Here is a 60,948-nt window from a genome sequence, read left to right on the forward strand (position 1 = left end):
CTCTTCTGCCCCTTGTTTTTGTTCTTTAGTCTCAGCCATTGAAGCTGTTGGCGCTTCCAGTCCCGCACCGCCAACAACAAGCCACCAGGTGGCAACCTACCCTAGAGAGACAGGCTTCTCAAGGCACACAGAAAAAACGCTGGCGTTTTGCTGCTGAAATAGCCTGTAACGCGAGCCCCGACAGCTGTTTAAACTTCGCGCCAGCTAGTAGTGAAGGAGAAAAAAAATTCCGGAAGCCGGGATTCCCTTTAAAAGGTCTTCGGCGGCTCGCACATGCGTCCACTAGTAACCTGGTTACTATGGGGCTTTTAAAATGGCGGCCCCCAGGCTGACGACGGGGACGCCATTAGCGAGGTCAAGAAAAGGGCGTGGCAGCGCCGAACATCTGATTAGCGCAGCGACCTGCGGCGCAAAATACAAACTCCGAAGAGTCAGCCTGAAGAAAGGACTTTGGAGGAGCTGGTTTCAGGTGCAGCGGAGAGACGGACCCTCGCTGCTGCCTCGGTAAGTCAGGGGCTCAAACGGGCATTTTGGGGGTTGGCAATGTCCACTGAGGACAGGGGCCAGCCCGAAGCGACCAGCAATTTAACCTCTGTGAGCCTGGCCCCGGAGGGCGAGGCTCCTTGCCCATTAAAATTCATTTAAGCTCCTGGGTTGTATCTGCTTAGGAAAGGGACCCATATGAGCAATCCAGGCAGTTCTTGCCGGCGGACCGGTTAACCAGTCAAAGGTATACAATTATATAATTAAAAATTAACTTACCTTATCTTGTTTAGGAGAGTCCAACATGGTGGAAGTCAATCGGAGAGGATAAAAATAACGTCCCTACTCTACGACTGAGTTTTAAAACTGAGCCCTCTGGGGCAAGTAAGGGGCGGGACAGAATTAATTATTTAAATTCAAACTCAGTCCCTACCAATAAGACTAGAGTATAACCCATGTTGGACTCTCCTAAGCAGCGCATTGGAGAAGCAACTGACATCCGGGAGGCCAGAAGGAGCCTAGACCAGGGGTAGGCAAAGTTGTCTCTTCTATGACTTTTTTACTTCAACTCCCAGAATTCCTGAGCCAATCATGCTAGCTCAGGAATTCTGGGAGTTGAAGTCCACATGTCATACAAGAGCCAACTTTGCCTACCCCTGGCCTACGCGATCCAGGGTTGCATTGCGGCTCTGTTTCGTAATGAATTTCAGGAGGAGGGGGACCCCATCTCCTCCATTGGGAAACACCTGAGCTATGGTGGTGAATCTATAGCATCATGTGAGAGGTGGCATGCAGAGCCATCTCTGTGGGCATGTGCGTCATCGCCCCAGCCTAGCTCCATCGCATTTCTTTGTCAGTTTCATTTTCAGGGAAACAAAAGCTTGTGGGACTAAAAAAAAAATTTACTCAATCAATTCCAACTTTGTGAGATCTTCTCCTTTCATGAGAAGTTGGAATTGATTGAGTGAATTTTTTTTTCATTCATTCATTCATTCATTCATTCATTCATTCATTCAGTTGTGTGTCTGAATGGTTGTCCCTTTTCCATTCCCAACTCAGCCAGTGTGGACAACTTTCACCATAGGGTTTTGGCCTCTGTGGAGGAAGGTAGGATCATTAAGGAAAAGTCAATAGACGGGAAAATTCTTAGGATAAAAATGCTAAGGATAAGAATGGGAATTTTGATAATGGCGAAGGCCACTCAAGGGTATTGCTCGTTCTTTTCCCAACCAGAGGTTTATTAACAAGTCATTCTGAGGGTTGCTACTGCTTCATGTTTTTTCTCTCTCCTCTCTTTTCCTTGCTTGATATCTGCCATAAAACAATGCATGGTGTGATGTCATCAAAGAGGGTGTTTCCTTAACCCCTAGTGCCAATGGTATCACACTATACATTATGGCTATGCTAGCTGTTGCATGACAAAGGGAGGAAAAACCTAGGACAGGGGTAGACAAAGTTGGCTCTTCTATGACTTGTGAACTTCAGCTCCCAGAATTCCTGAGCAAGTCATGCTAGCTCAGGAATTCTGGGAGTTGAAGTCCACATGTCATAGAAGAGCCAACTTTGCCTAGGAAGATGCATCTATTGAGTTCAACCAGTTCAGTTTAAGGTGTTAGCAACATTGTTAGATATCAGATAGGGGCCTTTCCCAAACTGGATATGCAGATATGGAATTGGAAATTGCCTGCATGTAAAACAGGTCAAGCATCAAATTCTAGGCAATGCTCAGGTTATTAAATTGCTTGAGATATGGAAGAGTAAAATAAATAGTAGAGTTGATGAAAACCAGCAAGAGGATCAGCAGAAAGACTACTTGTGAAGTAGAGGAAGACATAACATAAGCTTTCTTCCTGGAAGTAATGGAGGAGAGAGGCAGCTTGAGTCTATGCAAAGGATTCAAGAGGTCCATGGGTGTTTCAGCTGGGTTTATTTCAACATGGCCAACTCTCCATAGGATGATTCACTGCGGGACAAGAATTACACTAATATCAAAGAAATGGTGGAATAGAATCACTGAAGAATGGAAAATTTAATATTTTAAAATGTATTTTAAATAATAAAATTGAATTGTTAAATTGTCCCATGGCGAGTTGTCCTGAGGTGAGTTGGCCATAGTGAGTTGGCAGTGGCAGGTTTGGTTGCAGCGACTTGGCTGGGCTGGATTGATTGATTGGTTGATTGATTGACTGACTTACTGACTCAATCATTCATTCATTCATTCATTCATTCATTCATTCATTTGTGTTTCTGAATGGTTGTCCCATTTCTATTCCCAACTCAGCCAGTGTGGACAACTTTCACCACCAAAGAAATTGCTGAATACGTTGGCTGGAGAAGATATGTGGTTTGGAGAATCTGAGAGAAGTAGACTTGAATTTAGAGGGAAGGACTTGGGACTAGGAAGAGAGAGAGAGAGAGAGAGGAACTGCAAATGGGACCATGCAGAATCTGTTACTTTTAAAGTCAAGGAAGGAAGAAATTAAGGATAATTACTTTGTGCATAAAAGGCACCATTAAAACACAATAATTGAATATTTTATAGTTATAATACATTATTTTAATATAAAACATGGATTTATAATCAAAATAATTTTTAAATATTTAAATTCATGGGGATGTACATGAATGCGCAGGGTCGGACACATATGGGGGGTCAAAAATGCATGCAGTCAGTGGAGGGGCAGGGGGTCACTTGCATATGCATGGAGTGGGGGAGCATAGGGGGAGTGCGCACATATGCAGCATGCATGCAGGGGAGTTGTGTGGGCAATTGCGAGGCTGGGTGTGTGTCACACAAGCATTGCATTATGGGTGTTCAAGTATGCTTTCGGCAAGTGACAATAAAAATGTTAATCACCAATGTGTTAGGGTAACACCTCTTTAGCCTATTTAAAGTCTTGCATGTCATCTAATATATTATTATTATTATTATTATTATTATTTATTAGATTTGTATGCCGCCCCTCTCCGTGGACTCAGGGCGGCTCACAACACAATAAAACAATTCATAACAAATGTAATAATATACAATTTAAAATTTAAAATAGTTTAAAAAACCCATTTTTAAGCAGACATACCTACAAACATACCATACATAAATTATATAGGCCCGGGGAAATATCTCAATTCCCCCATGCCTGACGACAAAGGTGGGTTTTGAGAAGTTTACAAAAGGCAAGGAGGGTAGGGGCAGTTCTAATCTCTGGGGGGAGCTGGTTCCAGAGTCGGGGCCGGCACGGAGAAGGCTCTTCCCCTGGGGCCCACCAACCGACATTGTTTAGTTGACAGGACCCGGAGAAGACCGACTCTGTGAGACCTATTCGGTCGCTGGGATTCGTGCAGCAGAAGGCGGTCTCGGAGATATTCTGGTCCGATGCCATTAAGGGCTTTATAGGTCATAACCAACACTTTTAATTATGCCCAGAAATTGATCGGCAACCAATGCAGACTGCGGAGTGTTGGTGTGACATAGGCATATTTTGGAAAGCCCATGATTGCTCTCGCAGCTGCATTCTGCACGATCTGAAGTTTCCGAACACTTTTGAAAGGTAGCCCCATGTAGAGAGCGTTACAGTAGTCGATCCCCGAGGTGATGAGGGCATGAGTGACTGTGAGCAGTGAGTCCCGGTCCAAATAGGGCCGCAACTGGTGCACCAGGCGAACCTGGGCAAACGCCCCCCTCGCCACAGCTGAAAGATGGTTCTCTAATGTGAGCTGTGGATCGAGGAGGACACCCAAGTTGTGGACCCTCTCTGAGGGGGTCAATAATTACCCCCCCACAGTGATGGATGGATAGATGGATTTGTCCTTGGGAGGCAAAACCCACAGCCACTCAGTCTTATCCGGGTTGAGTTTGAGTCTGTCGACACCCATCCAGGCCTCAACAGCCTCCAGGCAACGGCACAACACTTCCACTGCTTCGTTGATTGGACATGGGGTGGAGATGTGAAGCTTGGTATCATCAGCGTACTGATGATACCTCACCCCATGCCCTTGGATGATTTCACCCAGCGGTTTCATGTGGATATTGAATAGCAGGGGGGAGAGGACCGACCCCTGAGGCACCCCACAAGGCAGAGACCTCGGAGTCGACCTCTGACCCCCCACTAACACCGACTGCAAACGACCGGAGAGGTAGGAGGAGAACCACTGAAGAACAGTGCCTCCCACTCCTAACCCCTCCAGCCGGCGCAGAAGGATATCATGGTCGATGGTATCGAAAGCCGCAGAGAGGTCAAGAAGCACCAGGACAGAGGATAAACCCCTGTCCCGGGCCCGCCAGAGATCATCCATCAACGCGACCAAAGCAGTTTTACAATTAGAGTCGAGCTCCACCCGGATCTGAGCGATTTTATCAGCGAAAAACGTGTTAAAATCCTCGGCACTACTCTGCAAGGGCTCCCCAACTCCCCCCTGATTAAGAAGGGAGCGGGTCACCCTAAACAGAGCGGCCGGGCGGGATTCCACTGATGCAATCAAGGCGGCATGATATGCGCATCTTGCCGCCTTGAGCGCCACTTTGTAAGTCTTAATAAAACTCTTACAAATATTCGATCGGATTCAGACTCACTCTTCCTCCATCGCTTCTCTAGACGTCTCTTCTGGCGTTTCAACTCCCGGAGCTCCTCGTTGAACCATGGAGCTCTACGGGGTCTAGCACCACGGAGAGGTCGCAAAGGCGCAATCTGATCAAGAGCCTCCACTGCAGCCTTCTTCCTGGCCTCCGCAAGAGACTCTGCCGAACTGTGGACAAGTGCATCTGGAATAACCCCAAGCACCGTCTGAAAGCCCTCTGGGTCCATCAGGCGTCTGGGGCGGAAAATCTTAATCGGTTCCGCCTCTCTGCAGGGAAGGATTGGAGCCAGGAAGTCAAGCCATAGTAGAAAATGGTCCAACCATGACAAAGGCAATGCTTCTAAGCCCCTTAGTCTCAGACCATTACTCAATTCCTCAGAGAGGAATACCATGTCGGGTGCGTGCCCTCCCGTGTGAGTTGGACCCTGTACAACTTGAGTCAGGTCCCTGGCTGTCATGGTGGCCATGAACTCCTGTGCCAGTCCAGAGGCTTCACCGAGTGACAGCAGGTTGAAATCCCCCAAAACAATAGGTCCGGGGAACTCCACCGCCAACACGGCTACCTCCTCGAGCAGCACAGGCAGGGCTTTTGACACGCAGCTGGGAGGCAGGTACGTGAGAAACAAGCCCACCTGAACCCCTAAGTCCAACTTCATCAAGAGAGACTCGCAACCCGCAATCTCTGGAGCAATGAGTCTACGTAGGCAAAGGCTCTCCCTGGCTATAATAGCCACTCTACCCCTTCCCTGGGGTTGAGGTTGATGCCATATCTGAAACCCGGCTGGGCAAATTTCAGAGAGAGGAACTCCTCCCTCTGGGCCCAGCCAGGTTTCAGTAATAAATGCCAGGCCAGCCTCCTCATCCAGGATCAAATCCAGGATGAGGAGAGCTTTATTTACCCCCGACCTGGCATTGAGCAGCAGCAACCTGAGTCCAGGGCCAGAATTACACTCATCACCAGTGCCCAAGATTGAGCTCACGGAGCCAGAACAAGGGATCGTTATTAAGCAACGATCCCTCGTTCCCCTGGAACGGCTAACTCTATGGCCCCCGCCATATCTGCCTCTCCCCAGCAACACCGGAATATTCCGACCCTCTGTCCCCCCAGAGATTGGTGCCCTCTCCCTTCCTGCCTCTCCAGCGTCAGGTGGGCCAAATCTATCATTCATACTATTTCCATTCATCTCATCCATACCATAGCCCCACCCACCCCAACCATCCCACTCATACCAATCATTCATCCCATATACATTATTACATCCACCCCAGTTATCCATTAATTAAAACCCCCAATAATATTAAAAATAGATTAAATTAGTAATAATTAAAACACTAATAAAATATATCTAGAAATATAAATAGAAAATAGAAAAAGTTCATACTAAAGTGCTAGAATATAGGAAATAAATAGATCAATTGACATCAAGTCAGCAGTACAACACCAGTTCTAATAGGTGTATTCTGGAAAGGAGGTTCGATGTTCAGAAAGAAGTCCTGGCATATTGTTCTTTGGTGCCAGTCACTGCCACTGGCTGGCACTCTCAGGTCTTTTCTTTGAGTCCACAGTCGCTTTGTTCTTCTAACGTTGCAATATTTCCAAGTTTCCAGTTCAGTTAACATTTCCAGTCATCCGTGGTCCCAGCGGTATCCAGCGCCTCCACGCAACCACAGTTAGTATTTTTTGGTATCTTTAGTTTTGCGCGGAGGTTGTTTTCTTCTTGCACCTAGGTCCTCCTCTCCTCCCTATGCGATGCCCCCCGTGTCCTCCTCCTTTCTTTCTGGCAGTTCTTTCATTGGTTGCTCCAGTTGGTGTATTCCACTGGTTTCATAAAAGTCTCTTGCTTCTTCCAACTTTTCTATTTTATATCTTTTTGTTTGCCAATAAAGTGATAGTCCTTCTGGAATAAGCCAACGGAAAGTTATGTTTTCTTTGATCAGAATTTTGGTCAGGAAGTGGTAGTCTCTTCTACTTTCTCTTACACTTCTTGGAACTTGTTTCAGTATTGTGATTTCTTTTCCCTTATCTTGTAATTTTTCATTTCTTGTCCATTTCAAAATATCATCTCTTATGGTTCTTCTTACAAATTTGATGTGAACTTCTCTTGGAAGGTTGTGCCGATGTATGTAGCTAGTTTGTACTCTGAAAACTTTATCAATTTCTTTTGGGGATCGCAATGGCCGTATCCTCTAAGCACAGAGGATCGGTTCTCCCTTTTCCAGAGCTGCAGGGCAGACCGCTGTCTCTGGAGCTTCGGCAATGACTCCTCGGACAGAGGGAAGCCCCCTGTTCTAGGATCAGGCCGTCCGGACCCGATCCAACCGCAAACCGCAACCTCTGGAGGGGTGAAAGGAGTTTCGGGGACAAAGCCCTGCCCCGGAGCCTCCGCAGCGGTCCGGGTCCAGACCGGAAGCCCTCATTTCACACAGTTTTTCATAGGGTTTTGGCTTAGGCTTTTGGCTTCTAATACAGCAGCAGAATTGTAAAGGTTTTCGAAGAAAGCAGATCATAGAATAAACAATAAGGCTAGGAATGCAGCATATGGTTTTCAGCATACTCCTTTCAGATGAAGCTGTGGAATCAGATGACAAGTGGCTACAGCATCTTCATCCTCTAACTTTTTGATTATTTTTGTCTGTCTATGTTTCCTTAATTTATGTTAAGGACAGAGCCCTGCCCCGGAGCCTCCGCAGCGGTCCCGGTCCAGACCGGAAGCCCTCATTTCACACATTTTTCCATAGGGTTTTGGCTTAGGCTTTTGGCTTCTAATACAGCAGCAGAATTGTAAAGGTTTTCGAAGAAAGCAGATCATAGAATACACAATAAGGCTAGGAATGCAGCATATGGTTTTCAGCATACTCCTTTCAGATGAAGCTGTGGAATCAGATGACAAGTGGCTACAGCAACTCTCACCAGCAATGACTTCTCTGGTAAAACCTCGCCCCTTGTCTTCTCCGTTAATTGCGGTCACTTTGTATATTCTAGATAATTAAAAACTTCATCTTCACTGATATCTTCTTTTTTATATAACTCTTTAAAAAAGTTTTGTACTATTTTTGCTTTTCCATCTATATTATATTTTATTATTCCATCTTCATCCTCTAACTTTTTGATTATTTTTGACTGTCTATGTTTCCTTAATTTATACGCAAGCCATTTTCCTGGCTTATTGGCATGTTCGAAGTATTGTTGTTTAGCTCTTTTTATCTTTTCTGCTATTTGATTTAGCTCTATGAGTTTAATTTTATGTTTGATTACATCTATCTTTCCCTTTAGCTCCCTGTTCTTAGCATTTTGTTGTGATAAAGATTCTACTTGTTTTAATTCATTTATTAATTGTTCATATTGTATTTTTTTTCTTTATTTACCTTTGCAGTATAGGAAATCGTTAATCCTCTTATGTATGCCTTGGCAGTATCCCATAGGTTTTGTGGGGTAGTATCTAAAATTTTATTTATTTCAAAAAAAATATTTAATTCTTTCTCTATCCATTCCTTATATTTTTTTTCTTTTAAAATATTTTGGCTTCTAATACAGCAGCAGAATTGTAAAAGTTTTCGAAGAAAGCAGATCATAGAATACACAATAAGGCTAGGAATGCAGCATATGGTTTTCAGCATGCTCCTTTCAGATGAAGCTGTGGAATCAGATGACAAGTGGCTACAGCAACTCTCACCAGCAATGACTTCTCTGGTAAAACCTCGCCCCTTGTCTTCTCCGTTAATTGCGGTCACTTTGTATATTCTAGATAATTAAAAACTTCATCTTCACTGATATCTTCTTTTTTATATAACTCTTGTTGGAAAAATTGACAGCTCTTAAAGTGCTAGTGGAAGAGCAAATAAGTCTTGGTCATTTGGAGCCATCCAACAGCCCTTAAAATACTCCAGTATTTGTGATAAAAAAGAAAAGTGGCCGTTGGCGTTTCTTGCTAGATCTTAGTGATGTCAACAAAGTAATCCACCCCATGGGCCCCTTACAATATGGATTGCCTAACCCCAATCTCATTCCACAAAACTTCAAACTGGCTGTAATAGATTTAAAGGATGCATTCTTTTCCATCCAGTTGCAATCTCAAGACTGCCTGCTGTTTGCTTTCACTCTCCCTGTCTTTAACAATAGTTATCCTACTTCTCGCTATCAGTGGAAAGTTTTACCTCAAGGCATGTTAAACAGCCCTACCATGTGTCAGTATGTGGTACATTCACTATTAGAGCCCTTTCGCCTCTCCCATGCAAACATTCTTTTATACCACTACATGGATGATCTCTTGCTCTCGGCCGATATGCCTCACCCATCCTTTCAACAGATTCTGCTCCTTCTCATTGAACATTTAACCGCTAATGGCATGACCATAGCTCCTGAAAAGGTTCAGCAAACAGAACCCTTTCTGTATCTGGGTCACAAACTTTCCCAGTTCCGTTCCTCCCCTGTTCTTCCCTCCTTGTCTTTGCCCTCCCCTGCCACCCTGGTTCAACTCCAGCAGTATTTGGGATCGCTAAATTGGGCTTGCTCTTCCTTGGGGTTCATGACTTCTAAGTTGACCCCCTTCTTTTCTGCCCTGGCGGGAGCCTCCTCCCCCTCAGATCTTATCCACCTCACCCCTGAGCAGCTGGACACATTGGCTAAAATTAATAATGCGCTGCGCGTTAAGTGGGTGGATAGGTGCGAGGAAAACACCCCTCTGTCTCTTCTTTTGCTTAACACTCCTTCTATTCCTACTGCTTGTATTATACAAGTGTTGCCCTCATCAATCTTGATCATTGAATGGATTCATCTTCCGCACCACCACCCCCGAAAAACTATTTCTTCTCACTTTTCATTATATACTCTTCTAATTGTTCGCGGCCACCGCCGCTGTCAAACGCTCATAGGTTTTGAGCCGGTCTCACTTTATGTCCCCCTTCCCCTCCCCATGTGGGAATCCTTATTTTCTCAAAGTGAAGACCTCCAGATGGCCCTTGTGGACTGGCCTGGTCAGGTCTTATATCATCTACCTGCAGACACTCGCATTTAATTAATTCAGTTGGTCCCTGTCCGCTTTAACACCTGTATGCAAGACCAACCTATCCCACAGGCATTAACTGTTTTAGCTGACGAGACAAAAACCAGGGGAGCCTATTAAGGGGTTTTAAGTTAGTTTTTAGTATTGGATTTTTACTGTATATTGTTCATGACTGTTGTTAGCCGCCCCGAGTTTTCGGAGAGGGGCGGCATATAAATCCAATAAATGAATGAAATGAAATGAAATGACCTCTCTGAGTGCTGTATCCTTAATCAATGATGTCCACCTCACCTACAGAGGCTGTTCCCACGCCCGTACAGGAATCTGGACTGCATCAACCTCCACCTTATGATGAAGTTTTTCCTGACCCTCCAGGACACTTTCCACTACGAGGATGCCCTGTTTTGCACATTCACAAACACGCCTCCCATTTCACTCTATGGGATAAATTAAATGGACCAATGTCATGTACGCCATTTTTCTTACATGTTTTTATTTTTCTATTGTGTTTTTTGTGCATATTTTTTATTATTGCTTTGACTACTTGTTCCCGCACTCCGCCCTAGATGTTCTATGGACCTGCAACAACGGATGGAGTATAATATTTGGCTACGTCTCGCAAATCTTTCCAACTTGTCTACATTCTGTTTGTCGCAAGCTGTTGATATGCATATGGTTTGAGGGTATTGTCTGATTCCTGTATGCACCCCCCTTTCTGTGTTCCTTAATGATTCCTCTTTGTCTATGTTTTTAACTGCCCAGGAACTACATTATGCCCGGTTTTATGAATGGGGTCCCAAGTCATATCGTCTCCCTTCTGGAGCAATGTCATTATATACCCCTCACGTTGCCATAGGAGCAGATGTGACGTGTGCCCGTATTGTTAATTGTTCCACCCATCAGTCCCACCCATGCTGCTTGAAATTGTCACCTGCCACGTGGAAGCGCAATTGCTCAACCATTCAAAATGTATCATTTGCCTATGGTCATGATCTGCTTCCCCCAGGCTGGTTTTTTACATGTGGTGACAGGACCTTCAACTATATCCCAGCAAACTTATCTGAAACCGTTTGTAGCCTGAACCGTCTAATTCCTGTTCTCCCCTCCAAGCAAGATGTATTTTTGTCTCACCATTATCGGCAATGCAGAACTATTATTCCCTTGGATAACACCTGTGATGATAGCATTGCCTTATTGAACAAAGCTGAATATATTTCTTAAACTGCCTCACTTCTAGGGGTGCCCGCTTTGGCAGTGTACAATCAGCATTTGATAGGAAATCTTGCTTGTGCCTTGGCAAAAGATATTAACAGAACCTCCATTGCCTTGGCTGCTTTAAATGAAGAGCAATCTGACCTGAGACATGCGATATTAGATAACAGGGCTGCCATTGACTTTTTACTGTTACTCCACCATCAAGGTTGTCAGGCAGTTAAGAACATGTGTTGTTTCAATCTCACTGATAACTCTGCCACCATAGAAGAACACATTAAGGAGATGAAACAATTGGTGTACAACATAGACACAGACATATTACCTAATTGGTGGAATGCTCTATGGTCATGGTTTCCGGATGGCTCTTGGTTAAGGGTAATTTTTATGTATGTGATAGGTATCATTTCAGCCGCTATATTGTTATGTTGTTTTACCCAGTGTATTCCTTCCTTGTTTTCTATGTGTCGTTCTGCCTTTGTTCACGATGTATTGTATGAGTCTGCTCAACCCCTCAAAAACCCCCTAGGACCGTTTTGTGATGATCCGATGGAAAATAAGCTCTTTCACTTCTCCTGTGATGAAAAAATAAGAACAGAGTACTGACATAGGTACTTGCGTTCAATAACAAATAAAAAAGGAGGAGATGATGCAGTATAGCATAAATGTTAGAATAGGATTTATAAATCTGGACCTCTAGCATAAAAATACTCTTACCCTGATTCTATAACCCAGGACAGGAAGGGCACTAACCTGCCTAATCTGCATTCCTGGCAATTACAACAGGGAAACAAAAGGGCTCAAATAAACAATAAACAAAGTTTTCACCACTCCGGGACAGGATCAAAGGGGGAATTTACATTGCCTGAAGCATACAACAGGAGGACAGGGTGATTAAGGAAGATTAGTGAGATACTGCAGAAGACTTCAGAGAAATTAGGTGTGAGGAACATCTGCTCTAAGGAAGAGTTTTCTAGGAAATTGTTTCTTGATGTCTATGGGAAAAGGAAGAACTCAAAAGATATGTTTGAAGTAATATTATTGGATGTATCATTTGACATGTATATGTAATTATCCCCATTTCCTTACGTTCCCAAATAAAAAGGAGTACATGGCTCTACACCATGTCACTTCACCCAGAGAGACAATGTGTCCAAGCTTTCTTTCTAGGATTTCTGTTCGTGAGTGACCCCACACGGCTGGGTTGCTCTTAGCCCCTTTTTGAGGACATGGTCTTCACTAGGGACTTTGACAGCATCCATAGACATTAATCCTACCTACACTGAAATTTGGCAACTTTATTGAACGCTGGGCACGTTCTCTCTTTCCTTTTGAAAGAATAGAAAAGCTTTTTAGTTTTATAAACACAGAGTAATATAGAAGTGCATATAAGAAAAATATCACCACACACAACCATTTCCCACTACCTGAAGGAGCATTTAAAATCTCACTTTTTTCTACTGATACTTACCATTCAAACAGCCTTCATTTATTTCAACCACCTACCCAAATTGTCTCTTACAGAAGCTCTTTCAGTACTGAGAGAAAAATCTGTATCTGAGAAAAAGGTGAACGGTCATAGGATATACAATAACATGCCCTTGTTTGCAGGTTGGATACTTCTGCTGTGCAGTTCCATGCGTATTCGTCCTGCAAGAATCTGCAGTTGGATCCTGGTTCAGAGGAGCAGGAGTTGGAGCTGGGACTGTCCAACAGGGAAGACATAGTCCTCTATAAATGAGTGGAAAGTCAAGGGGATGAGGATGAGGAAGTTCCAAGGTCGTCTGGCAGTGAGAGTAGGGGGGGGGCCAACCGGATGGGGATCCTCCTGCAAAAGCAGAGCAGCTGCACAGGACTAACAGAGATGGTAGCCTCTCAGTGGTGGGCTGCTACCTGTATGCCTCAGAGCTCCATTCCGCTAGATTGCGTAATTTGCGTGCAACCACTCTGATGACATCTTCAATATTCTGGTGACTGGCGCCATCTTTTTTTTTTTAAAAAATTGTCTTTTTTGCTTCCTGCACATTCGCAGAAGCAAAATCCTGCGAGGGGATGCTCAGGTGCGCGAAATGTCATTGATTTTTTGCTTCTCTACATGTGTGGAAGCAAAAAGTCACCGAAATTGCATGCGAGTGAGTGTCCCCTCAGGAGATTTCAGCAAGTTTTTGTTTCCTGCACATGCGCAAAACAAAATCACATGTGAGAACGCACGCACAGGCGCACATCCATGACCACCCAAATGAGTAGGATGCCCATGCAGCGCACCGGTATGCAGGTAAGTGGAACTCATCGCTGCTCTAGACTGCCTCTGACAAGGAACGGATGAGGAGAGCAGAGTAGAGAGGGGCACAGAGGAGATCACTGAGGTTGATTACAAGGAAGCAGTCCCGTCCTTCCTCAGAAGGAAAGCTGGGGAAGGTTGATTGAATCAGATGCTTGAGAAGGTGTGTCTGTCGGGAACACTTTCTTGTTTTGATGTGCTTCTTCCCAGCTTCGCTGGATCCTGTTCCTTGAATTTTGTGCTTGGTCTCAGCTCTCAGACTTTACACTCTTGGACTATTACAGTAATACCTAATGATACGAACTTAACTGGTGCAAGGAGGAGGTTCGTAAGTCAAAAGGTTCGTAAGACGAAACATAGGAAACAATGTAAAGTCAATCCATGCAACCCAACCCCCCCCCCGCAAAAAACCGGCGTTCGGCGACTGCTGGGAAGCCACGCAGCTGTTTTAAAAGGTGACAGCCGGCCTAGGGGGTTAACCAGCAACCTCCCGAACCCCTAACCTGGAAGTTCGGCAAAAGTTTGGGTTTCGGGGGGCTGCTGGGAAGCCCCCAGGCCGGCTGTGACCTTTTAAAACAGCCGTGCGGCTTCCCAGCTGCCTCCCGAAGCCGAACGCCAAAGCCAAACTTCCGTGTTTGGCTTCGGGAGACAGCTGGGAAGCCGCGCGGCTGTTTTAAAAGGTCACAGCCGGCCTGGGGGGCTTCCCAGCAACCTCCCGAACCGAACCCGGGGTTCAGAAAAATTTTGCCTCTTCTTACGAATGTTTTTCGAGTTATGAACAGGTGTTCGGGAGGCTTCTGGGAAGCCCCGCCGCCCGGCTGCCACCTTTTTAAACAGCCGCGTGGCTTCCCAGCAGTCTCCGAATGCAGGTTCGTAACTCGAACAAAATTCGTAAGAAGAGGCAAAATTTTTCTGAACCCCGGGTTCGTATCACGAGTTGTGTGTAAGACGAGGGGTTCGTATCTTCAGGTACCACTGTATTTGGTTGCTGGAACTCTGGACTTATCTCCAGTGAAGGGCTACCAAAATTTTACTACCACACTGTGGGCATGGCTTATGCAGGACGCCCTGCATTTTCTTTCAACATTTTTCTATGCAAATTGGGTGCTTTGGGGCGGAGCTCCACTTTTGCTACCCCACTGCGTCACCTCCACCATCCAGGCAGTAGCCCCACCCCTGCTTATCACTATCTTTCCTCGTGGGACTTTGTTTGTAAACTCAGAGTGACGGAAAAGCATTAGTGGGTTGTGATAATGAGCAATAAGGAAACCTTCCTTAACCACTGCCTTGCCCACCTGACGTGAGTTAAAACATGAACTTTTCTGGATAAAATCTGGCACATTGGGACTTCTGACACTCAGGTCGTCAACACAAGTACCTTTCTGTTCAATCCATGAGAACCTCCTGCTATTCAGATTTTTTTTTTCAAATCTCAACTGGAAGTACTTACCATAAATGACTGAGGCAGCTATGGTGAGCAACATCAAGCATTTCACACAGTTTTCCACAGGGTTTTGGCTTCTGTGGAGGAAGGTAGGATCATTAAGGAAAAGTCAATAGACGGAAAAATTCTTAGGATAAAAATGCTAAGGATAAGAATGGGAATTTTGATAGTGGCGAAGGCCACTCAAGGGCATTGCTCGTTCTTTTCCCAACCAGAGAGGTTTATTAACAAGTCATTCTGAGGGTTGCTGCTGCTTCATGTTTTTTCTCTCTCCTCTCTTTTCCTTGCTTGATATCTGCCATAAAACAATGCATGGTGTGATGTCATCAAACAGGTTGTTTCCTTAACCCCTAGTGCCAATGGTATCACACTATACATTATGGCTATGCTAGCTGTTGCATGAGAAAGGGAGGAAAAACCTAGGACAGGGGTAGACAAAGTTGGCTCTTCTATGACTTGTGAACTTCAGCTCCCAGAATTCCTGAGCAAGTCATGCTAGCTCAGGAATTCTGGGAGTTGAAGTCCACATGTCATAGAAGAGCCAACTTTGCCTAGCGCTGACCTAGGAAGATGCATCTATTGAGTTCAACCAGTTCAGTGCTGTTTAAGGTGTTAGCGACATTGTTAGGTATCAGATAGGGGCCTTTCCCAAACTGGATATGCAGAATTGGAAATTGCCTGCATGTAAAACAGGTCAAGCATCAAATTCTAGGCAATGCTCAGGTTATTACATTGCTTGAGATATGGAAAAGCAGAAGTGACAGTAAAATACATAGTAGAGTTGATGAAAACCAGCAAGACGATCAGCAGAAAGACTACTTGTGAAGTAGAGGAAGACATAACATAAGCTTTTTTCCTGCAAGTAATGGAGGAGAGAGGCAGCTTGAGTCTATGCAAAGGATTCAAGAGGTCCATGGGTGTTTCAGCTGGGTTTATTTCAACATGGCCAACTCTCCATAGGATTATTCACTGCGGGACATGAATTACAGTAATATCAAAGAAATTATGGAATAGAATCACTGAAGAATGGAAAATATAATATTTTAAAATTTATTTTAAATAATAAAATTGAATTGTTAAATTGTCCCATGGCGAGTTGTCCTGAGGTGCGTTAGCCATGGTGAGTTGGCAGTGGCAGGTTTGGTTGCAGCAACTTGGCTGGGCTGGATTGATTGATTGATTGATTGACTGACTGACTGACTGACTGACTGACTGACTGACTGACTGACTCAATCATTCATTCATTCATTCATTCATTCATTCATTCATTCATTCATACATTCATTCATTCATTCATTCATTCATTCATTCATTCATTTATGTTTCTGAATGGTTGTCCCATTTCCATTCCCAACTCAGCCAGTGTGGACAACTTTCACCATCAAAGAAATTGCTGAATACGTTGCCTGGAGAAGATACGTGGTTTGGAGAATCTGAGAGAAGTAGACTTGAATTTAGAGGGAAGGACTTGGGACTAGGAAGAGAGAGAGAGAGAGAGAGAGGAACTGCAAATGGGACCATGCAGAATCTGTCACTGCACAACCCCATTATTATTATTATTATTATTATTATTATTATTATTATTATTATTATTATTTTATTTTTTTTAATTGGATTTTTATGCCAATTAATAATAATATTATTATTAGCATGCACACACACACCCGCCTCCCCCACACATGCGCACAGGGCTCACTTAAACCTCCAGACTTTTGTTTGGCCCATTGGGCTGGGATTTTTTTGCCATCCTCAGGCTTCAGGAAAACCTCCTGAAGCCTGGGGATGGCGAAAAATGGCCGAATGGGACAACCGGAAGTTGGTTTCCGAATTTCCGGTTGGTCCATTGGGCTATTTTCCCAGCAAAAGGAAGCTTTCCTAAAGCCAAGGAAGAGCAAAAATGGCTGAAAAGAAGGCCGACAATCAGCTGGCCAGCACACACATGTATGCTGGAGCTACATAGGGCAATGCCTTGCATGCCTTCAGATATGGCTCCGTGTGCCACCTATGGTACACGTGCCATAGGTTTGCCATCATTGAAATATAATATGGTAATGCTCCACTTAATAAAATATGTAAATATCCCTAGCAAATAAGATCTTCCTGGGTTTTGATTATTAAGCTTTCTTCACTGGGTTGGATTTAGATACTACCCCTATTTCAGATTGAGTCTGAGTCGGTCATGATGTAAAAAGGTAAAAGCATAGTAGAAAATAAGATAAAAAAATAGAGATTGTAGTATAAAGGAGAATCACAGCCATTTGCTGCATGCAGCGAATTTTGACTTATGACCACAACGGAGCCCACAATTTTGGTGGTTAAGTGAGACAGTTGTTAGTGAGCTTTGGCCCATTTTACAACTTTTCTTGCCACAGCTGTTAAGTGAATCACTGCAGATGATGAATTAAAAACAGTTGGTTTAGTGAATCTGGCTACCACATTGACTTTGCTTGTCAGAAGGTCGTAAAAGGTGATCATAGGATTTTGGGACGAAGCAATGGTCATAAATATGAACTGGTTGCCAAACATCTGAATTTTGATCACATGATCGTGAGGATGCTGCAAAGGATGTAATTGTGAAAAATGGTCATAAGTTACTTTATCTAGTACTGTTACAACTTTGAACCATCACTAAATGAACTATTGTAAGTTGAAGACTACTTGTATATAAGGACAAAGGTGATTAATCTTAATCAGGGCCCCAGTATGGCCAAAATAACAACAAAACATCTTTGATATATACGTATGTTTGAAGTAGCTCCATTGAAACCCAGGAATATTTTCTAACAGTTTTTCAGCCTTCTGTTTTTGAAAATCTCTGCAAAACTAAATCACAGCTGGTGCAATTAAAAGACACAGGGCTCTACAAAGGAAGTGAGGCCTGGGCGATGTATTTCTGTAATATATCTGGGATTTGCTATATTTGGATAACAAAGCAGGCTGTTTTCCTAAAGGAATTTGGCAATATGTGAAAGTTATTAATTTGGGGGGGGGGTAAAGAAAATTTGTATAAGGTCTCTGAGATAACTACATGCTGCAAGGCACCTTTTATCTTTCAGAATGGAGGGAAGAGCTGAAGATCTTGTCTCGTTTTGTGTAAACGTTCCTATCTGTACCCAACAAACTGATTTTTGAAAACTTATTTGGAATGAATTAGCTTTATGGCTAATTCACCTATGAATAAAAATTATAGTTTAGTGTGGAATAACATTATAAGTATGTACAGATAAATTTCTCTTACCTCATGGCTATTCCAAAAGGCAAAGGAGATTTGTTCCTATAGGATTGCACTGTAGTTTGCTATTACATAAAAATAACATTAAACATCATTTTTGAATTTCAACAAATCCAATGAAATCATATTGATGCAATCAAGCAGGAAAGAACTAATTTTTAAAATTATTTTTAGGTATTCAAGATGTACAATACTGGAAAACTTGCTATAACTATTATTATTATTCCTCTATGGATTTCCTATTATATTGTCAAGTATCATGTCCAGGTATGTATCTATGCGGAGTGTATCCTTTTGCTGATTAATTCCAATAACATATTTTATTTCTGATATTAGAAAGCTAGGCTTAGGATATGTTAAAGCCCCACTACCACCACCATCAGAGTGCTGAAATCAGTGCTGAAATGTGCCTTCTATTTTAGCTTCTGAGACACAACAGATTTATTTCTGATGAAGCAGAAATGATGTTTCCTGATTGGAATAGTGCCTGTCCTTTAAGAAGTATTACTGTGCTATGCACTCATGATTTGGTGTGGAATGGTAGAACAGGAGAAAAGAAGTGTACCATATTTTTGGAGTATAAGACGCACCGGAGTATAAAACGCACCTTAGCTTTTGGGGAGGAAAATAGGAGGGAAAGCCTGCCTGCCAGATATTCATCTGGCTAGTGTCCTTAGTCTGGTCAGCTTCAGCACATTATTTTATCCCCTGGTTTGGACTTTAAAAAAACCTTATTCGGAGCAAATAGCAATGAAAAAAAGCCTGCAAAGACTTAGGGCTGGAAAAACCTTTCTTAAGAGAAAGTAACAATAAAAAGCCTGCAAGCCAGTAAGATCTGGGAAGATCGTTAGCACTTTGTTAGGGCTGGGAAAAAACTTATTTGGAGCGAGTAGTAATGGGAAAAAAGCTTGCAAAGACTTAAACAGCTATATGTGACTTAACAATATTCCATATTGACATTTTATTCCAGATGGAATGTTGATAAACATTTTAAAGCACTGTAGAATTGGTAGGTCATTGTCTTCTAGTACCCTCTGGCTAAGTCTGGGGTTTTTTGGGAACTCAGAAAGAATTTTTGGTCCACTAAATATAGTTCCCCTGATAAACAATAGAGAAAAGGTTTTCAAACTTGGCAACTTGTGGACTTCAACTCCCAGAATTCATAGCTGGCTGGAGAATTCTGGGAGTTGAAGTCCACAAGTCTTAAAATTGCCAAGTTTGGGGACCCTGAAATAGAATTTGTGCATTTTGTGGTGAGAGAGAGAGGCAATGCCATAACGAAAGGTTTTCCTTGCCTCCCCATCTGGGATGGCAAAATGCTTATAATACTGTTCCTACATGTGTAACTATGTCAAGGAACAAACCTGGAAGCACAATCCAATTGCTACTCCAACCTCAATATATGAGCACAATTTGCGCCCAACATTGTTGTGCAAAGGGAGAGAGTTCTTAAGTGAGTTTTGCCTCTCAATGCAGGTTCATTGACTGTTCCTATCGAACATTTTAAAATAGCTGGATTCGACCCCAAATAAGTAACCTTTCCATTCAGGAGGACTTTACAGATTGTCGTCGACTTAACAATTCACTTTAGTGACCATTCGAAGCTACACCAACATTGAAAAAAGCGACTTATTAATGTTTTTCACACTTATCCCCATTGCTGCATCCCCGTGTTGATGCAATCAAAATTCAGACACTTAACAACCGACTCATATTTATGAGTGTGTCGAGGTCATGTGATCTCCTTTTGTGACTTTCTGACAAGCAAAGTCAGTGGGGAAGCCGGATTAACTTAACAGCTGCAGTGATTCACTCAACAACTGTGGTGAGAGAGGTCGTAAAATAGGGCAAAATGAGCTGTTCTGAGTCCACGGAGAGGGGCAGCATACAAGTCCAATCAATAGATGGATGGACGGATGGACGGGTGGGTGGGTGGATGGAAGGAAAAAAAGAAAGAAGGAAGGAAGGAAATGAATGAATGAATGAATAAATAAATAAATAAATTTGGGGCTCAGTTCTGTTTATAAGTTGAGGACTACCTATATTCATATTCAAACTGGGTTGCAAAAGCCTGAACAGTCACTAGCTGCCTTCAAAAAGTTAGAGTTTTCTGTTTTGCGTTGCTGCTAACTAATACCTCTCTGGACTTTGAGCCCAGATACAAGAGGCCTATAGTTGTGATGGCAAACCTATGGCACATGTGCCGGAAGCTGTTGCCCATTGTTCTTCTGGGTTCCTGCATGTCAGCCAACAGGTTTTGATGTGCACGGGCACACTGGAAAACAAAAGAGCAGTCGCCCATTGTGCATTTGCGATCCACAAAGATGACCTTGTTTCCAGTGCACGCATGTGCAGCGGCCAGCTGGTCTTCTGGTTTCCAGTGTGCATGCGAAAACAAAGACCAGCAATGGCAAGAGCAACAAGTGCGCGTGCCCAAAGACATGGAGAGGGGATCCTGGCAGTCACTCCTAGGGGAGCAGAGCTGTTGGCCAGGTTGGGTGGGATGGAGTTTCCCTTTATCTCTGTCTGAGGGGCTTCTTGCCTGGCCCAAGGCGATCCGGAGCACATGGCGAGGGGCGGCATAAAAGTCCAATATATATATTTATAAATCAAACTCAAACATTTTAGCTTTCTTGAGACAATGACATGACCCAATGACCTACTGATTCAATACCTCTACTTTAAAAAGACACCAGGTAAATACTAGAGAGGAATCTTTAAGCAAGAAAGTCAATTAGAGCAGTGTTTCCCAACCTTGGCAATTTGAAGATATTTGGACTTCAACTCCCAGAATTCCCCAGCCAGCAAAATAACTATTGCAATAATTCGACATTGCCACCCTGAGTCCTCCGGGATTGGGTGGCATAGAAGTCAAATAAAATAAATAAATAAATTGTTACACATTTCCCTTTTTTTGTTTACGCATTACACTTATTATCATCATTTCATTTGTCGTTATTGCAAAAGTGAATTTCTACCTTGAATCCCAATAAAATGTAGAGTTGCAATCTTAAATCGATCAAAAACCTTCCTTTGCTTTAGGTAGAGGCACCTTCCCTGAAACTGGTGCCCGGGCCAGATGCTGTACTACAACCCCCATCGTCCTCAGCCGCCGTGGCCAGAAAGCACGGGAATCCGACCGGAATCCCCTATCCCCTCACCACCACCACTTGTGCTGGGCTTCACCTGTCTCTTCTAGAACTTCTAGGGCTGGAGGAAGTGCTGCCAGAAACCTTCCTCCCAGCCGACCTTCAGCGGGGGAAGGACCGGTTCCTGGGGGCTCAGCTCCTGGTCTTTGAGCCAGCGGCGGTGCAGGTCTCGCAGTTGCTGCCGCCGTAGCTTCTCATCCGGGATGTACCCGATCACCTCCTCGGGTACTCTTCGGGCCCCGCGCCCCTCTGCACCTGCACGACCTTTCTGTGGCGACAGGACAGTCTTGGGTGGGTGGAAAGGGGAACGTCACTTCCCGTGGTCGGCCATAGAGAGAGGAGTAAAGACAAGCTATATCAGGGGCTATACGGAGGGGCATCTGTTTCCGGTTATAATAAATCTATTGCCCATAGATTTTCCCTATTCATTATTTTTCTTATGATTATGGGGAATTAGGCCGGGCGACTCTACAAGCGTCTTGAAATATCTTCGTTTGGTATTTTAAAACGAACGAGAAAGGATTACCTTGAATGCCTTTTCTATATGCAAGAGTTATTAATTCATTTATTTTTTATTTCATCAAGAATGCATTAGATCAGGGGTCTCCAAACTTTGTAACTTTAAGCCTGGCGGACTTCAACTCCCAGAATTTCCCAGCCCAGGTTGCTTTGCTGTCTGGGCAATTCTGGGAGTTGAAGTCTTCCAGGCTTAAAGTTGCCAAGGTTGGAGACCTCTATATTAGATAACAGATATAAAAACATAATTATGAATACATGAAATGGATATGAATAAAAGGGACCATTAGGGACAGGGACGGTAGGCACACTGGTGCGCTTATGCATGCCCCTTAATGGTTAGTATTCCTAATCTTAATATTAGTGATTCCTAGTAAAGTAATTGTATATAATATAGGGACAAAACATATAAAAGTATGTGTTGCACTTATTGGGCTGTATTAATTATGATATCAGGATACCTGAGCTGTCCCCATCCGAAGCGTGAAGTCAGCTCTGAGGGGCCCTTGGATTCTCTGAACTTTCTGCTTTCTTGCAGATGTTTCATTACCCTTTTCTTTGTACCAGTGAGAGTGTGAAAGATTCTTTTAAAGGGCTAAGTAAAGGAGGTTGAGCTAAAATGATTGTCTCAGGCAATTTAGCAGGCCAGAAGTGCAAGCCTGTCAAAATTGGAAACTTAAAATGAAAGGCCTAATGGATGTGGATGATGGGAGAGCTTCTAGCGCTGTAGAATAATTTTGCGGAAGACAGCAAGAAGACAAGAAAAGCACCTGGGAAGATGAGTTAATTCTGGAACTAATCCATTGTTACAATGTCTTCCCTTCTCTCTCCTCCATCCCCCCCGTTTTAAGTTTTTTTCACTTTGTTCCTTGGGAGCCAATGGCAAATTTTGGGTTGATTTCCAGAGAGTGGGAGAAAATGCAAAGAGCCAATGATAATCAGCATGCGATTGGGGACGTCCCATCATCTGCCAACATATTCTCCATTGTCTTGAGCCCAAATTGAGGAGCCCATATAATTCATTTGCTGATAATTTGCTCATCTTCCCGGGCACTTTTCATGTCTTATTGCTGTCTTCACTCTTCACTAATCCATTCATACAAGAAATATGTATGTATCTATGACTTTTGAAAGATCTAATTTTATCTAGGGAGTTATGCACGGGAAGGTATTATAATACATGCGCAGCCTGGAATTAATAGGAATGAACTGGACAGTTTTAAGTCTTGGACTATTGGCTTCACCTTTATCCTATCACATTATGGAACCCAGCCATCTGGTTGGGCAATGCCCACCACATGAATATGACACATATAGCTACAATGCTAACCTTTTCTGATTTATTTTCCCTAAAGGAAAAAGATATGTGGAATTAAGGTGAAAGCAGACAAATTCTTCTGGTTCTGGTAAGCTAACTTTCTTTAACAACTAATTTGCCTGTTGGAATCATTGGTCTTATATTTATCTTTTCAAATAATTTTCTTCCTAAACAGGATTTATTGACCCATAGAAGGATTGCATGGCTTGGAACATGTTAAACAAGATAGCCAACACTACACCAGGCTCATCAACTGAGTGGAAAGTATATTTTTGTTATTGAAATGTTTTTCGACTTACCTGTAAATTTAAAGCTGAAAGGTTGTTCAGTGTGTACAAATATATGGAGGGTGAGCCTTAGTTGAAAGCTCCTTAACATTTCATGACACTGCTTTTCTTGATACATATTATTTTTCAGTCAACAGAGTGATTCATTAAGACATAATTTTATAACTACATGGATATTTACCCCATTTCTTGATACAGTGATACTTATTTTATGTATTATTAGTCTTCCACATTAAGGTAATTTTTGTTGGAAATATGACTCATTTATTTGAACTTTTAATATCTCTGTACATTTGCCTCTATGCTATAATCTGAACTGAAATATTTTATTGGGAGATCACCTCAAGTCACCTCATCTTTTTGAGAGATTGGACAGAATCTACTCATGCTACTCACATTAGTTTAACAACTACACATTACTTTAACAACTACATTACTTTAACAACTACATTAGTTTAACAACAATTCTAACTGAATTTTCTACTGAAATCAACATTAGTTTAACAACTACATTAGTTTAACAACTACGTTAGTTTAACAACAATTCTAACTGAATTTTCAACTGAAATCAACATTAGTTTAACAACTACAGTAGTTTCACTTCCGGGTGGAGCCCGATCACGCCGGAGGAGCGGAGGCTCAGCCCTGGCTCCGCAGTCTTCCTTTCCACCCTGCAGGATGCCGTTTCGCGTTGTGCTGACTCCGGAGGGGTCAGCCCAGGACAGGGGGCCTCCTGGATCCCCCGGGAGGGATCGCCGTGGCCCCGGGGATTAGGGATAGCCCCGCAGCTGCAGGAATGGAGAGCTGTGCCCAAGCGGCTGCCTGGACACAGCCATAGTGGTCGCCGATAGTGGAAGTTAAAAATAGAACAGAAGTCTATGAGGAACAGATCGGCAGATAAAGGAGATTAACAGCACCACACGGAACTCTTTTGGTATTCCTACAAGTTTGTTAAAGAAGATTTTAGCCTGAAGGCGAACACAAACAAAAGAAAAAAAACTGTAAGTGATATCCATACACGGAAAAGAAGATTAGCCGGAACTACTTGACTTTGTTAAAACTAAGTACAACTTTCTCTTTTTTTTCAATTTTAAGATTATAGTGTGGTGTTTCTATTCTTTCCTGTTTGTTATTCATTTTTTTAAAATATATTTTTCCTTTTTTCAATTAAAAAAATTAAAGACTCATTTGGTAATTAACTGAGTGGATGAAGTAAGATATATTAATGAATTGAATACATGAACTTATGAGCTGAATTGAAATCACGTTATCTGAATGAAATTACATTGAAGGTATAATTATCTGGAATAAATTTTGGATTGTTTATTTCAATTTCCTATTTTTAAAATTTAGCCTTTCTTCTTTTTTCAATTTTTCTCATTTTCTCCTTTTTGGATTTGCTGGGACTATTTTTATTTATTTTTTTGCATGATATTAGAGGCGTGAGGATATTTTTCGTATTTTTCTTTTTCTCTTTCTTTTTACAAAATAAGGAGACCTGGATTTTATTTTTATAATTATTTGAACTTGGAAATCATATTGGACATTGGTTTTGGATTTATATTCTTTGGATATTCTTATTAAAGCATAATGCAAATTTGGTTTACTTGGACTTATTAGAACTTTTTGGACCTTTTTTTTATTTTTGATATTTTTTCCTTTTTTTCTCCTTTTCTTTTTAACTCAAAGTCTGATTATTATTGTTATTTTTTGACTATTTTCTTTTTTGTTACCTTTTTATATTTTTTGAATATTAGAAACAATTTTTAAATAAATATTTTCCTTTTCTCTTAAACAAATCTGTAATAGATTTTTCCTTCTTTTTCTCTTCTCTTTTCTTCTTTCTCATTTACCTATTACTTCTTTTAAAATTTTTATAAATTTCTTTATTAGAATTATATTATATATTATATTCCTATTTTTCTTAATAATTAACTATGTGCTAGAAACTTTGTTTTCTTCCCTTCCCCACCTGATCCCTCTCTCCAGGAGTACAACAAAGGACCATCACTACAATGCTGGCCAAAGAGAAAGAAAAAGAAAAGCCACTTAATATGGTATTATGGTTTTCAACTAATTAATCTCTTCTTTGTGTATTTTTCTTTTTTTCTCGCTAACTAATAAGGGGAGAAGAGGGAAGGAGGGGGGAATCTTTTGATATGGTATTAAATGGGGAGAGACGGGGGAGCTTTCTAGTGGAACGCAAATCCAGGGGTGCCTCTCGATAACGAAAGGTTTTTTCGTTGCCTCCCGTTGGGGGGGGGGTGCTAGGGAAGAGGCACTAGGGTGGGGATTCATGGTAACTAAAAAGCATTTTTCCGATAGGCTCTGTTTTGCAGGAGGGGGAAATGTATTTAAAATTATGTAAATGAGTGAGACAGTGTTATTGTCGTTGAATGTAAATGGTCTTTCATCACAGAAAAAAATGTTATAGAATCATGAAGCTGGCTAGGGATAGTAAAGCCGATATTTTATTTTTATCAGAAACTCACAAAGGGAGGGAAAAAACAGATAAATTAGTTACAAATGGCGAGTGGCAACAAGTTTATGAGTCGAGAGGGACGGCAAAATCTAGAGGAGTCGCCATATTGATCAACCGAAGATTGTTATTTCAATTAACTAATATTAAAAGAGACAAAGACGGTAGAATGCTATTTATTAAGGGGAAAATAAATAATAAGCTAGTAACCTTAGCCGTAATTTATGCCCCCAATGTAAATGCAAAACAATTTATAATGAATGTAAAACGTAAATTAGATAATTTTGCGGAAGGTACAGTGATTTTAGTAGGCGATTTCAACTTGGAATTAACAGCAGGGAGGGGGGAAAATAAAAAATTACATTTAAATAAAATTAATATGACGGATTTACATGAAAATATAGTAAATAGGGACACATTTTATTCAGCAAGACATAATAAATTTAGTTGCATTGATTATATGTTAATTAATAAAACAGCCGAGGCACGGCTCAAGAAAGTGGAAGTGAAAAGCATTTGGTTATCAGACCATGCTCCATTACTAGCAGTGATTGAATTAGAGGCTGGCAGGCAACAAAGGATTTGGAGATACAACCCTGTGGTTTCAGCTAATGAGGAAAATAGAATTAAATTACAAAAGGAACTGAATGGATTTTTTTGTATTAACGCAACAGGTGAAATTAAGCAAACAATAGTTTGGGATACACATAAGGCTGTTATGAGGGGTAATTGTATTAGTACTGAAGCTTTTATTAGGAAATCCTGGGAAGTTGAAAGAAAAAAATCTATTAAGAGAAATAGATTTAATCCAAGAAACTTTAAAAATTACAAGAAATAGAGCTTGGAATACACTATTATTATTTAAGAAAAAGAAATTACAATCACTTGATGAAGAAAGATGGAATAAAATGAAGATGATTATAAAACAAAGAATCAGGGGATGGGGGAACAAATCAATGAAACAAATGGTACACTATTTGAAAAAAAGAAAAGAGAAATCCCATATCCCTGCTTTAAAGGATAAGGAAGGTGTAATTAAACGTAGTAATGCAGAAATGGAAAAAATAATGAGTGACTTTTATGGGAATTTATATAAAAAAGAACACATTACATTGCAAACCATAGCGGTTAAAGAGAAATTAACGGAAGAAGATAGACAAATGCTAAATGCAAAAATTACAAATGATGAGATATCTAGAGTCATTAAAGGGTTGAAACCTGCTAAAGCCCCAGGTCCAGATGGTTTTACTGCTGAATATTATAAGACTTATATGAATGAATTATTACCGCATATGGAAAAATTGTTTAATAATGTAATTAAGACTTCTGAAACTCCACAGACGTGGAAAATCTGAGAAATTATAACTATCCCAAAGCCGGATCGTGATTTAACTGACCCAAGTTCTTATCGCCCTATCAGCTTATTAAATCAGGACTATAAAATATTTATGAAAATATTGGCAAACAGGGTGGAGAATATTTTACCAAAAGTAATTGGAGAAGACCAATATGGATTTGTTAAAGGAAAAAAGATTTATGAACCAATTAGAAACGTGGTCAATGTTATACACCATGCTACCAATACCAAAAGAAAACTAAGTATACTAAAGTTAGATATGTACAAAGCCTTTGATAAAGTTAATCATGATTACCTATTTCAATTATGTAAAGATTTAAATATGGGAGATTCATTCTGTAGAATTATAGAAACAATTTATAAGGATAATATAGCTCAAATCAGAGTAAATGGTAACAGAACAGAAATGATTAAAATTCAGAATGGAACTAAGCAGGGTTGCCGACTATCCCCAATGTTATTTGTACTGGCAATTGAGACTTTAGCAAATAAAATTAGAAAGGATAAGGAATGGAGAGGTTACCAAATAGGAAAATTTGAATTGAAATTAAATTTGTTTGCAGATGATGCTATAGTGATATCTGAAACCCCAATCGAAATGATGAAAAGAATAATGATATTGCTCCAGGAATTTAAAGATCAATCGGGACTTATGGTTAATATAGAGAAATCTGAGATAATCTGTTTAAATACTGGCCCCAAAGAGCAAATTGAGATACAAAAAATATCAGGATTGAAATTAGGCTGTAAAAAAAATGAAATACCTAGGAATTTGGTTGTTTAAGAATCCAATAAAAATAGTGACGGCCAACTATAATTTAATATGGAAAAAAATTCAGAAGCAGATAAAAAATTGGAAGGGGAAAAAGTTGGGAAGAATGGCTAAGATTAGGGCCCTTAAAATGATGATAATACAAAAAATGATGTATTTATTTCAGGTTCTACCGGGTACCTTCCCTGGGGCAAAACTAAGAGAATGGGATAGTAAATGAAATTTTTGGATTGAAGGAAACAAAAAGCCTAGAATAAGAAAACATTGGCAGTTTGCACAAGAGAAAGAGGGGGGTGGGGAATCCCGTGCTTAGTACTATATAGAGAAGCATTTCAAATAGAAAGATTAATGGAATTACAGGTATGGGGGGGAAAGAAATGGGTAAATTTAGAAAAGGAAATTAATAATATAAATAATAAAGAGTTATTATTTAAAAATTGGAGTAGAACAGAAATCAGTAATTTAATTGACCCTCTCAAAGCATGTTTAGAAATATGGTCTAAATGGCAGAGGAAATGTGGAACTAGGAATTCCAAGCTATCAACATTACACGTATTGAATACAGGTGATGATGTTAACTTAAGCAGAATTATTAAAGTATTAAATAGCAAAGGGATAACGAGAATTGAACAATTATATGAGAAAGATGGAAGAGTTAGCAGAACTCGATTGGAATGGTGGATTGGTCAACAGAAATGGCTGCAGATTAATGCAATAAGCATATATTTAAATAAAAGTGAGAATAAAGAAGCTCTCTTACGAGAAGAAAATTGTTTAGAAAAAATAATAAGAGAAAAGATTAATGAGAGTAAAGCACAAGCTGGTAATATATATAGTATGCTTCTGCAGGTGGAAGAGGAAGTAGCAAAAAGTTTGACAAGATGCTGGAAAAATGATTTACAAATAGATGAAAGTGAAATGAAAGAAATAGTAGAAAATATATATAATATTAAAAATACGAGAGTTAAAGAGATGAGAAGGAAAATTTTACATAAATGGTACTATACACCAGTACAACTTGCTCACTTCCAGGGGAAAGAGAAGGGCAATTGTTGGCATGGGTGCCAAGAAAAGGGAATTTTTATGCATATGTTCTGGGAGTGTTCAGAAATTCAGAAATTCTGGAATGAAGTACAGAATGAATTAACAAAATGTTAAAAATCAACTGGACAATTACAAAAGAAATAGCAACTTTAATTAAACAAAGGAAACTAGGAGAATTCAAGGAAATTAAATCTGCAGCATTAGAAAGCGCTCAAGCGGCGGTGGTATTGGGTTGGAAAGATTCCACAAAATGGACATTACAAAATTGGTACTGGTACATGGTGGACCAAATTATGGAAATAAGATTAAATAATTTTGACGAGAACAAATTGGAGAAGCTGATGGTACGATGGAATAAGGTGAAAGATTATATGTTGAGTAGAATCTGTGATGTAAATGTGAAAAATAAACTTCAATCAGTCTTTTAGTAATACTCAATGCAAGATAGAGCCAAGGAATTATAGATAAATAAATCAAAATCTTTGAATACTCTTGTATGGGTGGTGGGGGTGATGGGGGGTGTCTAGTTGTTAGGTGATGGGCACATGCACTGTGCACTGTTATATGTTTGTTTTATGTAACTATCTTATAAAAATCAATAAAAATTTATTAAAAAAAAAAAGAAAGAAAAAAAGAAAAGCCACCTATGGACTCTAATTTCCAGACTATTCAAGAAGCACTAGCAGGCATTCAAGAGGTCGTACAAACGACACAAACTCAGACAAAATACGAATAAAGAAGAAATGAAAATGTATCTACAAGAAAAGAAGCAAGAAATGAGACAAGAAATGAAGGAGATGAAAGATGAGATTAAAAAAGAAATTGCTGAACTTAAAACTAAACTAAATGTAGTCAAAGGAAATGTTGCCGAAATGGATGGAAATATAAAAGTCATGCAACAAAACTTACAAGACAGCGAAAAAAGAATACAAATGACAGAGGGAAAAATTCAAGTCATGGGACAGAGAGTGGAAGAGTATGAAGATCGCAACTATGCAGCCCGCAGAGATTTTGATATAGCAATAACCAACCTAGAACTCCAATCCGCTTCACATGGTCTGAGGTTCCAAAATATTGATGAAGAAAGAGATTAAGATTTGTCCGCAAAAATGGCAGAAGTCATAGGAGGCATCATGCAGGCGGACCCAGCAGAATTGATAAGAGAAATCGATGAAGTTTACTGAGTCCAGACTGGCTATGCAAGACGCCATAACTTACCTAGAGAAGTTCATATTAAGTTTTCAAGAAGAATTATCAAAGACGAGATACTGAGACTGACAAAAAATGAGACCACTCAACGTAATGGGAAAGAAATCATGATCCTCAAACAAGTCCCGAAGAGAGTTCGAGAGAATAGAAGAGAATACTACTTTCTTACAAGCATCTTGATCAGAAAGAACATTGTTTTCAGATGGCTGGTACCAGAGGGTTTGACTTGGCAATCAATGAGAGTGAAAATAGAAAACGTGGAATAAGCAAGATCTTTCCTAGCACGCAGCGGATTGGATAGAATTGAACAAATTCGGATAGAACCAAAGAGTAGTGATGTTACGATGGGGGCTACATGTGGTGGAGGGGAGGAACCACTGGCAGTGGAGCAAAAACAAACACAGGCTTCACAGAAGCTAATTTTGGAAACCCGACTTCGAGAACCAAAAGAAGTTAAAAGGTACTAAAAATAAAGATGATACAAGATCTGAAAATATTTTCAGTCAAGGTAAATGGATTGAACAACCCGAGGAAAAGAAATCAAGTGTTAACTAAACTGATGAAACAAAAAGCTCAGATAAATATTTTACAAGAAGTTCATATTAAAAAATCAAAATGAAGTCTCCTTAAAAACTCAAAATTGGGGAAATTATATACTAGCTTGGCAAATCAAAAGAAAAGAGTTGTAGCAATGTATGTTGATGAATTAATTGAATGCAAAGAAATATATAATGACAGTGATGGACGGATTTTAATAGTGCAATTAGATTTAGAAACAAAACATCTTGTAATTGTCTCAATTTATGCACCAAATGATAATCAAAAACAATTCTATAAAGATCTGCACGAAAAAATTAATGAATTATCAATTGAAAATATGATGATAATAATAGGGGACTTCAATGCAATTGCAGATGACCAAATGGATTATACTGGGAAGAGAAAAGAAAAGAAAAAAAAGGTAATTTTACCTGGGACGTTCTGGAAAATCAGTACGGAACTATCATTAAAAATGTATGGCGAGAAGAATACCTAAAAGATAACCAATATACTTTTTACTCTAACCCACACAAGACTTGGTCTAGAATTGATATGGCCTGGGCCCCTGCCCATATAATGGAACAAATTAGTAAAATAGAAATAGAGACAAATACTTGGGCAGATCACAACCCCTTATCCATATATTGGAAAGGTAAAAGGAAAATAAAAAATTGGACAATGAATAGAACTATAATAAAAGACCCAGAGTACAAAAAATGGATAAATTTTTTTATTAACAATTATACGAAAGAAGAAATAAGTGAGGATTTAATTTTCAAATATTTGGAAAAAATAGAGTTACCAGCATTAACTGAAACACAACAGCAAAGACTAAACAAACCTATTACAGACATAGAATTAAAACAATCTATAAAGAAACAAAAAAATAATAAAGCGACTGGCCCAGATTCAATACCAGCCGAATTTTATAAATTGGACACAGAAATACTTTTCTCAAATATGCTTGAGACATATAATCAAATATTGATAGAAGGTAAATTACCAAAAACATCGTCAGAAACTTTAATAACTTTAATACATAAAGGTGACACGGAAAAAGAAAAAATTGAAAATTATAGACCTATCTCACTATTAAAGGTAGATTATAAAATTTTTATATCAATATTTGCTAATAGACTTAAAAGTATTATAAATAATATGATACATAGTGATCAAAATGGATTTTTACCAGGAAGACAAATCAAAAATAATTTAAGAATAATAGTAAATACATTAGAATATTATGAGCAACATCCAGAAAAGCAAATGGTGCTTATATTTTTGGATGCGAAAAAGGCATTTGATAATGTAGATTGGAACTTTATGAAAGTACAACTAAACAAGATGGAGGTAAGAACAAAGTTTTTTAATATAATAGACACTATATATACAGAACAAACAGCTAAAATTATAATAAATGGTGAACAGACCAAAAAAGTACATATACAACAAGGAGTAAGACAAACTTGTCCAATATCGCCACTATTATTTATTTTAACATTAGAGGCATTGTTGATTAAAATAAGAGCAGATAAGGAAATAAAAGGATTGAAGATTAAAAAAGAAATTTATAAAACACAAGCATTCGCAGATGATGTGGTGTTTGTCTTGGAAGAACCAACAAAATATTTTAAATTTAATAAATTTAATTTAAATTTAATATGGGAAAGTCGCAGGATTTATTTATCTTGTTAGATTTCATCCACTTTCTTGGCCAAATGGTTTATATTGGCCATCCTTCCATGCATCCTGGTTCGATAAATGCACGTGTACTCTGGATTTCCCCAGTTGCTCTCCACTTTGATTTTTACATACTGGAATGCCTTCTCTTGTTCATTCTGAAATGTAGATGAGGGAAAAGAACAATCATAATAAAAAGCAATCGAGATGAAGTCATCCTCTTGAATGGCTCTATCGGTTTAATAGAAGAGTGCAAAGCCTATACTGTATATCTATATACAAGAGCCGGGGTGGCGCAGCAGGTAGAATGCTGTACTGCAGGCCACTGAAGCTGACTGTAGATCTGTAGGTCAGCGGTTCAAATCACATCACCGGCTCAAGGTTGACTCAGGCTTCCATCCTTCCAAGGTGGGTAAAAGGAGGACCTGGATTATGGGGGCAATATGCTGGCTCTGTTAAAAAAGTGCTATTGCTAATATGTTGTAAGCTGCCCTGAGTCTAAGGAGAAGGGCGGCATAAAAATCAAATAAATAAATAAAATAAATCTGTAGACCTGTTTCCCAAATGCTGATATAACTGCTTTGGGATTGTTATTCATCAGAAAGAAGATTTGTGGTGGGATTTTTTTTGTTTTTTGTTTTGCTATGTCCCATTAGCTCCCATCAATATAGATAGAGTTCAACATATGACCCCAATTGAGCTCAAAATTTATGTTGTTGAGTGAGACCTTTGCTAAGTGAGTTTTGCCCCATTTTACGACTTTTCTTGCCACATTTGTTTAACTAGAAACACATTGTTACTTAACAAATTGTTACGTGAATCTGGTTTCCCCATTGACTTTTCTTGTCAGAAGGTTGCAAAAGTTAATCACATGGACCCCGAGACACTGCAGCTGTCCAAATTGTGAGTCAGGTGTCAAGTGTACAAATAGGGGTGCTGCAATGGTTACACGTGTGAAAAAATGGTCATAAATCACTTTCTTCAATGCTACTGAAACTTTGAACAGCCATTAAGTCAACTGCTGTAAGTCGGGGACTATCTTTATAGTGCCAAAGATTATCTAAACCAGTGTTTTTCAACCAGTGTGCCGCGGCACACTACTGTGCCGTGAGACATGGTCAGGTGTTCCGTGGGGAAATTAAACATGGGTCCCCAAACTATGGCCCGCGGAGGCCATTTATCCGGCCGGCCGCCAGCCACCTCCATCCGAATATAAACAATCCCTTCAGCTATCAGCAACAGGAAGAGTGGAGGCACAGAGAATGCTCACTGACCAATCACATTCTAGGATTCATCCTGACCACTAGCGATGAACCAAGAGCAGGCCGCCTCTCATCCACACCCAGGAAGGTCCCCGCTCGGGCTGCCGCACACTTGTCATCGTGTGGCTGCAGTGAGTAGTTGAAGCTGCTACTCCTCCCCATGGTCCCGATTTTTAATCCTGGTCAGAACTGGAGGTAAATGTTGCCACCACTAGATGAAGCCTCAGCTGGTTATGTCTATCCTGATGGTGTATATAGATATTTGAACTATATTACAGTGATCCCTCTATTATCGCAAGGGTTCCGTTCCAAGACCCCTCGCGATAATCGATTTTTCGGGATGTAGTGGTGCGGAAGTAAAAACACCATCTGCGCATGTGCGCCCCTTTTTCCATGGCCGCGCATGCGCAGATGGTGTTTTTACTTCCGCACCTGGGAAGACCCAGGGAAGGTTCCTTCCGCCGCCCAGCAGCTGAGGAGCCGCCTGCCTGCCCGCCTGCCCGCCGCTTTTCTGCCCGCCGCTTGTCCGCCGCTTGTCCGCCAGCCGCTTGTCCGCCCGCCGCTTGTCCGCCCGCCGCTTGTCTGCCCGCCGCTTGTCCGCCCGCCGCTTGTCCGCCCGCCGCTTCTCCGCCGCTTTTCCGCCCGCCGCTTTTCCGCCTGCCGCTTTTCCGCCCGCCGCTTTTCCGCCCGCCGCTTTTCCGCCCGCCGCTTTTCCGCCCGCCGCTTGTCCGGCCGCCACTTGTCTGCCGCTTGGTGCACGATCGGGGTTTCCCCTTTGCGTGGGCGGCGGGGAATTCTGGGAGTTGCCCACGCAAAGGGAAACCCCATCTTCGGCTCCTCGCTGCTACTGCGCTGCTGAGCAGATCAGCTGCTGGGCAGCCGAAGGAACCTTCCCTGGGTGCTGCCCGCCGCTCGAGAGCAAGAGGGGGAGAGATAGAGAAAGAGAGAGAAGGAAAGAAAGAGATGAGAGAGGGAAGAAGAGAGTGTGAGAGAGGAAGAAGCAAGATAGAGAAAGAGAGAGAGAAAGAAAGATGAGAAAGGAAGGGAGTGACGTCATTGGGTGGAAAAATCGCGATATAGCGTTTCGCAAAGATCGAGATCGCGAAACTCGAGGGATCACTGTATTAACTATATATATAATATGTACTGTGTTAGAGGGTCATTTTGGTTGGTGGTTTGCGCCAGGATTTTGCAAATGTAAAAAATGTGCCATGGCACAAAAAAGGTTGAAAATCACTGATCTAAACTATATTTCCTCAGGAGGAGCTCTGGTTTTCCAGCTCTGGCCTAATCCACTCCTTAAAGTACTGAATTAAAAGTTGTCTGATTTTTAGTAGATGGGGCAGAAATTGGAGAGATTCTTTCAAAACAACTCCCTCTGACACAGCCCCTTCGGTTTTACTCTATCCTACTTTAGTTTTACCTCTACCCCACTTCTCCCATTTCTAGTTTACCTTCAGTTGGAATGTCTGAATTAATTCCTTCTCATTATCATACTTGAATGTTCCCAGCAGGATCTCCTCTTTTGTTTCATCATTTAGCCCCTAAAATTAAAAGGAGGGAATCAGTGTAGAAGAGTTGAATGCTGCAGCAGCCCTGAAGGACAACCTGGAAGCAGTTCTTGGCCAACAAAGTCAGGTCAATGCAGAAACCAAAAAAAAAAAAAAGGAATTTTGAGTCTTGACAAGCAGGCAATCTTTTAATGGTGAGCAGAATTATTTTATTAGAAACGGGCAGAGAGCTACGGAGAGTGGTGTGATTTTTCACCCTGGTTATTGCCAGATTATTTTTAACATGTTTATTTTATTTATTGATTGATTGATTTTGTCCACTACACAATGAGGGTTTTAGTGGGTATACACTTAGTAAAATACATGATGTAGGTTATATAGAGGATATACTCATAGTAAAATATATCTAAGAAAGAGTAGAAGAGAAGATATAGGAATGTTAAGATGCCTATGTTAGGGCTTATGTCAGAAAGCTATGCTGCTAATTTTCAGCAACTCTGGTGTACTGATCTGGACTCTGACTTTCCCTGGAAGTAGCAGGCAAAGGTTTTGTCCATTTCATCCTCCTCCTCCCACATATTGTATTCCAAATCACTATCCTGTACAGGGGTTGTAGTGAAGGCAGGAAATGTCCCAGATTATGGGACCTTATGGAAGTATCCTATGGAGTAGGGAAAGGGACAGTCTTTAAATGAATTCATATGGGAAGCAGCAAAGAAATTGTTAGTCATTTTCTGAATTAAAGACACCAGGGAAGGTGAGGCCATGTCATTGGATAAGAGAAATTAATAGACTACTTAGGGTGGAAGCTGATAGAGTTGGGCAGATATAATTGCTTGTCTTAGAATTCTACAAGGGGAATGGCCATTTAGCTCATTACTCCAAATATTGCTAGTTTATCCAGCCTCTACTGATAAGTTACCAGTCCAGAGAACCTGGCAGTGTATTATGTACCAATCCCTTCAAAAGGAGCTTTTTGAAGGGAGCAATAGCTTGCATATCACAAATTAAGGTATTGATTAATATTTTTCTTAAATTTGTATCTTACTTTTATTTGTTACAATTTAAGATCTGTACACAATAATGGGCTGCGGCCCCCATGGGAGGGGGACACAGTGGGAGTTGTAAGTTCATGCACTATTTATAGAATACTTAATAATTTTTTTATTGTCCTTCCTTCTCTAGTACCTTAGTATGATCCTTAATTGCTTTTAAAATAGGAAATAATTAAATAGTATGTTTTACCCATAAACACTTTAATCATTTTAATCATTATCTAGATCTTAACTTTTATAGCAATTAAAGAAAATTGAGCTACTTGCTTAATCTGTTATCATACTGAACCTTATGGGTTTAGTACAAAACCTTAAAATGTTACTGTGCTCCTCAACAAATAATGCTGTCTATCATTTGTCCTTTTGGTGGCTATTCAAATAACGTGACTTAATCATAGAAACATAGAAACATAGAAGTCTGACGGCAGAAAAAGACCTCATGGTCCATCTAGTCTGCCCTTATACTATTTTCTGTATTTTATCTTAGGATGGATATATGTTTATCCCAGGCATGTTTAAATTCAGTTACTGTGGATTTATCTACCACGTCTGCTGGAAGTTTGTTCCAAGGATCTACTACTCTTTCAGTAAAATAATATTTTCTCATGTTGCTTTTGATCTTTCCCCCAACTAACTTCAGATTGTGTCCCCTTGTTCTTGTGTTCACTTTCCTATTAAAAACACTTCCCCCCTGAACCTTATTTAACCCTTTAATATATTTAAATGTTTCGATTATGTCCCCCCTTTTCCTTCTGTCCTCCAGACTATACAGATTGAGTTCATTAAGTCTTTCCTGATACGTTTTATGCTTAAGACCTTCCACCATTCTTGTAGCCCGTCTTTGGACCCGTTCAATTTTGTCAATATCTTTTTGTAGGTGAGGTCTCCAGAACTGAACACAAATCAACTGAAAAAGAGTCGTCAAGACACTACCACCCAGTCACATGACCTTTAAGCCACCCCGGTGACCTTTAAGCCACCCTGGTCACATGATTGTCAAGCTACTCCCACCTGGTCACATGGCAGGCAAGCCACACCCACAAAATAAACCATGCCCACAGTGTGGCAGTAAACATTTTGGCAGCTCATTGCTATATGTTCATAATGCTGCCACCTCCCATTTTCCCCCAAGAACTTTGAGAGATGAATTGGTCTGAGGGAGAATGACTGGCCTAAACTCTGCTGGCTTTTATACTAAAGGGAGAAATAGAACTCGGAGCACTGATTTCTAATCCTTCATCTTAACCTCGATACCAGAATGGCTCCATATCCTATTTCAGCTCAATATCAAGGGCATAGTAGCCTTGGTGCTTCCTAAATTGGAGTTAGAGGAAAGATATAAGATAAGTTAAAACAGTATTGTACTTACATAAACCAAAAAATCTTTTAAGGCGCTTGTGATTCCTTCCGAAAAAGCTACTGATTTAGAGATGTGCTGAACTGTAACGGCTGTCAGTCGGACTTTTTCAGGCAGCTTAATTACGACTTGGCCTTCAGATCCTGAGAATGCCCAGCAGTTTCCAGGGTAAACATCCGGCTACAAACAGGAGACCATTCACATAAATAAAATGCTCAAAATTGGAATCACTCTATAATATGTAAATAGATACATTGCTCTGGGGTTAAAATGGTTTATACAAGAAACACCCCCAATTTGATGGTGGGGTATGTATGCTTGTTGGGTGGTGGGCACTTTTCACTATACACTTGTTTTATGTTGTGGGTATCTTAAAATTGTTAAAAATCAATTAAAAAAAATGAATTCAGGTCCTGCAGATTGATTTGATGTGTGAGTACAATAATTACTGGGATTTCTCCACGAGTAGGGTGAACTTTATTGTGAATGTGTGACAAAATTACTTCTGACCTCTAATCTGTGTTTTCTCTGGCTTATTAAGAGGTCAGATACACCAGCAAAGTAAACTATTAGTGGGTAAATAGAGTTTTGTAATTAAACCAGAATAATATCCCAACTAGTGTAAATTTTCCAATCATTTGCAACCAGGAAAATGTCATTCTTCCCTCATTCTTCCGTTGTAAATGAGGCATTCCCTCTTTCTCATTCTCTTTCTGTCTATCTGCCTTTTAATCTCATTGAGGGGAGTAGTGAAGAGGATGGGCAAGAAAGGATCAGGATCTCCAACATTTTTATTTTTATCCCTCTAGAAATGAAGGGAATGGATGACGAACTGGGAAAAAGGATTACATAAAGTGAGGAGAGTACAAGGTGAAAAGAACAGAGAAAGGGGATGGATGGGATTCAAGAAATATTCCCAGAAGGTTGGCAGATTTATTTTATTTTTTAAATTTATGCGTTTGTTTATCAAAACGTGTAAGTAATAGCAGGTACGTATTGATATAAACACAAAGATAAGTAAAGTAGGTACAAGCAAATAGGACAATAAGACAGGGATGGTAGGCACAATAGTGTGCTTATGCATACTCCTTACTAATAAACGTGTGTGTGTATTGCTCAAAAAAAATAAAGGGAACACTCAAATAACACATCCTAGATCTGAATGAATGAAATATTCTCATTGAATACTTTATTCTGTACAAAGTTGAATGTGCACAACAGCATGTGAAATAGATTGTCAATCAGTGTTGCTTCCCAAGTGGACAGTTTGATTACACAGAAGTTTGATTTACTTGGAGTTATATTGTGTTAAGTGTTCCCTTTATCTTTTTGAAGTGTGTGTGTGTGTGTGTATTTATCACCAAGCATTTATCACCAGCAGCCAATGCTTCAGCAATATACAAGGGGCCATTTTCTTCCATTCTGAAGCCCAATAATGAAGACTTCTATAGAAATGGGAGAGAATTCTCCTTTTGCTTTCCAACGTCCAGAAAGCATAAATAAGGAGAAACAGTCTACACTATAGCAATAGTAATAGTACTTAGATTTATATACCATTCCACCGTGCTTTACAGCACTCTCTGAGATGTTTACAACATTAGCAGCCCCCAATTTTACCGACTTCAGAAAGAAGGAAAACTGAATCAACTTTAAACTGGTCAGGATTGAATTTCTGGCAGTGAGCAGTTACCCTGCAATCCTGCATTCTAACTACTGCGTCATCACAGCTTTTGCCATCATTTAAAATCTTCTTAAATACAGCAACTCAGAACTTCACAAACTATTCCAGATATACATTCAGAAACAACATACAAAGGAGAAGATTTTGTTCTTCTCTGGAATATTCTGTTTTTGAGCTGGAGAGTTTTGTGCATCCTTCCCCAGGGTTGGGCTACTGCCCGGATGGGAGGGGACGCAGTGGAGTAGCGAAATTGGAACTCCACCCTAGAGCACCCAATTTGCACTGAAAGATGTTGAAAGAAAATGTAGCGCGTCCTGCATAAACCACGCCCACAGTGTGGTAGTAAAAAATTTGGTAGTTCTTCACCCTCCCTCTCCCTGCTCTAAACCAACCGAAATCATATTATTGTAACTTCTGAACTCTGCCTTAGTTTAATGCAATTAAAAGCAACAGTTAGATTTTCAAGTCAGAACAAAACAGGCCCTGAAGAACTGCAGAAAAAGTTTGCAGAGCCATTCACAAATATGTGCATCCTTTAATTTTAAGGAAAGCACTGAGCTTTCCTTAAAATTAAATGAAGTCAGATTTTATCAACATTTTGATCTGGAATACAAGATCTCTAGGAAATCCAAGGGCTATAGTGTAGGCTAGATTGAGAAGTTAAAGAAAACATTCAGAAGAAAATAATGACATGTATATAGTTATGAGATAGAAACTGGACTCGGGGCAGTACTATTTTTCTAGCTGAGAAATTGTACTATTCTTCTTAATTAACTAATAGCAATGATAGAAATACTGCACCTGTAAAATAGTTTCAGGAGGGTTGGCTGAAGCGATAAATGGAAACCAACAGTTTTCCTGGTGTAAAAAATCGAAAGACTTAGATGTCCTGTCTTTATCAATCGTGGCTCCTAGACAGACAGACAGATGATTATGTAACCTCAAGTTGTTTTCTATTTCTAGTGACCATTTAGATGTATTTTCTTGTGACACATGTTTTTTAAAGTCTAGAATTAGTAGGGTAAAATATAAAGAGATTTCTTATCAGAAATTACATTCATTCACATGTAATTTCCCAATATTAGTTCCCGCGTAGTCTCCATGTAGATAGATGATACTTTTATAAAGGCTAGAATAAGCACAGAATAAAGTATAAAGAAACTTTTCATCAGAAAATAAATTCACTCATTTATACTGTAATTATCCAATAGTAATTCATCTTTTGTAGAGTTTAGTGTAGAAAGAGAAAAATCTGTCAGATATGATTTTAAACCACTTTCTTATTTTTTCCCCCCAAGCTTCAGTTCAGGGATTCAAATGTGATGCCCATTAAACATTTAAATCAATCGAAGCTTTCAGATACTTCTCAAGGGCAACCAGGTTCTCAAGATCCAGAACTGGGTTTAACTACTGCACAACTCGCAGTTTATGCAAAGACACTCCTGGCTGTGAGTTGCAAAACCAAAGTCACTCCATCTTTCAGGACATTACCTATTGACTTTTGAGCCCAGTCAGCCTTCTGTATATCGTCTTCAAAAATCTTCTTAAAAGCCAAATTGAGCATATCAATCATTTCCTGCAAAGGAGAAGAAAAATACACCAGGGAAATGATTTATACAAATATCAGTTACATACGTTATACATCGTAAGTTATGAATAGAACCATAGACTTAATTCCAACTGTTAACAACAGATACACAAATATGGACAATAAAGCATCATGTCAAAAAAGCCAAAATTTGCCAACTCGGCAAATGGTTTGTTTCTCAAGTTTGCTGAGTAAAGACAGGAAATAAATGTGCCCAAATGAATAGCCCATAAAGGAATATTAACTGGTATCTAATAATATTTTTCTATCAGATTTTAGCTAAGGAAGAATGGTTGGTGGTGCTTAAAACAGTGTGTACCACGATTCTTTTAGATAGCATTAAGATGTTTTCATCTGTCAGTTAATTATGTGAAAAGATGATGTCTATGAAGCATACACTATAGCCAGCCCTGGGACACAGGCATTTGGGGGCTAATGTCAAAAGACAAAAATTTATATCTGTGCAGAAATCTCTATGCAATGCTCATGGTTTTTAGACATAAAGGCTGGAACTTTTGTGGAGAAGAAAAGTATGTAGAAAGGAGAGGTAGATTTAATAATTCTTAGAGTCATCAATCAATTCAAACAGACTATCTCATGTAGTAGGTTGGAGATATACAAATTTCCTTTAAACTTTTGGTAAAGGATAATCCCATAATTTACTATTTTATTTAATTTCTATACCACTCAACTCTCCAAAAGCAGTAATTGTTTTGTCTTCACCATAAAGACTTAAAACATACTAGAACAACTTTTATTATAAGCATCTCTATCATGAACAGTGGGAAACCTATGACTAGGGCAGTGGTGGCGAACCTTTTAGAGACTGGAAGCCAAAACCCACTTACTTGTCGCAAAGTGCCAACAAGGCAATTTAACTGAATACTGAGGTTTTACTACCTAAAATAATGATAAAGGAAGAGTTCAGCTAATTGTTCTATGAAAAATGTGATAAATGCACTTTTATGCCCCTTCATTTTTTCTGCTTTTGAAATATTATGCTCAATAACAATAAAAACTTTTGTAATATCATTTCTCTTTTTCTCCTTCCCTTTCTGTTTCTCTCTCTCTTTCCTTGCCTCTCTTCCCCTTTCCCTTCCTCTCTGCCTTTTTCTTTCTCTTCCTCTTTCCCTCCCTCTCTCTCTCTCTGCCTTTGCTTCTCTCTTTCTCACCCTGTTTCCATCCCTCTGTTTCTCTCTCTCCTTCCCTCCCTCTCTCTCTCATTGCCTTCATCTGTTTCTCCACCCCACCCCTCCAAAACTGGTGCTGGGTGGTGGGAATCTGGAGGCTGATGAGCCTAGGAGCAGTGCACCGAATTTCAGCTGGCTGGCAGGGAGGCATGGCACCCCAACACAGGCAGCTCTGCAGGAAAAGCAACTGAGGCCAGAAGGAGCCTAGACCAGGGGTAGGCAAAGTTGTCTCTTCTATGACTTTTTTACTTCAACTCCCAGAATTCCTGAGCCGATCATGCTAGCTCAGGAATTCTGGGAGTTGAAGTCCACATGTCATAAAAGAGCCAACTTTGCCTACCCCTGGCCTAGACGATCCAGGGTTGCATTGCGGCTCTGTGTCGTAATGAATTTCAGGAGGAGGAGGACCCCATCTCCTCCATTGGGAAACACCTGAGCTATGGTGGTGAATCTATAGCATCATGCGAGAGGTGGCATGCAGAGCCCTCTCTGTGGGCATGTGCGTCATTGCCCCAGCCTAGCTCCATCGCATTTCTTTGTCGGTTTCATTTTCAGGGAAACAAAAGTTTGTGGGACTAAAAAAAAATATCACTCAATCAATTCCAACTTTGTGAGATCTTCTCCTTTCATGAGAAGTTGGAATTGATTGAGTGAATTTTTTTTTTTAGTTCCACAAACTTTTGTTTCCCTGAAAATGAAACCGACAAAGAAATGCGATGGAGCTAGGCTGGGGTGATGACGCACGTGCCCACAGAGAGGGCTCTGCATGCCACCTCTCGCATGATGCTATAGATTCACCACCATAGGTCTAGGATTGTCCAAACTATGCCACTGGTTGATTGTTCTCCCTGTTGGGAAATTTCTCCTTGGTTCTTGTTCGCTTTTTCCCTTGATTAGTTTCCATCCATTGTTTCTTGTCTTGCCTTCAGGTGCTTTGGAAAACAGGTTGATGCTCTCTGCTCTCTGCAGTCCTTCAAATATTGGAACACTGCTTTTGTGTCATCCCTAATCCTTCTTTTCATTAGAGTAGATATACCCAATTAGCACCATCCTTGTTTCTCAACATTTTGTTGATATTGTGGCGACCAAAACTGGATGCAACATGGAATACTAGTGCCCAGTATGAAATTATAATTTACCATTTTGCAGCAGGAAAGAAGCCCTCACTGTGGTTCAATGTTTTCCCTATTGTATTTTTTAAGCATATTTGGTACGAGAGAGGCTGGCCATGAGAACAACTAACAGACTTCAGTTTTGTAAAAGGGGGAAAAATGACATTCTATGGTAGCTAATAGATGTGCAAAAGAAAATTATAATCTGGAAAGATCGAAACCAGAGAATTTCTGAGATTAGTTGCAGCTTCCTACTTTCTCTTCTCCTGGTAAGTCACTTTCCTGAAGGATTTGCTTGGTGGACTGCAGAATGCCTTTCTGGAGGTTGCTGATCTCAGAATGCAGTTGATCCATTTCATTCTTAAGGTCCTGAATTTCATGGAATTGATCTTCCAGCAGATGTTGCGATTTCCTTGTAATAAAGGAGGGGAAATGGGTGTCAGGATTATACGCAAAACTCTGAAAAACTGTTAAATGGCAAAACAAAAGGATACAAACCCGTTCTATTGTTGCTTCCGTCTAGTGTTGCCTGGATTTTTGCTGTAGACTAGTGTGATACAGCTGGTCCTTGACTTACAACCATTCATTTAATAAGTCTGAAATTACAGTGGCACTGAAAAAAGTGATTTCCGACCACTTTTCACATTTAGGACTGTTGCGGCCAGTGTTCCCTCTAATTTTTTTGGGGGGTGGGCAGAAAAGTATAGTATCTGAGCGGCAGTCCCTTCGGGACTGGGTGGCACAGAAATAATTAATAAACAAACAAACAAACAAACAAACAAACAAATAAAAAACCCACCCTGTTTTGCCTCAGAGAATTTCAAAATAAAATACTGTACTGTGTGTCTATAACAGTGAGCTCATAATAGGGCAACTCTATCAATATCAAAATGCCACTTAAATAGTTGAGCTAGTTTCAAACTAGATTTTGATTTTCTTTCTCTCCTCTTTACTCCCATTCTTTTTCTTTCTCTTTTCCTTCCTCTCTTTTTTCTATCTGTTTCTCTCTCTTCCTCTCTTCCTCTCTCTCTCCTTCCCTCTCACTCTTTCCCTCTCGGCTTCTGGGCAGGTTTGGAAAACTCTGAGTTGATGATGATTTTTAAGTGAGCGATTGCTCACTGCTCAGCTTAGAGGGAACTATGGTTGCGGCCTCCCCATGGTCACATGACAAAGATTCAGATGCTTGGCAACTGATTCATATTTATGACGGTTGCAGAGTCCCAGTGTTGTGATAATCTTTTTGCAACCTTTTTATAGACAAAGTCAATTAGGGAAGCCAGATTCATTTAATAACCATGCTATTAACTTAAGAAAGGCAGAGTTTCACTTAACCAGCGTAGCAAAATAGTGGTAAACAGGGGCAAAATTCACTTAACAAATGTCTCATTTAGCAACAAAAACATTTGGGCTCAATTGTGGTTGTAAGTTGAGGACTGACTGTAATCATAACTGTTTTCCAGACCATTTCTGGACCTGCAATGCACCAGCTAATTATTGTGGTTACATAAGACTGGATATTAAGGCATTTCCGCTGAATCTGAAGGATGTTAGAATCCAGAAAGGAGATATTAAGCATGCCTGACCCAAATACGGTAAACCAGGGATGTCAAACTCAATTTAATTGAGGGGCGCATCAGGGTTGTGTTTGATCTTGGGGGGAGGTAGGCGTGGCCATAGTGGGCATGGTCAGCTCAACATCACTTGGTGGCAGCAGAGGCACCAAGAAGCTAATCTTTACTGTTTCCAGGGCAGTCCCGTGGGCCGGATGTGGCCCATGGGCCTTGGATTTGACAGCCCTGCCCTAAATATAGTCAGGAATGAATCTTTTTGAATTCAGGGGAACTTACTTCCACAGAAAGGCGGATAGAATTGCAGCTGAAATATTTTCTCCTTGGGTGTGAAAGAATGTTGCACTGTAGTCTCTAACCAAAAGCAAATGCATATTTATCCAGAGAGGACTTCCAATGTGTTTTCAGTCTTAGGATTGCCTCCAAAGGGATTGGTGTAGGCCAGGAATAGGCAAAATTGGCTCTTCTACGACATGTGGACTTCAACTCCCAGAATGCCTGAGCCAATCATGCTAGCTGAGGAATTCTGGGAGTTGAAGTCCACAAGTCATAGAAGAGCCAATTTTGCCTACCCCTGGTGTAGGCCAATGATGGGATTGGACAACCTATTATTTTAACCCTAATGTACATGAGATAAGGTCGGTTGCAGTCGGTGTTAGTGGGGGATCAGAGGTCGAACCCGAGGTCTCTCCATTGTGGGGTGCCTCAGGGGTCGGTCCTCTCCCTCCTGCTATTTAATATCTACATGAAACCGCTGGGCGAGATCATCCAAGGGCATGGGGTGAGGTATCATCAGTACGCTGATGATACCCAGCTTTACATCTCCACCCCATGTCCAGTCAATGAAGCAGTGGAAGTGATGTGCCGGTGCCTGGAGGCTGTTGGGGCCTGGATGGGTATCAACCGACTCAAACTCAACCCTGATAAGATGGAGTGGCTGTGGGTTTTGCCTCCCAAAGACAATTCGAATTGTCCGTCCATCACCCTGGGGGGGAATATTGACCCCCCTCAGAGAGGGTCCGCAACTTGGGTGTCCTCCTTGATCCACAGCTCACATTAGAGAAACATCTTTCAGCTGTGGCGAGGGGGGCATTTGCCCAGGTTCGCCTGGTGCACCAGTTGTGGCCCTATTTGGACTGGGAGTCACTGCTCACAGTCACTCATGCCCTCATCACCTCGAGGCTCGACTACTGTAATGCTCTCTACATGGGGCTACGTATGAAAAGTGTTCGGAAACTTCAGATCATGCAAAAGGCAGCTGCAAGAGCTATCATGGGCTTTCCCAAAAATGCCCATGTAACACCAACACTCCGCAGTCTGCATTGGTTGCCGATCAGTTCCAGTCACAATTCAAAGTGTTGGTCATTACCTATAAAGCCCTTCATGACACCGGACTAGGGTATCTACAAGACCGCATTCTGCCGCACGAATCCCAGTGACCGGTTAGGTCCCACAGAATGGGCCTTCTCCGGGTCCCGTCAACGAAACAATGTTGCTTGGCGGGGCCCAGGGGAAAAGCCTTCTCTGTGGTGGCCCCGACCCTCTGGAATCAACTCCCCGCAGAGATTAAAATTGCCCCCACCCTCCTTGCCTTTCGTAAGCTCCTTAAAACCCACCTTTGTCATCAGCCATGGGGGAATTGAGACATTCTTTCCCCCTAGGCCTTTATAATTTATGCATGGTATGTTTGTTTGTTTGTATGGATGTTTAGTTTTATAATAAGGGGTTTTTAGTTGTTTTTAGTATTGGATTTACATGATGTTTTTTATTACTGTTGTTAGCCGCCCTGAGTCTACGGAGAGGGGCGGCATACAAATAAATAAATAAATAAAAAACAAATAAGTAAGTAAGTAAGTAAGTAAGTAAGTAAGTAAGTAAGTAAGTAAGTAAGGAAGGAAGGAAGGAAGGAAGGAAGGAAAGAAAGAAAGAAAGAAAGAAAGAAAGAAAGAAAGAAAGAAAGAAAGAAAGAAAGAAAGAAGCTTGAGGCTTACATTCCTAGACCAAGGCATGCCTGGCTGGGGAATTCTGGAAATTTGCCAAGGTTGGGCAGCCCTGTCTTAGTTCCTGTAGTTCTAAGCCTGGCTGCATTTCAATAAGCCACATTCCCCGAGATTTGTACAGTTCTTTTCCTTTAAACCATAACTTTTCTTTCATATTTTAGGTTTGAAGGGGGAGAGGCCTCTTTCCAATGTTTTGGTTTATTGGGTGACGATTTCTAGACTTTTTTTTTTAAAAAAAGCTTGTGTGCATTCTTGTTTTTAACTATTGTATTTTGTAAATTTCCCAGAGTCATGAGATAGATTTAAGCAGTTTATGCATTTAATTAATGAGTAAAGTCTTTTTCTTTAAGATATTTTGGAGGGATGTATAATAGCCTTACCAGAGATTGTTCAGCTCAGTTTCATACATTTTTGTTAGTTCCTGTTGGAAGGAAAAAAACATATATGATTCAACTTTTATATGAACAATTTGTAACATGGACCTCAGTCATAGTTAACTGTAGTTAATTTATGACCATTTTAGAATATATATATATATATATATATATATATATATATATATATATATATATATATATATACACACACACACACACACACACACACACACACACACACACACACACACACAGTATATGCTTCTTGACTTAAATTCAATTCCATACCTACCCAGCTAGAATTATGCAGTAAATTATAATCTTATCATTTAGTGATTGCCTCAGATAGTGAGAATTTACCATTACATAGATGATGAAAAACTAACTTTGGAATCAACAACCACATTTATCTTTACAACATCATTTGGTTACCTATCCACATTGCCTTGTGCTTATCCCATACCCTCTGGTAGAGCCAATACATTTTAATTTATGTTTGCTTGTTTGTATCCTACTTTCCATTATATATATATTTTTACAAAATATCCCAAAATACCTTCTTCCTCTTATTTTCCCCACAATAACAATCTGAAGTGAGTTAAGGTGAGTGTGTGTGACTGGGCCAAGATCACCCAGCTGACTTTCAAGGTTAAGGCAGCACTAGAACTCAGTGTCTCCTGGTTTCTAAGCCAGCATTTTAATTGCTATATCAAACCCAAGCAAGCTGTCACTTCCTGAGCTGCTTGTTTGTGTAGCAGTGGTTACTCCAAAACTGCTGAGAACAACTTAACAGGCTCAGTTGTGTAACGTTAATTAGTTGATTACAGCCTGGAAGCAGCTGCTGCCTGGAATTGACAAAATCCTAGTCACTTTCACCCCTGAAGGCATTTGCCTCCCAAGAAGCTGCAGCTACACTCCTTTCAATGCATATTCCCCATCATGTACCTGTTCACTCTCTTTCCAGTGAATGTAAATGCAAACACCATTCCCATTTTTTCTAATTATCTCAGTGCCAGGGTAAGCATTTCAAACGATGGGGAGTAGGGGAAAAGGGGCATATGATTTGGCCTTTTCTCCAGGTTCTTCATAAATTGAGTTCTCCCTACACCTTCCACACTGCTTGGAGCCCCTCCCTTATGATACCAGGTTGCAATGCCTTGGTCCCTTCAGCCTTGAAAGACGGCGTTTAAGGGGTGACTTGATCGAAGTGTATAAAATCATGCATGGGATAGAAAAGGTGGATAGAGAAAATTCTTTTCTCTATTACACAATACTAGGGCAAGGGGGCACTCCTTAAAGCACATAGGTAAGAAAGTGAGGACAAATCAAGGGAAATATTTCTTCACCCAGAGGGTCGTTGGTTTATGGAATTCAGCTGTCAGCCTTGATAGCTTCAAGGCAAGATTAGACAGATTCATGGATGCCAAGTGTATCGGTGGTTATTGAAATGGATGTCCATGTGCCGCCTCTATGTTGGTTGAGGCAGGCAGGATTCCCTTGTGTACCATTTGTTGGGGGTCAAGGGAAAGGGAGGGGTTTGCCTTTTCCTTTTGCTCAAGATCCCCATGTACAATTAGGGGGGCAATGTGTAACACAGAATGCTGGACTCGATGGGCTTTGGCCTGATTCAGCATGGCTCTTCTTATGTTCTTATGCTTGGGTTCACACAACTGTTTGGGGTTATATCCTAATGCTGTAAAGCAGGGATGTCAAACTCATGTTGTCATGTTGTCATTATGTGACGTATTGTGACTTTTTCCCCCCTTCACTAAACCGGGGTGTGGGGGTGGCCAGTGTGTGATGCAGCTGTGCCATGATTGTGACACCCCTGCTTCAAAGCAAGGGAATGCTGAAGTAAAATAATAAGCAGAATTGTGGTCATGTGATTTTTTGCTTAGTGACAGCTTTGCTGAACAACGGACTTGTAGTTTGTCAATTGCAGTCACTAAATAAGGAGTACCTATTTTTGGAGAATACAAAAGTAGTGGAGCCAAGTTTGCTACTTGAGCCATTCTTTTATATTTAAAAAATAAAATCCAGATTTTAACTGTCACTTCCATGACAGATTATACACAAATTCACTTGCTGTTTTCCAGATACAACATTTCTGGTAGCCTCAAAACCCAATGTGAACATCATCTTTGATGGCCTCTTATTATCGAGCAAGGGCTTGTTTCCATTGAGAATTGTTACTGAAGAAAGGATCTTTGTGTGTGGCAGCCTTTTTGTCTTGAGACCAAATTCTCAAATTCTCTATGAGTTCCCCAATCTGTCCCCCAAACTATTTCGATGACTTCCTTTTCTGTCCCTTACATGCAATGGTGTTTACCTTGGATGACAGGCCATCGGATAATTTCAGGTATTGACAAGCAATGTAAACGGTGCCTGTAAGAAACAAACAAAACTGGGAAGTTTCTACAATGAACTCTACAAATGCCTTTTGTCTTGAAGCTTCATGTCCAAGAAATTGCTAAAATTACACAGAATATTAGGAAAGATGTTCCTCTAGCATGTTATCCTCTTTTCTCAAAACTCTTTAAGAAGGACATTAATCCTACCTACACTGAAATTTGGCAACTTTTTTTTTAAACAATATTTTTATTGATTTTTAACAACACAACATAAAATAGTGCATAATGAATTGTGCCCACCACCCCGACACACACACATTCCCCACCACCAAATTGGGGGAGTTTCTTGTATAGTCCACTTAACCCAAGAGCAATATATCTGTTTACATATTATAGAGTGATTCCAATTTATTTCTTGTAGCTTGGTCTCGGATTCTGCTCATCATATATCGTCATACCTTGTCCCACCATCCCATCAGCTGTCCCAACTCAGTTTCATTATCCGAATTTATCCTTTTTTCCATAATTTCAAATTGAATGTGGTCCATCACGTACCCATACCAATTTTGCATTGTCCATTTTGTCGCATCCTTCCAACCCAAAACTATTACTGCCTGAGCGCTTTCTATTGCTGCTTTTTTTATTTCTCTAAATTCTCCCATTGCCTTGCTTTTTACTAGTACTGCCATTTCCTAAGTGATTGTCCATTGTATATTTAGCATTCTATTGATATCCTCTTTCACTTTTTGCCAAAATTCCTGCACTATCGGGCATTCCCAAAACATATGCATGAACACTCCTTTGTCTGGACACCCATGCCAACAATTCCCCCTGACATTCTGCTGAAAGTGTGCGAGTTGAACGGGAGTAAAATACCACTTATGTAATATTTTCCTTCTCATTTCCCTGATTCTTGTATTTTTAATTTTCCTTATATTTTCTACTATATTTTCCATCTCTTGTACCTCTACTTGTATCTCATTTTGCCACCATTTAGTCAATCCATCAATCGTATCCCCTTTTGACTGCACTAGCAATTTATATATATTGGTTGCTTGCGCCTTTATCCCCTCACTTTTTTCTCTTATTATTTTCTCTAACCCTGTCTCCTCCCTCCATAGTACTTCTTTATTCTCCCTTTCATTAAGATATTTACATATTGCATTAATTTGTAGCCACCTTCCCTTACCTAACCACCATTCTATATGATTTCTACTTGGCCTGCCATCCTTCTCATATAACTGTTCTATCTTATTTGTCCCTCTTCCCTTCAACTCTCCTATAACCCTATTTAAATTCGTTTCATTTTATCTATTTATTACATAAAGCGATGACGGTTTAGATTTATATAATCCTATTTTCCCCTGCCATTTTTTCCAAATTTCCATAGTCCCTTTCATGGGGCCTATTAATTTACCTAAGTCGCTCCTTTTCCACTTTCTAAATATTAATTCTCTATTCTTCATCCCGTTTATCTGTTTTTCCAATTTCACCCATTTATTTTCACATAATTGCAACTCCATTAACCTTTCCATTTGAAAAGCTTCCCTATACAGCTCCAAACATGGAACTCCCCATCCCCCCTTTTTCATTCGCAATTAACCACTTTTTCCTTATTCTTGGTCTCTTATCTTCTTCAATCCAATAATTTAGTTTTTTGTCCCACTCTTTAACCTTACATGCGGATAGCCCCCCCGGCAGCACCTGAAAAAGGTACATCATTTTGGGAGCTATCATCATTTTTAATGCTCTTATTTTAGCGAGTCTCCTTAGCTTTTTCTCTTTCCAGCTCCTCATCTGTTTCAACATTTTCCTCCATATTAATCTATAATTCATGTCTTCAATTTTCACTGGGTTTTTCAATAACCAAATTCCCAAATATTTTATTTTTTTAAGTACTAATTTCAACCCTGATTCTTTCCTGATTTCTATCTGTTCTCTCTGATCTGTATTTAAACACATAATCTCTGATTTTTCCATATTAACCGACAGTCCCGATTCCTGTTTAAACTCTTATAAAATGTTTATTTGGCAACTTTATTGAACACTGGGCGCGTTCTCTCCTTCCTTTTGAAAGAATAGAAAAGCTTTTTAGTTTTATAAACACAGAGTAATATAGAAGTGCATCTAAGAAAAATATCACCACACACAACCATTTCCCACTACCTGAAGGAGCATTTAAAATCTCACTTTTTTCTACCGATACTTACCATTCAAACAGCCTTCATTTACTTCAACCACCTACCCAAATTGTCTCTTACAGAAGCTCTTTCAGTACTGAGAGAAAAATCTGTATCTGAGAAAAAGGTGAACGGTCATAGGATATACAATAACACGCCCTTGTTTGCAGGTTGGATACTTCCGCTGTGCAGTTCCATGCGTATTCATCCTGCAAGAATCTGCAGTTGGATCCTGGTTCAGAGGAGCAGGAGTTGGAGCTGGGACTGTCCAACAGGGAAGACATAGTCCTCTATAAATGAGTGGAAAGTCGAGGGGATGAGGATGAGGAAGTCCCAAGTCCGTCTGGCAGTGGGAGTCAGGGGGGGGGGGCAACCGGATAGGGATCCTCCTGCAGGAGCAGAGCAGCTGCACAGGACCAACAGAGATGGTAGCCTCTCAGTGGTGGGCTGCTACCTGTACGCCTCGGAGCTCCATTCCGCTAGATTGCGCAATTTGCGTGAAACCACTCTGATGCCGTCTTCAATATTCTGGTGACTGGCGCCATCTTTTTTTAAAAAAATCCTGCGAGGGGATACCCAGGTGCGTGAAATGTCATTGATTTTTTGCTTCTCCACGTGTGTGGAAGCAAAAAATCACCGAAATTGTATGCAAGCGAGCGTCCCCTCAGGAGATTTCAGCAAGTTTTTGTTTCCTGCGCATGCGCAAAAGCAAAATCACATGTGGGGACGCATGCACAGGCGCACATCCATGACCATCCGAATGAGTAGGATGCCCATGCAGCGCATCGGTATGCAGGTAAGTGGAACCCGCCGCTGCTCTAGACTGCCTCTGACAAGGAACGGATGAGGAGAGCAGAGTGGAGAGGGGCACAGAGGAGATCAGCGAGGTTGCTTACAAGGAAGCAGCCCCGTCCTTCCTCAGAAGGAAAGCTGGGGAAGGTTGATTGAATCAGATGCTTGAGAAGGTGTGTCTGTCGGGAACACTTGCTTGTTTTGATGTGCTTCTTCCCAGCTTCACTGGATCCTGTTCCTTGAATTTTGGGCTTGGTCTCAGCTCTCAGACTTTAGACTCTTGGGCTATTATTTGGTTGCTGGAACTCTGGACTTATTTCCAGTGAAGGGCTACCAAAATTTTACTACCACACTGTGGGCGTGGCTTATGCAGGACGCCGTGCATTTTCTTTAAATCATCTTTCAATGCAAATTGGGTGCTCTGGGGCAGAGCTCCATTTTTGCTACCCCCCTGCGTTCCCCCCCCCTGCAGACAGGCAGTAGCCCCACCCCTGCTTATCACCCTCTTTCCTCGTGGGACTTTGTTTGTAAACTCAGAGTGACGGAAAAGCATTAGTGGGTTGTGATAATGAGCAATAAGGAAACCTTCCTTAACCACTGCCTTGCCCACCTGACGTGAGTTAAAACATGAACTTTTCTGGGTAAAATCTGGCACATTGGGACTTCTGACACTCAGGTCGTCGACACAAGCACCTTTTTTGTTCAATCCATGAGAACCTCCTGCTATTCAGATGTTTTTTTCCAAATCTCAAGTGGAAGTACTTACCATAAATGACTGAGGCAGCTATGGTGAGCAACATCAAGCATTTCACACAGTTATCCATTTGGCCTCTGTGGAGGAAGGTAGGATCATTAAGGAAAAGTCAATAGACGGGAAAATTCTTAGGATAAAAATGCTAAGGATAAGAATGGGAATTTTGATAGTGGCGAAGGCCACTCAAGGGCATTGCTCGTTCTTTTCCCAACCAGAGAGGTTTATTAACAAGTCATTTTGAGGGTTGCTGCTGCTTCATGTTTTTTCTCTCTCCTCTCTTTTCCTTGCTCGATATCTGCCATAAAACAATGCATGGTGTGATGTCATCAAACAGGGTGTTTCCTTAACCCCTAGTGCCAATGGTATCACACTATACATTATGGCTATGCTAGCTGTTGCATGAGAAAGGGAGGAAAAACCTAGGCCAGGGGTAGACAAAGTTGGCTCTTCTATGACTTGTGAACTTCAGCTCCCAGAATTCCTGAGCCAGTCATACTAGCTCAGGAATTCTGGGAGTTGAAGTCCACATGTCATAGAAGAGCCAACTTTGCCTAGCACTGACCTAGGAAGATGCATCTATTGAGTTCAACCAGTTCAGCTTAAGGTGTTAGCAACATTGTTAGGTATCAGATAGGGGCCTTTCGCAAACTGGATATGCAGATATGGAATTGGAAATTGCCTGCATGTAAAACAGGTCAAGCATCAAATTCTAGGCAATGCTCTGGTTATTACATTGCTTGAGATATGGAAGAGTAAAATAAATAGTAGAGTTGATGAAAACCAGCAAGAGGATAAGCAGAAAGACTACTTATGAAGTAGAGGAAGACATAACATAAGCTTTCTTCCTGCAAGTAATGGAGGAGAGAGGCAGCTTGAGTCTATGCAAAGGATTCAAGAGGTCCATGGGTGTTTCAACTGGGTTTATTTCAACATGGCCAACTCTCCATAGGATGATTTACTGCGGGACAAGAATTACACTAATATCAAAGAAATGGTGGAATAGAATCACTGAAGAATGGAAAATTTAATATTTTAAAATTTATTTTAAATAATAAAATTGAATTGTTAAATTGTCCCATGGCGAGTTGTCCTGATGTGAGTTGGCCATGGTGAATTGACAGTGGCAGGTTTTGTTGCAGCAACTTGGCTGGGCTGGATTGATTGATTCATTCATTGGTTGATTGGTTGATTGGTTGATTGACTGATTCATTCATTCATTCATTCTTTCATTCTTTCATTCATTCATTCATTTGTGTTTCTGAATGGTTGTCCCATTTCCATTCCCAACTCAGCCAGTGTGGACAACTTTCACCACCAAAGAAATTGCTGAATACGTTGGCTGGAGAAGATATGTGGTTTGGAGAATCTGAGAGAAGTAGACTTGAATTTAGAGGGAGGGACTTGGGACTATGAAAAGAGAGAGAGAGGAACTGCAAATGGGACCATGCAGAATCTGTTACTTTTAAAGTCAAGGAAGGAAGAAATTAAGGATAATTAATTTGTACATAAAAGGCACCATTAAAACACAATAATTGAATATTTTATAGTTATAATACATTATTTTAATATATAACATGGATTTATAAACAAACTAATTTTTAAATATTTAAATTCATGGGGATGTGCATGCAGGTGCAGGGTCGGACACATGGGTCAAAAATGCATGCAGGGAGTGGAGGGGCAGGGGGTCACTTGCATATGCAGGGAGTGGGGGAGCATAGGGGGAGTGCGCACATATGCGGGGTGTAAGCAGGGGAGTTGCATGGGCAATTGCGAGGCTGGGGGGGTGTCGCACACGCATTGCATTATGGGTGTGCAAGTATGCTTTCGGCAAGTGACAATAAAAATGTTAGTCACCAATGTGTTAGGGTAACACCTCTTTAGCCTATTTAAAATCTTTCATGTCATCTAATATATGATATTTTCAACCTCTACCCCACCCAACGTAGAACTTCTGTGATGGAGAAGACGATTAGATGCAGAGTTAGCTGTCTTGATTATGATGTCATTCCAAAAGAGGTTTTGGACATTTTTACATTGCTACTTACCTAAGACAGCAGCAGAATTTTCGAAGACAGCAGATAAAAGAAAACACAATAATGCTAGGGATGCAGCATATGGTTTCTGTGAAACAGAACAATTCACAAAACAATTAAGGTGTTGATTCTGAAGGTTTATAAAGTAACTGGGAATATACTTGTTTGGTCATCTGATCTGCCTGAGGACTAAGATAATAGTATTTAGACTTATATACCGCTTCACAGTGCTTTCCAGCCTTCTTTAAGCGGTTTACAGAGAATAAGCATATTGCCCCCAGCAGTCTGGATCCTCATTTTTCCCACCTTGGAAGGATGGAAGGCTGAGTCCATCTTGAGCCTACTGAGATTTGATCTGCCAAACTGCTGGCAGCCGGTGATCAGTAGAAGTAGGTTGCAATACTGCACCTCAACTACTGCACCACCAAGGCTCATCAAAATACCTTCCTAGCAATAAATAAATAAATAAATAAAATTGGTAAATTCACAATTCAAACTCTTGGCAAATACAACAGTTAGCCCTATTTGCTCTATGCACCATCTATGCTGTTGCTATGTGTGATTCATCATGTCACAGCCTGAGATGCAGAATTAAACCCTATTTTAGCAAATAGTGGAACATTAAACTCCACAATAAAATAGTAGGTTGCACTGAGATTTAGATCTTCATCCCATTTTAACAAATAAGTATCTCCAAATTACTGATATGCAAAATTATTTACAAGGAAGGGGCTCAATCTGAAACACAGTACAGTGGTACCTCTACTTACGAACTTAATTCGTTCCGTGACCAGGTTCTTAAGTAGAAAAGTTTGTAAGAGGAAGCAATTTTCCCACAGGAATCAACGTAAAAGCAAATAATGCGTGTGATTGGGGAAACCACAGGGAGGCTGGAGGCCCTGTTTCCTCCCAGGAGATCCCTAGAGAGGCCCCATAGAGGCTTCTCACTGCCTTTTCTGGCCCTATTTTGTCCCAGGAGATTCCTAGAGGGGCCCCACAGAGGCTTCTCCCTGCCTTTTCCGGTTACAGTTTTGGAGGCTTGGGTTTGTAAGTGGAATAGGTTCTTGAGAAGAGGCAAAAAAATATTGAATACCCGGTTCTTATCTAGAAAAGTTTGTAAGTAGAGACGTTCTTAGGTAGATTATAGGTAAACTGTACATTATATTAACATAGCCAATCAGTACTATTGACCTTAGATTCAATCCAGAGAAGATTAGGCCTTCTTAAATCTTACTAAAAGCAGATGGACTTTTAGAGTTAAATGCTCATTTATTATATCCAATGGGTCAGCCTTAGTAGTGGACATTTTCTGAGATGAACTGTCCCTTTCTACATATAGGAAGATGTACAGTAGATGAGTAAAATGGGTGAGGATATTCTCAAATTGGTCATTCCTGCATTTTAGAGCTTACTATAGGCTTGGATGAACACATAAGATTCTGTATTACAGAACTGGTGTTCCGGAAAAGGATGAGGTGAAGCAACTTGCTACTATCATTCTATCAAAAAAGCACCTTTGGGACAATTGTTGGGTCAAGTAGATAAGAAAGAAACTCCAGAAGAGTTTGTATTTGCCAATCTACTTAAATATTATTCCATTATTATTAGGATTGTTGTTGTTGTTGTGATGATGATGATGATGATGATGATGATGATGTCTTAAAGACTAAACAATATGATACTCTAAAGTTGGAAGTTGTCTTGGAGGATTAACTTCCATCCCTGATTAAAGGCTGGTCTAACTTCTGCTTGAATAACTTTAGTTATGAAATGCACCATATTTTCAGGAAAGCTGTAGGAAAGTGGAACTGCTACATACTCAGCATACTTTCAGATGAAGCTGTGGAATCAGATGACGAGTGGCTACAGCAACTCTCACCAGCAATGACTCCTCCTGTCGAAGAAAACCCATTCTCATTATCCAGTCATCACTATCATCCTATATCAATAATTTCTGTAGACAGACTGGATTTGCAGTATCTGATCTGACTTCCATCTGCATCAATATACATTTCTACAATCTGTACAGTAGTTTGTTTTCTTTCCTATTCTTGTATCTTGGCCCTCTTGAATGCATCAATTGCAAGAGAGATAACATATGAGGGTAAATGCAGAATTATGCAGGGGTCTCCAACCTTGGTAACTTTAAGTCTGGGGGACTTCAACTCCCAAAAATTTCCTAGCCAGCAGTGATGGCTGGGGAATTGTGGGAATTGAAGTCCTCTAGGCTTAAAGTTGCCAAAGTTGGAGACTCCTACTTTACTGGATTTGTATACACTGCATAGATCTAAACTAGCAAAAAGATTCAAGATGCAATCCTGACATATTTTCTCTGGATTTTTTTTTTAAATCCCTGGCCTCTAATCATTAGTGGGTATCCAAAGCCTAAATGTTTCTTAGACTTACCCCCCTTGTCTTCTCTCTGATCATAAATTGAAGACATCTGGCTAGATGAGGTAGTAGATGTCCTTGGACAACCTCCTGAAGAATTAAGCAGGAACCAGCTGAAAGAAGAAGAGTTGCAAATGCTCTACAAATGTACTGTTATATTGGGGTGCCGGCTTTTTTAATTACCGTGAAAAATACGAACACTTTAGCATTGAGCCATAGCACATAGACGTATATACCACTTCATAGTGCTTTACTGTCCCCTCTAAGTGGTTTAAAGAGTCAGCATATTGCCCTCAACCACCTGGGTCCTCATTTTACCGATCTCGGAAAGATGGAAGGCTGAGTTAACCTTGAACCGGTCAGGTTTGAACTTCTGGCAATGAGCAGTGAGTGAGCCTGCAATGCTGTGTTCCAACCACTGTGCCACCACGGCTCCTAAATAAAGCTTTTTTCATGCTTTTAGCTGTCATTGGGGGCTGCCTGAAATACAATGCATTATCCTAAGAATGATGTTCCTTAGTGTCTTCACTCCATCCATTGTGTCAACAAAGCATATTAAAATACTATTTGCTATTCCTAAAAATTGGTTCTAGCCTACAGTTTCCCCAAAATGGTGTAACTGTCCTGCAGCAATGAAGACAGGATCCAGGGGAGGTGCATGAAAAACCTTTTAACCTCATTGTTACACCCATCTTTCCCAAAATTTCATTGTATTGTTTTCATTGTTCATGTGTGTTCATGTGAGTTCATGTGGACTATGAAAGGGAGATGTGTACATTTAAATTATACTTTTTCCCAATACTTTTTAATATTCAATAATTAAAGCACAAAATCCAAAGAGGGGAAAAATTAACAGAAGCTAAACTAAATTAAAACATTTTCAAAAAGATGTGAGTTAAAATGACAAAAATAAATAAAACATATCATCCCTACTAGTTGAACACTGACAAATACAGTATATTGCAACAATAATAGCTCTCTCCCTTGCAAAAGAGGTCCCAGTTTCATAAACTTCTACATCTATTTGCAGCCCAATTTGACCTATCATACATTTTATATAGACTGCTCAAAAAAATTAAGGGGACACTTAAACAGCACAATATAACTCCAAGTAAATCAAACTTCTGTGAAATCAAACTATCTACTTAGGAAGCAATACTGATTGACAATCAATTTCACATGCTGTTGTATACATTCAACTTCGTACAGAACAAAGTATTCAATGAGAATATTTCATCCATTCAGATCTACATGTGTTATTTGAGTATTCCCTTTATTTTTTTGAGCAGTGTGTGTGTGTGTGTGTGTGTGTGTGTGTGTGTGAAGAAAAATAGTTAAAGCCCTCGTTAGGGCTTTAAAAAAACTTTATTCAGAGAGAATAACAATGAAAGAGCTTGCAAGCCAGTAAGAGCTGGGAACATCATTAGCACCTGGAAAGAAACATTCGCAGCAAGTAGAGCAATGGAAAAAACCCTGCAAAGACTTAGGGCTTGTAAAATATTCTTAGCAGGGAATAACAGTGAAAGAGCTTGCAAGCCGGTAAGAGCTGTGAACATTGTTAGTACCTGGTTAGGGCAGGAAATAAACTTATTGAGAGCAAGTTAGAGCAATGAAAAAACCCTGCAAAGAATTAGGGCTTAGAAAACATTCTTCACAGAGAGAAACAATGAAAGAGCCTGCAAGGTAAGAGCTGGGAAGATCGTTAGCAGCTAGTTAGGGCTGTAAAAAAGCTACATTTAGAGTATAAGATGCACCCTAATTATCAACCTCTTTTAGGGAGGAAAAAGGGTGCGTCTTATACTCCAAAAATACGGTATTCGTTATGTTACAGTAACTAAATCCATGCATTCTTCTTACTTCTTTGACTGGATCTTGCCCGATCCTCTTGTTGCCCTGGGATTGCTACCTTGCTCAGCAGGGTTATCTTGAAAACCTGGCATTGCTTGAGCTGGATACCTCCGCACAGAGCGTCTCCCATCCATGACTGAAAGGACAACGTGACAATTGGACGTATTTTGAAAGAATTCTGTTGGTTGCTTCTAAATTATTGTGCTCTCAAAATCTCAGCACCAAAAAGTTACATGCACAAACAAGCACCCTGCTTTCCACATTCATCAAAATCGCCTCCATTCTGTCTTTCCAATGCACTTCTGTGATGTGTGCAGATTAACCGCCTAACCTCCAGCGTGTGATTCACAATAGGCCTACAGTGAAGTATACATGATCATCTCATGACATCACAATAGGGCATATGGTATTGCCAGCAGAGAATTTTGTTCCTCTTTGGAGCATACTTCTGCATATTCGTAGAGGCGTTTTTGGTGTTAGCCAAATAGAAGCCGCAACTCATGTGTCCATCACAAAAATCCTTTAATCAAGTTATTTAGGGAAGGATCAGAAAGGAAGGGTACATACTTTGTCTCAGTTGCAAAAGCAGGAATATCTGAGGGACCATCTCCTACCGATCACATCTACCCAAGCCATCAGAACAGGGAGGCGGGGAATGTTGTAGGTCCCATCCCCGAGGGAGATACACCTGGTGGGACCCAGAAGAAGGGCTTTCTCCGTGGTAGCTCCCTTTCTCTGGAACATCATTCCCAGTAGTGGGTCCTAAAACATGTTGCTATTGGTTCATGCATGCACTTGTGCACACATTCAACACTTCTGCGCATGCATCCTGGGCAGGTGGGTGGAGCCTTCCATCACCACTACTACCAGTTCGCAGAACTCGGGCGAACTGGGAGCAAGCCACCACTGTATTTCCCACAGAGATTAGAATGGCCCCTACTCTTTACACTTGCGGAAGGCGCTGAAGACCTGGTTCTGCCAATGGGTCTGGGGAACCCAGAATGGGATGGAGCCCATTAAATGGCTCGTGTGATCTGCTACTGCCAGGGTAGGGAATGGGGTAGGGGGTGATTTTATTATATTATACTATATTGATTTATTTGATTCTTTTTATTAGCTTTATTGTTTCAAATGTGGTTTTATATTCTGTAAGCTGCCTTGAGTCACTATGGGTGAGTAATATAAAACAATATAAAACAAACAAACAAATAAATTGATCCCAGATTCAGTTCTTGGACCTGCAGTGGAGATAATGGTTTACTAAATACATCAAACCAACCTTCCTTTGTTTCTAACTAACCCTCTTCTAAAAAG

The 60,948-nt window shown here is 40.5% G+C and overlaps 1 protein-coding gene across 1 annotated transcript; it reads right to left on the reverse strand.

The window, feature by feature from the left end:
* Positions 1-32,592: 32,592 nt before the first annotated feature.
* Positions 32,593-59,768, reverse strand: LOC139158914 (SUN domain-containing protein 3-like). Its single transcript, XM_070736251.1, has 13 exons — positions 59,644-59,768; positions 57,802-57,899; positions 57,215-57,289; positions 55,408-55,483; positions 53,372-53,436; positions 49,612-49,667; positions 47,286-47,326; positions 43,593-43,749; positions 40,939-41,023; positions 40,249-40,358; positions 37,779-37,946; positions 35,298-35,387; positions 32,593-32,739 (listed from the first exon to the last, which is right to left on the reverse strand). The coding sequence occupies exons 1-13, from the start codon at positions 59,766-59,768 to the stop codon at positions 32,593-32,595; spliced, it is 1,293 nt and encodes a 430-aa protein (XP_070592352.1).
* Positions 59,769-60,948: the final 1,180 nt, after the last annotated feature.

The sequence above is a fragment of the Erythrolamprus reginae genome, chromosome 2 (genome assembly GCF_031021105.1).
Source record: "Erythrolamprus reginae isolate rEryReg1 chromosome 2, rEryReg1.hap1, whole genome shotgun sequence".
Classification (NCBI taxonomy): Eukaryota; Metazoa; Chordata; class Lepidosauria; order Squamata; family Dipsadidae; genus Erythrolamprus; species Erythrolamprus reginae.

What these genes read in the sequence shown, in the direction of transcription:
- LOC139158914 (XM_070736251.1), bottom strand. Translation starts at nt 59,768, where the DNA reads ATGGATGGGAGACGCTCTGTGCGGAGGTATCCAGCTCAAGCAATGCCA. An exon ending in AGCTGCCTCAGTCATTTATG is followed by an intron (nt 49,668 to 53,371) that starts GTAAGTACTTCC and finishes TGTTTCTTACAG; the next exon opens with GCACCGTTTACATTGCTTGT. An exon ending in CTGGGCTCAAAAGTCAATAG is followed by an intron (nt 40,359 to 40,938) that starts GTAATGTCCTGA and finishes CTGTCTGTCTAG; the next exon opens with GAGCCACGATTGATAAAGAC.